This window comes from Hylobates moloch, unplaced genomic scaffold, assembly GCF_009828535.3.
Source record: "Hylobates moloch isolate HMO894 unplaced genomic scaffold, HMol_V3 SCAFFOLD_1, whole genome shotgun sequence".
Classification (NCBI taxonomy): Eukaryota; Metazoa; Chordata; class Mammalia; order Primates; family Hylobatidae; genus Hylobates; species Hylobates moloch.
This window is the reverse complement of record NW_026652276.1, coordinates 235,507,546-235,579,634: the sequence shown is the minus strand read 5'-3', so window position 1 is coordinate 235,579,634 and position 72,089 is coordinate 235,507,546. Positions and strand designations below refer to the sequence as shown.

Here is a 72,089-nt window from a genome sequence, read left to right as displayed (position 1 = left end):
TGGGTTGAGCCCTTGATTGGTTGAGCCCTTCCAGACCCAAAGGCCATGTGGACCTCTCAGTACAGAGAGGTCAGGACAAGGGGCAGTGATGGGGTTGCAGGAATCATAGTGATTATCCCTTCACAGAGGCGTTTCAGACCCCGTTTACCTGGCCTGTTTGCGATCAAAATCCTTCATGGATCCGACCGTGGTCTCAGAGAGCCGCGGTGAAGGCAAAGCCATCTGCATCTCCCAGTAACAAAGCTCAGGTGCTCCCCTTGCTGGAGAAGGGGTCGCAAACACCACTGCTGGGAGCTGGGCAGGTGGAGGTCTCATGAGCAGCCCACTGTCATCCCGTGGCACACAGTGACTTCAGGGCCATGTGGGAAGCACATGACCATTTAAAGGCATTAAAAGGCACAGTGATGTCACGTGAAACACTCTGCAGTGCTTCTGAGACTCCCACACTTGAAAGATCTGTATTTTGATATTTTGCACCCGTTTTCCCCGGTCTGCTCCATTCCCAAAACCTGGACCCTTCCACCTTGTTCAGTGCATGTGTTTGGCAAGCTTTCCCATGACAATGCCTGGGGTGGACGTCCATTCCTCTGCTTCCTATGCCCCTTTCCTTCCCTTCAGGACAGCCCCTGGTTTCCCCTGGGGAATCACCCGCCTCGTCTCAGTCCAGGGCTCTTGCGGTGCCGCCTACTCTCCTCATCACCAGTGAGCAGTGACCTCACCTCACCCAGAGGGTTCCACCCCCAGGCCCTGGGGCTGGTCATGGATGAGCGTGTGACTCCAGCCAGGCCAATGACACCATCCCCAGTGCAGTTTTAAACATGGATCACAAAAACGTTCTTCACTTTTCTCATTGAGTTTTCTACTAGGAGCTCTCTTTGCCACTGAGAGCACGAGAATGAAGCTAGCCCAGAGGAAAGGGTTTGACTATCAGAAACCAGTTGTTTGACTATCAGAAACCGGTTGTTTGACTATAAGAAACCGGTTGTTTGACTACGAGAAACCAGTCATTTCATTTTCACACCTTGAATTAAAAAAAAAAAAAGAGTAACTTTACAGTGGAGAAACCTGGCAACCTCAGCCAAGCAATCAAGGGGCGAGGAAATGGCGCTGTCCCTGTAGCCTTCTTCCGCCAAAGCCACAGCCCTAGTCTAATCATGAGAAAAATATCCAACAGTCTCAATCGAGGGATACGCTACAAAATGCTCGACCAGCACTCCTCAAAACTGCCCAGGTCATCAAAACAAGGCAACAAGGGGAACTGCCACAGCCACCAGGAGCTAAGGAGGCCTGACAAGTAAAGGTGACGTGGAATCCTGCATAGGATCCTGAGACAGAAAAAGGACTTTAGGTAAAGACAGGGAAATCTGAGTAAAGTGTGGGCTTTTGCTAATCACACTGCGTCAATATCAGCTTATTAACTGTGATAAGTTATTCTAACTGCTACGCTAATAAGAGGAACCAGGTGCAGGGTAGATGGGAACTTTCTGTATGATCTTTGCAACTTTTTTACAAATCTGAATCTAGTCTGAAATAAAAAGGTTATTAAAAGCAAGAAGAGAAACCAGTCATGGGTATCTACACTCTTATTTTTCACCTCATGAGCCAATAAGTTCCTGTTGTTTAATCTGATTTTAGCCGAATTCTATCAACAGTAACTGAAACAGTTTTAAATCAAAATCTTATGTTTTTAAAAGAGGAGAAAGGAAATATAAAGATCCAATTTTTATCTGTGTGCACAATGTCAATCAGGGTCAAAACACCAAGAAATGGGACCATGAAGTTTATTCATTGAGAAAATGTATTTATAGTCCTGAAATCAGAGACTCTTTTCACAGAGCCATAGGATGGAAACTCATTTGCTTCGTTTCTAGAACAACATTAACCACTTTCATGGCGCCCTCTTCATGTGATCAACCAGAACTTCTTTAGATGTCTCCAAATATGTGTGAGAAACAGTGACGTTTCCCAGCAGGGAGTCCTTGGCCATGGCATGTGCAACTCAGGCTGATCATTTTGTCATGTAGCTTCTGGTAAGAAGACCTGGCTGTTTATAAGGTCAGGGCACTGTCTTTGATAGCCATCGTGGAGGCTTAAGAGAGCTTCCCATGAGGAATGTGTTCAGCTTAAGAAGTCTCTGTTGCTATCTTTGCTTTGCCCCTTTGAGGTGAGATAACCCCAAGGTTACAGCTTCCTTGCCTTCTGTGGTTTTTAGCAACCTTCCATTAGCATTCCTAGTCTCACCATGCAGACCCAGTTTCTCAAATTTTTTGTCAACCACTTTCTTGACTCTGCTTGTTCAGAGTTAAATAAAAATTGGGCATGTGCTTATTTCACATAATGCAGTCAACCCTCATTACTTGTGGATTCCATATGTGCTTTTTTTTTTTTGAGATGGAGACTTGCTCTCTCACCCAGACTGGAGTACAATGGCACGATCTTGGCTCACTGCAACCTCTTCCTCCTGGGTTCTAGTGATTCTCCTGCCTCAGCTTCCAGGGTCACTGGGATTACAGGCATGCCATGACGCCCAGCTAATTTTTGTATTTTTAGTAGAGATGGGGTTTTGCCATGTTGGCCAGATTGGTCTCGAACTCCTGACCTCAGGTGATCCTCCCGCCTCTGCCTCCCAAAGTGCTGGGATTACAGGCGTGAGCCACCCCACCTGGCCTGTATGTGCAAATTTATTTATAATACCCAAGTCTCTACTCATGGCATTTTCACGGTCACTGGAGAACATATGCAGAGTGATGAAGAGTTCCAGTTGTGGGATAAGCACATTCCTCACTGAGGTTGAAAGGGCAATGCTCTGCCTTCTTGTTCCAGCTCATGCTGTAAGCGAGGGTCTTCCTCCTGGCCTATTTTGTGCCATGCTTTTCACGTTTTGGTGGGTTTTTGTAGCGATATGGTTGTTTATAATAGTCCCAAGCACAATGCTGACATGCTGTCTGTGTTCTGAAGCCCAGTAGGGCCATGGGTGATGTGCCTTACGGTGCTGGCCATGAGTTCAGCATTGATCCATCAACAACATAACACATGCAGAAAGGAGAGCCAGTGTGCCCATCTGCACAGGAGGCCATGCCAGAAGGTGCTACAGTAACATGTGTAGTATGTGATGATATTATGGGATAAATGGAAAGTTGGCTAAGTTTGTGGGTTCATGAGATGGTGACTGATTTTACAAAGTATGGTGGAGAGCAATATGTGAGGCTGAAATTTAGACAAATGTATGACCATGGTATGCAGGGTCAGGAAAACGTTAAACCCTTCTTGGCTAATGCTAGTAGCCTACACATTTCAAAAGGTGATACAGAGCGAGGAATGTTAAACTTGCAGATGAGGCGGGTTCTGCAGATCAGGAGACTGTGGAAGAATTTTTAAAATACCTAAGAGTTATACTCTTAGGAAAAGGATTGTGTGGAAGAGCAGGTTTCAATGCTGATGCTTGTTTCACAAAGACATTGGCAAGTGAACCTGCATCATACAAATGGTACTTCAGTAAAAAAACATGTTATGACCAGGACTCACAGGAAGCTATGCTATATTTGCACAGGAGCAGTAGCTCAGTGTTTGCTAATTCAGTGTTCACAGTGACTTTCTAGAACCTATCACAAATAACAAGAACTGGCTGCAATTTTTTTCAAACGATTTAATAATTGTGCTTTTACAGTCTGGTTGCCTTGAACGGTGGAATCTTACATAGCCAATTAACATCGCTAAGAAGCTTCTCTTCACCTAACCCAAAGATATATCCAGTTCTTGCCATGTTCAAGCACCCTGCAAAATTATTTCTAATTTTATCCCATTATTTCCAACACAGAAAAGAGGTCAATTTTTGGCCAGCCACGGTGACTCTTGCCTGTAATCCAAGCACTTTGGGAGGCCAAGGTGGGCAGATCACTTGAGGTCAGGAGTTCGAGACTAGCCTGACCAACATGGTGAAACCCTGTCTCTACTAAAAATACAAAAATTAGCCGAGCATGGTGGTGGGTGCATTTAATCCCAGCTACTTGGGAGGCTAAGGCAGGGGGATCACTTGAACCCTGGAGGCAGAGGTTGCAGTAAGCCAAGATTACACCACTACACAAGAGAGCAAGATTCCATCTCAAACAAAAACAAAACAAAAAAAAGGCCAATTTTTAACAATTCCATACACAGGAGTTTTTAAAAAATCAGTTAACTGACAAGGGAACAGCCAAATCAAATTGAGATTGAATTTTAACTTTACTGAAGAAGCCCCTTTCCCTAGTAGCTTTTCTGCTGTGTTCAGGAACCACTTTTGCTCACCTGAGGAGTAGCTGAGCCTAGAGGTGGCAAGAGAATTGTTGATTGCTCGTGGATGCAGGCCCTGCCTCCTGCCTACTAACAGGCCTCAGCCAGACCAGGAATCTGGCTCCTGCCTCGGGAGCAGCTGACCTCACCTGGCGGGAGGCTGATTAGTCTCAACCCCCTACAGGCTAACGATTGGTTCAGAAACAGGCATCTGATGGAATTGAGGTCAGTAAGGAGCGATGATGGGTTTGGAGGTGTCTTCAATTTCAGAGAAATTCATTCTTCTCTCTTTTCTAAGAAATGCTCTGGAAATTCTTCTTGCCATAAAAACCACTGTAGCTGAAAAGGCAAAAAAGAAAGTAATTCTACATTGTGTACAAAAGAAAGAGACTCTAAAATCACATTAATATTGAATTTACTCTATGCTTGTATTAGTTGCATCAAACAAAAATGCTAACATGCTGTTCCATAACGTCCAGACATTAGCTTCAACACTCCTATTGACAATTTCCAGGTTTGCTCAAGAGTAACTTCAAGTATTACAGGACTACCAGGTCCATACCCCTGCTGCACAGTAACAGCCAATACACCAAGACAGTAGGGTTTGCAGCAGAGAAAGAGTTTAGTGATTGCGGGGTGGCCAAACGAGGAGATGGGAGAAGACCCTCAAATTGGTCTCCCTGAGGAGTTCTGGCTGGGGTTTTTAAGGGGATCATGGAGGGCGAGGAGTTGGAAAAGTGGGTTCGTTGATTGGTCAGGGTACGGGGGACGAAGTCATCAGGATGTGGAAGTTGCATTCTTTGATGAGTCAGCTCCTTGTGGAGTCCTTCACAGCAGCTGGTCTCAGTAGTTTCACTGGTATGCAGGATCTGAAAGAATATCTCAAAGGCAAACCTTAATGTTTTATAATATTCAATATGTTATGTATAGAGCAATTAAGGGGAATGATAATCTGTAACAGAGTCTATGTGATTCTGGGGCAATAGGCACCAAACAGCTATGAGAAAGGGGCCAGGGAGCCAGCTGACTTCATGGCGAATACTGAGTGTGCTGCAAGTTTGGCTTATTTTCATTTCTTCCGCTTCCTTTTTCTCTGATTAATTTTGCAAAGTTTATAGGGGCAGTTTCACAAGCTGAACAGTGTAAATATTTAAGGGAGGCCAGAGTCCTCAGATAATAGTTACATGGAAAGCCCTAGATTGTCACTGCGCACGTTCACCTGGTGCAATCAGTTCACTGCTTCCTTTTCTCCCAGGAACAACATTCTTTAGGTGAAATTACTGCATCCAAAAAGAAAAACAACACGTATTTACACAAACAGTCTACAGCTTTTGAAGACTAAGATGCATTTATGGCCACTCCCCTGAGTTCCAACCTGTCCACGTTTGTAGCAGATGGTGTTTTAAACCAGCAGTTTTAAACCACAGGCTCACAAATAGAATGGAAAGGTTGCTTTTCACCCTTTTCTTCCTCTGGATGGAGCTCTTCTGGTGCATTACCGTTCTCACTGCACAGCCTCTGAGCGGCTGCAGCTCGGTGCTGCAGCGGCTCCACAGTGATCACCGTTGGTGACAGCCACCTGCCCCTCTGTTAGTTGGGGCATCCCTGTGTCTACTGTGAACTCCAGTTGCTGGAAGCCCCTCCCTTCTGCCACTGCTGGTCTCAAGTCTACATCTTAGCCCCTACCTAGCCAGGTCCCAGAAACAGCCCCAAACCCTTGGCACTTTTGGTTGTCCCAAGTCTCACAGCTGCCACTTCATGATGACAAGTGAGCCCAGTCATGTTGGTGCCCATCTGACTCCTAGGGCCTGCTGGCTCTTGCTAGAGGGTCCAATTCTCCATCCCCAAGGGAAGGGTCTCCACCAGAGGGTACTGCAGCCCAAGAACACAGTTGAGGACTTGCCGATGCCAGCAACTACACTGAACTCTTCGTGGTCTTCAGATTCATTGTGAATTTGAATTACCTGCGGCTGCAGTGAGAAATGACTGCCTGTGGCCAGCAGGTCCATGCCCTGCCCATCTCTCCCAAAGCCTGCCCTCCACATCACCGCATGTACCATCTCCTAAACACATTTGTATAATAACCTCTAGGATAAGCCTCTAGACCAAGGGTTGGCAAACTTTTTAAAAAGGGACAGCTAGTAACTATTTAAGGCTTTGAGTGCCAGGAGGGCAAAACTGAGTCTACTGCGTAATTCCATATAGAACCACTTAAAATGGAAACATTTTCAAATGTAAAAACAATGCTCAGCTGACAGCTCATTCCTGGCCCTGACAACAAGCTGCCCAGCTTGCTAACTCCCAGTCCCCAGGCCAGAAAGTGGAGGTAGCAGGTCTAATAACTGTCTCTAATCCTTCTCCAGCGTTTGCTCTAAGGATTGGAAGAAGCACAAAGGTGATGAGATGCTGAAACTCTTTTTTGACTTTTTAAAATTTAAGTATAAGTGTACATGATTCAAAATTCAAATAGATAGTTGCTTTTGATAAAAATCTGTGCTCCTCCACTTCTCCCCAACTCTGGCTTTATGGCCCAGAAATAACCATTACGAGCTGTGAGCTACCCGCCCCCAACCCCGTGAGTGTTTTGTCTTCATCTCTATGGACCGGCTTTTATTATTTCTCCATTGCTCCATTTCACATTTACAGACTTCCTTCTCATCAAGGATGAGAATTTGGTTCACTGTTAGCTCCTCATTGGATGCCTAACTCTTAGGTTACCAACTACAGATGATGTCTCTCTCGCCCCTTGTACAGATGCATGAGGGGTGTCATACTCTGTCTTACATCTTCCTCACCTTCCTCCTTACCAGAGTTGTTAAGGTTGGCAGGTCACATTCAATTCTGCAGCCATCATGGTCTTCTCTGTGCTGCCTGTTAGTTGACTCTAAAAGCTGAAAATCAGTAAGTCGAGTTTGCATCCTGAGTACAAGAAAGTATTGTTCCACGCCAGATCAAACAGTAAACTGTGATTATTTTAACAGTTTTATTTTTCCTGGAGTCTCATGGATTTTCCCCCTTCCACTGTGTTCTTTTAATCTCATCTTTAAATCCTTCCAACCTCCTCAGGATCCCACCAAATCTGCATAACCCTCCCCCCTCTTTCTAATAGAAACCTGAAGTCACACTGTTCCCACATGGACTTACTGATTTCTTGTCACTCTCCATAACATTATCCTGCAACCCCCCTTTATGGCTTCCTTTTAGATTAGATCCACCCTTTATTCCAATAGAGGAGTTCTTACTTTTCCTTGTTTTGTTCAACAGATAGCCTCCCAAGGTATTTGAATATAAGAGAAATAAACTTTGATTTTGTTTCAAGATTATTTCTTCTGTTTTCACGTTTAACTTTCTTATGTAGCCAAACTGTCATTTCAGATTAACACAGATTCTCCTAAGGGTTTAAGGAATTGCTTCACAGTCTTCCAGGACCCAGTGGTGCAACTGAGAAATTGAATGACAGCCTGGTGTTTGTTTCTTAAATGTTATTTCTGCTCTGGAAAATGTTGGGATCGTTCTTATGTTTGGGGCCCTAGTTTTGTGAGGATTATGTTTGTATAACTCAGTATTGACGTATTTTTGGCCCTCTTTGGCCCTTTCATTCTGAGGGTTGTGCTAGTTAAACTCTGGAATTTCTTTGTCATTTCTGATGGTTTACTGCTGTTTTTAGTTCCCGCTTCCTGGAGTGCAAATTCGTGGATTCACCATCTATAAAGCTTTCTTTTAATCTCATTTTCCTTCTTTCTGTTCTCCTTCCTGGGAGACTTGACATCATTTTCCATTCCTTCCAATCCTTCTGTAAGTTCATCGTTTCAAGAATCTTAACTTCTAAGAGCTGTTTCTCCTGCTGGCTTCCTTCCTCAGCATACCATTCTTAGTGCATAGATGCAATATTTTCACACAAGTGTGAGGATATGAAAGAAAATTGAGTTTTGTTTTTCAAAGACACCATCTATTCTTGGAATTACTTCTCCGCTGGATATTTTTTGCTTGTTTATCTCGGCCTCACTGTCTCACCGCTAGCTCTCTGAGTGCCTGCTGATCGTCAGTTGTCTGTCAGGAGCTGCACAGGCTGTGTGGCACTGGCAGCTGCTCCGTGTAAGCATGCAGGACTTCCTTACTGCCCAGTTCCACTTTAGGGTAAAAGGTGAGGACCTGGCCATTACACGGGGGAATGCTTAAATGTTACAATGCAGAGAGAATGTGATTTCCAAAATGGATTTAGATATAGTGGAGGCTGGAGAATCACCTGAGGCCAGGAGTTTGAGACCAGCCTGGGCAACATAGTGAGACCCTGTCTCTATTTTTTTGAAACTTAAGATTAAGTAAAAACTAAAAGTAAGAGCTAACTTTAATGTTGATATGGTTTGGATGTGTCCCCACCCAAATCTTGTCTTGAATTGTAGCTCCCATAATTCCCACATGTTGTGGGAGGGACCCAGTGGGAGATATTTGAATCAATGGGGCGCCTCCCCCATATTGTTCTCGTGGTAGTGAATAAGTCCCACGAGGTCTGATGGTTTTATAAAGGGAAACGCCTTTTGCTTGGTTCTCATTCTTTCTTGGCTGCCCCCATGTAAGACGTGCCTTTCACCTTCCACCATGATTGTGAGGCCTCCCCAGCCACGTGGAACGGTGAGTCCATTAAACCTCTTTTTCTTTATAAATTACCCAGTCTCGGATATGTCTTTATCAGCAGCATGAAAACAGACTAATACAAATGTGCTAATTTAATAAGTGGAATATTAATTTATAAACTTCTGAGTAGTGTTTTCAGTGCACAAATGCTACCCTTGAGAGTGCCCTGAAAGTCACATTTAAATTATATGTTGTTATTAACCCCATTCTACAAGTGGGAAGACAGACTAGATGGGTAACTTAGATGAAGATCAAGTACCTGGGAAGTGGAGGAGTCAGGATGCAAACCCGATCTGTCCCACCCACACCTGGGCTCTGCAAGGCTGTGCTGTGCCAGGCGGCTGCTGGGAGCCCTGGAGAGCCGTGAAAGCCATAAAATCAACAAAGCCCACCTTCCATGGAAACAACGATAATAGCAATCAAAGCCCGCTGGAAATATTCCCCAAATGCAGACCTCCCTTCCTTACACTTGAGCCGATTTTGCCATCCTGTTTTGATTTTTCTAAAAGCTTCCTAGTAGACACGCTACAACTGAAAGAGAGGAAAACTACAGCCATTATAAAGAAAAGTGGCCAGACATGGTGGCTCACACCTGTAATCCCAGCTACTCTAGATGCTGAGGTGGGAGGATCGCTTGAGCCCAGGAGTTAGAGTCCAGCCTGGGCAACATTGGGAGATCTCATCTCTTTAAATTTAAAAAAAAAACAAAAGCAAGCAAGAAAGAAAAAAATAAAAATATTGATTGAGGATGCTTTTTATAAGTGAGTAGAATAATACACCAAGTATACTGTAAAGTAGAAAATGGACAATAAGGGAGGAAAAAGTACCTATATTTCTATTTGCTCATGAATTCATAAAATATCCCCAGGTAAATACGAGCAACTTATTTGAGGTTAGGAGTTGGAGACCAGCCTGGCCAACACGGTGAAACCCTGTAGCTACTAAAAATACAAAAATTGGCCAGGCGTGATGGTGCATGCCTGTAGCTACTCGGGAGGCTGAGGCAGGAGAATTGCTTGAACCCGGGAGGTGGACTTGCAGTGAGCTGAGATCGCGCCACTGCACTCCAGCCTAGGTGACAGAGGGAGACTTCATCTCAAAAGAAAAAGAAAAGTGAAATTTAAAAGCTGTACTGTAAGTCAGAGATGAGGAAAGTGGGACAAAAAGACAGATCCCTTTAGCCCTGACAGTCTCTGGGCACACAGAAAAACCAAGAGCAGGGGACGCACAGAGCCTGGTGCTGGAGATGAACTCCCAGCTGGAGACCCCAAGTTCTGCACAGAGGAAGGGCAGGGGCGGAGGCAGCTGCGCTTCAGGCCTATCAGCACCACGGCAGAGGGGACCTACTGTTCGAAAGACAGGCTGCTCCAGGGACAGGTGCGCAGAGCAGACAGGAGCGGAGACCAGCAGAAAGCTGAATGTATCCATCAAGCCTTCCTACTCTTCCCTCTAATAATTTTAGGCCTGATTTCAACTTGCCAGAAGAGAAATCGCTATAGACAAGAGACTTCATGGGAAACTAACTGGTCATCGGGGTCACAGCTCAGCTGGAACAGCTGCTAGATCCGCTCACCCATCCCTCCTCCTAAGTTTGGAGTGCTCGTTGCAGTGCGGGGTACTGCCAAGCTGGCCTGCAGAGGGGGCCTCTGTGCCCAGTCCAGACAGACACGATATTCTCTGCACACACCTGAGGCTGGGGTCAGATCAGTGGCCCCCGGGACAGTGGGGTTTCTTTCACTAAATACACACAGCATCATCATAAAATTTTACACAGAACAGGGGCCAACATAGCTGGCTGGCATTTGAGTCCCTAGGTTCTATTCAGTAAAATGTGTAACTGGGTTTTTTTTCTTTGATTTTTGAGACAGGATGTCACTCTGTCACCCAGGCTGGAGTGCAATGGCACAATCTCATCTTACTGCAACCTCTGCCTCCTAGGTTCAAGTGATTCTCCTGCCTCAGCCTCTCAAGTAGCTGAGACTATAGGTGCCCACCACCACGCCCGGCTAATTTTTGTATTTTTAGCAGAGATGGGGTTTTACCATGTTGTCCAGGCTGGTCTCAAACTCCTGACCTCAGGTGATACGCCCACCTCAGCCTCCCAAAAGTGCTGGGATTACAGGCATGAGCCACTGTGCCTGACGTGTGTTTTTAGCATATCTTTAATAACACCTTAGTCATACAACACTTCCAGGTAGTCAGTTATCTTAAAGTGAATATGGGTCTCCATCCAGACTGTCAATAAGCAGAATGAGATCTAATTAATAATATCTAAGAGTTCTGGAGGAAAAAAAAAGTCTTTAACTTCTTACGTGTAATATTAGAAAAGCTATAACATTCCCATACACCCTGTGTGTATGTTAACAAGATGAACTTCAATCTCTGTTTCAGGGGTGAGGCTCTCTGGTTAGGAGGGCCGGGTGCTGCTGTCGAGAATATCACCCACAGCATCGTTTAGAGAAAGGGGAAAAGCTAGACCCACAGTGCACCTGCAGCCAATGCCCTCAGTCCTCATCCCAACCTCCGAATCCTGGGTGAATGTTTCTGAGTTTGTCCCCAATTAAGGGTCAAGAGCCCCTGCCTGACAGCTGGGAGTGCTCTGTCCTTCCACTGTCTGCAGTTTTCTGGGACAGTGCACTTGACTTGGGGGAGATGGCTCCTCAGCCGTTTCCCTGCCTCTCCTGGGGGCTGCGGTGGCCTCCCTGGCCTGACTGCCACAGAGACAGCCAGTTACAGGGGCTTGATGTCTGCCCTCCTTGGGCGCTGAGGGCCTCCACCTCCAATCTTGTGTGTGAGACCCTCGTTGCTACCATTTCTTCCTCACACTTCACTGATGGCCACCCAGAGTTCTATCCAGAACACAGTGAGATTCACTACCATACACACCACAAGAAACGAAGAAGGAACAAAGGAAAGAAAAGTATTAGGCTAATGGGCTTGTACCATATGACTTAGTGAGCTGATAAAAATTTAATAGTTGGTCATTTGGTTTTCTGTCATTAATAAGCCACACGGAGAAATCAACAGGGCAGTTTGGCAGTGGCCTTTAAACATCTAGTTCTAGAAAAGAACTTTCACCTTTTGGTAACTTACAATAATGTTCATTAGCATGTTTTTCCCCTAGACTTTAAAAGTATGTGAAAACATCACCCAGTGAGCAGTACAGAGGTCATTAACTGTACATGAATTCCAGTTTAAACTTGTTTCTCTGCCTTCAAAACCAGTTGACTGAGAACAGATTACAAAGCTTAAAAAGGAAGATAGATCAAAAAGATTTAAAATAAAGGCTTCATTTTCAACTGAATTATTAAGCGTAAACCCACCCTATGGGAATGCCCCCCAGAGACATTTGGAATTCCTGGAGAAAAATGTTGGGGAAAGAGTTGCTTCTTTAGAATCTTAGCGTAGTTTCATATTTCTGTGCTTAATTGGCTTCAAAATAACCTGGGATAGAAATAAAGTATAAAGACACTGTGATCTACTATTTATATTAATTCAGGTCAGCCCACAGAACAGGTTTAGTCTTATACGGCAAAGTCCTATTAACCCGTTTTTTGTTTTCTTAAGTCAAGAATATTTGTGTTTAAAAAAGTATTGGGCGGAAATAATGTTTGCAAGCAACTAGAGCTAAATATTTGTTCTCTGCTGTCTTTTCCCCCAGTCGTATCTGCTGAGACTGCCCTGAGAAGTGCGTCTTTCGCATGCAGGTGCTGATTTGCGGGCTCACCTGTGTCTCAGGTGAACTTCCTCCTCTCCTGATCAGGACGCCTCACCCCTCCCTCACACTGGGGGGAGCATCAATCTCACAGCTTCCATACAGGTCTGCAGTGACCTCAATTATTGCCGCCTCCTCAGAAGGAGTTTGACTGAGGAGGCAGAAGGCAGAAGGAGAAACCAACCAAGGCAAGGTTTAGAGCAAGAATGAAAGTTAATTAAAAAGCTTTACAGGGCCAGGCGCAGTGGCTCACACCTGTAATCCCAGCACTTTGGGAGGCCGAGGCGGGCAGATCACAAGGTCAGGAGTTCAATACCGGCATGGCCAACATGGTGAAAGCCTGTCTCTACTAAATATACAAAAATTAACCAGGCGTGGTGGAGTCCACCTGTAATCCCAGCTAGTCAGGAGGCTGAGGCAGGAGAATTGCTTGGACCAGGGAGGCGGAGGTTGCAGTGAGCTGAGATCGCACCATTGCACTCCAGCCTGGATGACAGCGAGAGACTCCATCACACACACACACAAAAAAAGCTTTAGAGCAGGAAAGAAAGTACACTTGGAAGAGGGCCAGGCAGGCGATCTGAGAGACAAGTGCACGGCTTGACCTTTTGACTTGGGGTTTTAGACACTGGCATACTTCCAGGGTCTTGTGTTACTTCTCCCCCTCGCCCAACTCCTGAGACCTTACCAGGAATCTGCTGATGAGTTTCAGGTGTTTTCTATCTATTAGGAGACTGCCTTTCCCTGGCGCTGGCTGCAACCAGCTATCAGTTTAGAGAAACAGTTAACAACTGCCTGACCCTCACTTGATGGTGGCCCAACATCCCGGGTGTGTGGAGGGGAGCCCTCTCCTGCCCCACTCCCACCCGACTAGCTACCTACTGTGAACATTCTCTTCTTCCAGTCTCTTCCACACACAGAACTCCTCCCCTTCTTCAAGCGCAGTCCCTCACCTCCCAGTTGGTTTTGTTTTGTTTTGAGGATATGGGGAATTGAGTTATGAGATCTTGTGTTCTGCAACCCTTAATACCTGCTTAACCATTTGTTAGGTTTCATCGGAATTCGTTGCTATGCCTTCTCCAAATCCTTCAGGGCTCAGAGCCTCAGTCACATATTTGGAGGTGAAGTCTGCACTGCATGCCGGTGAGACGGAGAGGGCAGGAGCTTTGTCTTTGAGGAAGCTCACGGACCGAGGAAATGGTGCTACCACAGGAGCTTGATGATGTTTTGGAAGCATGGAGGAGGATGCCAGAGAGGAGCCTGCTGGGGAGAAGGTGATTCCCTGGTGGTCTTGAGGGAAGGAGATTTACCCACGCAGACACTTTACATATTTCACACTAGCCTGGCATGTTCTCATCCCCTTCAGAGCTGAGTGCAAAGTCAGCATTTCCCTACCTGTGCACTGCAGGACACCATTGAGATGCCTCAAGGGGGAGGGTCCGGGGTGGAATGGACGTTTTGTCCTCAATACACTTAGGCCAGGTTCTCAGCCTCTGCACTGCTGACCTACAGCGCCGATGGTTCTTTGCTGTGGGGGCTGTACTGTGCACTGTATGATGGTCTTTGGTTTCCTGGCTTCCACCCGCTAGACGTCAGTGAAGCACACCCACCTTCCCTTCCAGTCACTGCCCTCCACTTGCCCTCAATTTTGACAATAAAAAATGTCTCCAGGCCTTCCAAGGTCCCCTGGGGGCATTCCATTAGGGTCTTATTAGCAGTCCTTCAAGACTCACAAGGTAAGCTTTTGTAGGTCTTCTCAGAGATGTACGAAGGTCTTTTTACTCTGCACCTCTTTCTGTTCACATAATATGTATTAGCGTTCTTGGAAGTTGGGGTTTTATGGAACATGCCTTGGAAAGGCTGCCACTCCTTCTGTGGGGGGTCCTGCTGGAGGGGTCCTGTGCTGAGAAACAGAATTGTGCGCATTCCGTTAGCAGCACCAGTCAGAGACTTCCTGAAGCAGGTGCAGCCAGGAGTGCTTCTCTTCTGCTCTAAGCTCACTTTCCTACTCACTCTGTTTCTTTGATTATCTGCTTCCAAAGGTGAGTGTTGGAAGCAGAAATACGCCCTGGAGATGGAGACATTGACATCTGCACAGGTTTTAATCTTCCCGGGGCAGAAAACATGGGAGGAACTGGGCTTGGCAAAGTCCTGGTGGGTCCCGAGCCCCCCACTCTACACCTGCTGCTCTTCTCCACCTGCAAACTCCCTTAGGGGCGCTTCTACCTCCTTTGTCCTCTTCTAAGTCTTCAAATGGTGTTCTGAAATGCCGTATTTCTCTTGGAAAAACTGTGGGGCCATTCCCCTCCCCTAAGTCCCAGCAGACAGCCTCACATCCATTAAGGAAACATGGCGTCATCGTCAGCTCACATGGTCTCTTCCAGGCTGAACCCTGCACATTCCTCACACACAGTGGGTCCCAGCTGGACTTCTATGTGCAGTGTCAGAAGATTCTTTTCTTCTCCTTGTAGTGCTTGGGTCCAGGCAAGCAAGAGATTTGGGGCTGACAAGTTGTTCTACTTGGTAAAAATGTACTTTTTCTGCCTTACATGAAGCATCAGGGAAACCAGATGCATCCCCTTGAATATTTATGGTCTCACAGCTTCTTCTATTAATAATTCATCACACACGGTAGTGTCTACCCATCAACAAGGGCTACATAGGCAAAGAGAAGGAACAGAGAAAGTCCCCCTCCTCCCCTCACCCTGGAAGTCCCTGAACCCTAACCGGACAGATGGGGAGCCACATGTCTTGCTGGGCTCACCCTGTGAAAGATAATAAAACACACTTTGTTGGAATTTTCCATAACAAGCCTTTATTACTTTAATAAATCACGGGGGGAAATCAACAGGAAAAAGCGTTGCTTTTCCAGCCGAACGCCTAAGAGGAACATTAGGCTTCTTTTGTCATTATGGGGCCAAATATTGTTGCTAAATTAGTCTGTTTGAAATACATAAAGAAGCTTTTAGCCTCATACAAGTCAGCTTTGTCTTCAGCTCATAGAACTTTCAGGATTATAAACGCCTTTGTTTCGGATTATGTTATATTCACCGTAAGAGTGGCAGACAATATTGAAGTGAACAGATAAAGTCACCTGGAATCTTAACACATAGAGACAAGCTTTGTCACCTTCATGTCTTGCTTTGTAACCCAGGACTGGCAAGCCTGCCTGTATAAATATGTACTGAAAAGCAAAAGCAGTCTCATGCTCTAAGTTCTTGTTTTATGAATTGTTTTTAGTACAAATAAATTATAGTCCTCATTTCTTATAATGTATACACACACGCACACACACGCACGCACACACTCACGCACGCACACACGCTCACGCACGCACATGCATGCACACACATGCATGCACACACGCACTTGCACTCACACAAGCACACACACACTTACACACGCACACACACACACAACGATGACTTCATGGCATTTCATTGTACGTATTATGGGCCGGGCGCGGTGGCTCACGCTTGTAATCCCAGCACTTTGGGAGGCCGAGGCGGGCGGATCACGAGGTCAGGAGATCATTGTACGTATTATTCTGTGACAGCTCACCTAATTCTCTACTGGTTAATACTAAAGTCACTTCTACCTTTTTCCTATTATTTAAAACAAATGCTGTGATGAGCATTCTTGTATTACCATGGCTTGTGGATAATTTCCTTTTTGTCTCCTCCCTCCCTCCCCTGTCCTGCCAGGAGAAGGTCTGTGCACACAGATCTTTCCTTGTGCACAACCTCACTCCAGTCACTGTGGAGCAGCAGGTGACAGAGTCTCAGGCATTCTGCCGACACTTCAAGTTTTTCCTTCTCTGCTCAGACACAGCATCGGGAGCCGTCAGTATGGACCCCAGGAGAGCCGCCCCCAGACTGATCCCTGCGGGGCAGTCTCCTGCTCAAAGAAACAATTGGGAAATTAGTCACAGAATCAACCTGCAGGGGACTCAAAGCCTCTGTGATGGGATTTATTGCACTGGAGATTTGAGAGCTCAAAAGCTAGGGCATAAACATTGGATTTTGACGTTATAATAAAATAAGCACGGGGTTTTCCCGAGGTTAGAGGCTGTCCAGGTTGTTCTCTCGGGGACCTGTCACAAGGGGAGTGTTGGAGCATTCAACAGCAGAGGCAAGCCGCACAGCAGGGTCACACAAGCCCAAGGAAGGGCTTGGCACACAGCTGGCTGCCCCTGCCCTCCTGCACCACACTCCCCACTGTGGCATCTGTTGCCCCCAGGGACACTGGGCCATCCTTGGTTCCTCAAGTCACAGTCAACTGGCTCTAGCAAGCTCTCCGGTATCTCTTCTTATAAGGACACTAATCAAAACTCAATCATATTATGACTTCTTCTAACCCTAATCACTCCCAAAGACCCCTCTCCAACTACCATCACATGGGGGTTAGGGTGTCAGTGTATGAATTCTGAGGGGAGCACTGTTCCTAACGGTGGGGTTTGCACCTTAGGAGAAATCAATGTTCACACAGACTAGGGGATATAGTTACAGATGAGATGAAGGAAAAGCTGTATTTGGGTAAATTTTGGTTCTGTCTGTCCTTGGAGCCAGCTCTAATGACCTCTAACACAAAACAGTTTTCAGTTTGTTGTTGAATATCAGTAGGTCAGATTCTTTCCTTTTACTTCTTTAAATTATTGGCTTCTATTGTCTTAAAGACACCTGTGCAGATGTGATTAGTTCAAAAACAACAAGCTCATCATTTTAAAAACAAAGATTCAATGTGTTAAATTCTGATTCATTAAGAGCTCCTTTGGCTCTGCAAACTCTGTGAGCTAGGCCATTGGCAAGCTATTTGTTAGAACAATGGGTCTGTAAGGCATGTCTTAATCTCTAATTAGGGCCTCAGCCAGCAAGAATGTTCTCAGTTTTTGGAGAACATTATCTCAGCTTTGGTGCCTGGGGCATAAACAGGACCTACCGCCATATTGATTGTTGTCCTCCTACCTGCAGGAGGGAACTCAGAAAATAGAAGGCCTTTAGCTCCCAAGCAGAAACCAACCTACTAACTAAGGAGTAGGAGTCAGCTGCTTTTTCCATACCAGGAGTGAACACTGGCTTCCCATGGTCATGAGGAATATACAATTATGGTTCTTTTAGACCAAAATGGGTTTCCTGGAGTTAGGCACCCCGACCTGGGTGTGGCCCGAACACAACACCTCTAGGTGACCAGCAATGGCAGTAACAGCCCCCTCAGCACGGTATGGGCTGCTGCTATTCACAGGGTCTGCTTGGACGCCCCTGACCTTATTTCCTTTATACTTCTTAGCATGGGGAGGAGTTACCAGATTTCTTGGAACTTGGGAAGAGAAGTAACCATGGCGGTGAGCTGAAAAAATAATTATATTTTCAGAAAAGCAATTATTCCTCTCAGACATTCTGATAAGTCTCCTGAAGCACGTACAGGTTTTATTACAACAATTATTTTATTGTCTTGTTTTCTGAGAAGCTGCCTCAAAATCTTCCAAGGACCAAGGAGGGAACTGGTTAGCACCCTGAGGTAAAAGGTTAGGGTTGGCAAGGTGCACAGTCTTTGGCACGAGTTTGGCATTGGCCAGGCTGGATGCTGGCCCCACGACAGTTAGCTGTTAGATGGCATTGGTGGCTTTAATGGTGGCGCTGCTGGTGCTATGGACAGAGGCAGCAGATATGACCATTGCTTTCATCGTGCTGTTGTTAGCGAGCTGCAAATTAATGACTTGGGATCCTACCGTCTTCACAGCAGACACTGGGAGGAAAGCACCTCCACGAACACATCCCTCAGCACAAATTGGATGGTTCTTCCTACCAGTGCTGAGAGTGTGGCCTCTGCTACATGTCTTAAGTCTCTCTGTCCAGGCACCTCTTCATCGTACACAAGTTAAAGGAACCTCAGCCAGTGTCCAAGCAAAACGGGGCCGGGGAAGATTACCAACAGGAGAACAAACCCAGCCATGAGGATGAATCCCCAGATGGCGCCGTGTCAGACAGAAAGTGCAAAGTGTGCACAAAAATTTGAAACTGAAGCTGCCTTAAATACTCACATGCGGACACAGGGCATAGCCTTCATCCAATCCAAAAGGATGAGCTCAGCTGAGAAGTAGCCACAGATGCTCCATGAGGAAAATCCCTGTCCACACTGGAATAAACAAGACATTTTTGTTACAAAAAGTTTGCAGTATAATAGAGTTAACAGTGCTGCCTAGGCTGTTGGCAATATATTCGCTTTCAACTTACCTTCCTTCTTCACCTTGTCGTGTATATATCCTCAATAAGTATTAAAACAATATTTGAGTTTAAAAGAGTTTGTACATATTTAAATGAATAAGTTTTTATACTCTTTGTTACATGTTTGTATCAGTATTTAGTGGAAAATGATTTGAGTTGTTTTGGGTTAGAATTTTTCTTTTTGTAGTGTTTCTTTAAAACAGAATTCTTAGTAACAGGGGCAGTTCCTAAATTTAAATAAACCATTTTGTATGTTTGGATTTTGAATGGGTTAACTAAATACAGGCTAAAATAATGCCTCTTTTAGTGTTTTTAATTTTTAGAATTCACTACATAAATTGTAAGTAATTGTGGGTCTCAAAAACACTAGGAACTTTTTTTATTTTTTATTTTTTATTTTTTGAGATGGAGTCTCACTCTGTCACACAGGCTGGAGTGCGGTGGCACGATCTTGGCTCACTGCAAGCTCTCCCTCCCGGGTTCACACCATTCTCCTGCCTCAGCCTCCTGAGTAGCTGGGACTACAGGCTCCCGCCACCACGCCCGGCTAATTTTTTTTTTTTTTTGTATTTTTAGTAGAGACAGGGTTTCACTGTATTAGCCAGGATGGTCTCGATCTCCTGACCTCGTGATCCTCCCACCTCAGCCTCCCAAAGTGCTGGGATTACAGGCGTAAGCCACCGCACCTGGCCAACACTAGGAACTTCTAAGTGTCTTAGCACTTCCTCGATGTGCCCGTCCTGAGGGAGTGAGTTCACATTTGAGACAACTGCACTCCAGTGTGGGTGCACCTTTGATTTCAGGCCACGCCAAAGGGTGTTTAAAGCAGCCTTGCAGGTCGCTCCTTCCCCAGCCATGGATAAAAACTGAAGCCAGGAATCTATTAAGGAATGCTGATTTCCTCAGTTCCATTTTGAGGAATGGGGAAGGCTGTTCTAAAGGAAAAAAAATGGGGCTGGTTTTCTGGGCAGATCCCCAAGACTGGCTTTAAGAGCACAAGGGCTGGACTACTACACAAGTTACAAATACATAGTTAGAGCAATAGATTTATATAGTCAGGTTTTTGTCATGTAATTTAGTAACTATTACAGAAACACAACTAAGAATATCAAGTATGTCTCTGGCTCTTGACAGAAAAAACATAATCAGTTGACTTAACCCTTTGCTGTCAAAAGAGCTGGCATTTCCTGTTTTGTGTGCTACTGCCAAACGTTGTGTGTCATGCGTGTCCAGACCCCTTAGAAAGGAATTGGGCCATGATAAAAAAATCAGAGCTTAGTCCTCATGTCTCATGGCTCAATGAGTTTGAAAGCAGCCCACCTGGGATATTGGTCTTTGGTCTAGTAAGGCCACACTGAAATCACCCCAGAAAGAGAAGCTGCCTTCCCTGAGAACGGACAGCCCCTCATCGATTGTCCCTTCACATTCCACTCGGCCTGGACTTCAGGAAAACTCTGGGCTGGGGGCTGTGAGTGGAATAAAACCTTTTCCTATACACATGCTTCACCTCCTGCCCTCTTCAACTCCACTAATAGTTGATTTTGGGTGAAATTGCAGGGGATGTTTTTAAAATGGCTTTTATTTCTGTTTGTATAAACAAGCAGAAGTCAGGCTCCTATTCCCTATCCAAGCCTTTTTGGGAAGTTTTCCTCAAGCCCCGAGTCTTCATGTGTTCTCCACGGTCAGAGTCACCATTCTTTGGAGCAGCCTCAGAAGAGTGAAGTCTCCACCTACCTGGTCTTCTTCCCCCCAAGGGATAAACCTGGGCCTAGCACCCAGCTGCTGGCAGGGCAGAGTGATCATGAGCCCAGGGGAGGCGGGTCCCTGTAACACTGCATGACCATGCCTTCGTGGGTTGGGGGGCCTCTGGCCCTGCCCATCACACACAGCTGCTGGGACCGCTCTGGCCAGCATCTCCTCACTGCAGTGAATTACCTTGTTGATTTCCAAATTCAATCAGTCAGCCTTCGGGCTGACTGGCCTATGTGCCCACTAAGCCGCATGTTAAGTCCCGTGTTCTCGCTGCATGGACACTCACCACCACAACTTTGGAACTCTGAAGTGCTTTCCAAAAGCAGTCCCGGGAGGAGACACCAATGCTGGGCACGTTTGTTTGGCCTGATGCTAAGCTGTCCTCTCTACCCATGCTGTAGTGGGGGAGGTCCTGGCATCGGTGAGGCTAGTGCCCTGCCCCACATCCCCTCAGCCACCTTGAGTCCACCCCATGCTGTAGCAGACAGTCCACGTGCACACCAGCAGCTTCCCTAAGTCCTGCCTCTGTCTGTGGCTCTGCCGATTTTTATCACACTAGGGTGCGGTGGGGTGGGGGGCAGTTTGCTTAGCCTGCTCTGGAAGTGACAAGGATTAAATGCCCTTAAGGGTACAGAGTTATGGATAAATAGCCCATATTCCATGTGCCTTGGCAGGTCAGTTCTGAGCCATATTCTACACAGTTCCCCAGAGGGTCCCCAGGGAGACACCCAGCTGCCCACATGGGCAACGTGCTTCTGAGTGCACCCTGTAACAGGTCTGCCTCCCTCCCTCAATCTTTCTTCCCAGGATCACTTCCCAAAAGCATATAGAGGCCAGGCGCTGTAGCTCATGCCTGTAATCCCAGCACTTTGAGAGGCTGAGGCGGGCAGATCACCTGAGGTCAGGAGTTCAAGACCAGTCTGTCTAACATGGCAAAACCTTGGCTCTACTAAAAATACAAAAAATTAGCTGGACATGGTGGCATGTGCCTGTAGTCCCAACTACTTGGGAGTCTGAAGCAGGAGAATCACTTGAACCCAGGAGGCAGAAGTTGCAGTGAGTTGAGATTGCACCACTCCACTCCAGCCTAGGCAGCAGAGCAACACTCCATCTCAAAAAAAAAAAAAAAAAAAAAAAAAGGCGCATATGGCAGCCAGGCCCTTGTCTCGTGGTCTAAGACAAAGACAATTATCAAGCCAAGCATAGCAATCACTTTTCTTTGATGGTGATTGGCTTAGTAATGGGCATGTGACCCCCATCCAGCCAGTCAGAGGAAGTCTGCTGAGTGGTGGGAAGAGACTTGGGGAGAGTTTTCTCTCTTCTGAAAGAGATTGTCCCACTTTTCTTGTTCAAGTCGCTGTTGGGGGGACTCCAGCAATGCTGCAGCCACCTTGGCACCTCAAAGGGAAGCAGTGTCCGGATTCAGCAGAGGCGGAGAATGTGTGAAGGAACAAAGCTCTCTCGGCATTCAGGCTTAGGGAAGAACAGAGGCTTTCTAACTCCAGTGTGGGGAAGGCAGCAGAACTCCCACTACTTCAAAACACCAGAGGCTGCAGTGACTCTTTCAGTCTCAGAGAATGGAAAGGTTTAGCTTGAAGAAGGGACGGAGGTGGAGGGAATGCAGAAGCGCTGGTAAATTTGCGTCCAGTTCAGTTACATCTGGACTGAGCAAGCACTCCCGGAGAATCCGAGCTTGGGCTGTGACTTTTCACAACGACTGAAAGCATGTCTTACAAACCTCGATGTCCTCATGAGTGAAGATCACAGTTGAATGGGTAAATGAGGCAGGCAGAATCATGGCCTCCCAAAAGTGTCCAGTCCTAATCTCCAGAATTTGGGATTATGTTACAGGTGAAGGGGAATGGAGGTTGCCAATATGCACATAGGGAGATGATCATGGGTTATCTGGATGGGCCCAATGTAATACACGGATCCTTACAAGTGGGGCAGGATGCAGTGGCTCATGCCTGTCATCCCAGCACTTTGGGAGGCGGAGGCAGGTAGATTGCTTGAGCTCAGCAGTTCGAGACCAGCCTGGGCAATATGGTGAAACCCCATCTCTACAAAAAAATATAAAAATTAGCTGAGCATGGTGGGGCATGGGCCTTTAGTCCCAGCTACTGGGGAGGCTGAGGTGGGAGGGTTGCCTGAGCCTGGGAAGTCAAGGCTCCAGTGAGCCTTGATTGTGCCACTGCACTCCAGCTGGGGCAACAGAGTGAGATTCTGTCTCAGAAACAAACAAACAAACAAACAAACAAACAAACAAACAAACAAACAATCAAACAGTGGATGAGGGAGGAGATGAGAGCCCAACAGGGTGTGACTGTGGACAAAGGCAGAGGGAGGCAGTGCTACTGGCTTGGAAGATGGAGGAAGGGCACCAGCCAAGGAATGTGGGCAGCCTCTGGACCCTAAAAGTGTCACGGGGACAGATTCTCCCCCAGAGCCTCCAGAAAGGCATGCAGCCCTGCAGAAAACTCCATTTTAATCTAGTGAGGCCTGTGTTGGACTCCAGAACTGTCAGGTAATCCATGTGTGTTTTGAAGCCACCAAGTTTATTGCAATTTGTTATGGCAGCCTTAGGAAACTGACACAGTGCACATGTCCTGCAGTGAAATGATTGGAAAATCCTCATGTCTTTTCGTCATATGGAGGACACCATGGGACGGACTAGATCCAAGACACATCACATATGTCTTGAGCCCTCTGCTGCAGACTGAATGATGGGCCTGCCAAAGTTTTGTTTGGTTCACTAGGTTGTGGAGTTAGCCTCTTGTGTTAGCATAAACACAAGCTTTAGATAATTGTAAAGCTGCGCGGCTTCCTTCCTTGCTTCACCTTGACTAGAAGGTGGTTCCCATGTTTGTTAAGCCGTGTTTCTTATCCATGGTTTTCTTTCTCAAAGAGGGGACTGATTTTACTCTGTTTTCATGGATGGAACGAACTGAACCATGATTCTCATGTCTGAGGCCCACTTTACCTCTCAAATTTGCATTCAGAGATCCTATATTTTCCCCACTTTTTAAGTGAAAGTTTGCATGTTGATATTTGCAGTCCGAAGCATTGTTTAGTGAAGTGGCAGCTTTCATAATTCCTGATTCACAGTAGAACTCCAGATTTCTCGTGTAATGATTTGTTTTCCTTTTAAAAAACACGTAAAAGGATTTTTTTTGCATGAATTCTACTTCCTTTGCCATCAATGTTTATGAAGCTACAGTAGGGTAGGCCCTATGGGAAATGTGATTTGTCACGTAGAGAAAACCAAGGACACGTCCTGCATGAGCAGCAGACATGACAAAATAAATAATTTGCATGTGTCCTATCCATAAAATTATATCTAATATATACTATGTTATTTTTAATTTGCATTATCTAGAAAAGTTTAAAAGTCATATTAATTTACAGATTAATGTGGATTCAAATGTATAATTTATATGCATTCAGCCAAAAAGTTCAATAAAATGGGTAAGAGATTGTTTTAAAGTTCCACGGGAGCAACAGGCGAGCTTGGGTGAATGCCGTCCATGCAAGAGATTGGGTTAGAGGAGAGGATTATTGAGCCTGGAGAATCAACTGCCTTTGTGTCAAGTGGAAGCGAGCCTGCTCCTCGTCCAGGGGCCAGTGTTATCTGTTCTCTCAGGGTTGTTCACTGCACACGCTACCTTGAGAAACGGCCCAAGTAAAGAGCAGAAGAGTTAAAGAAAGAGGAAAGAAAAACGACAAGTGGCTCAACAGTCAAAGACAGGTTTATTTCAGAGAATAAACCTGAGGGGAACTTCTGGCCAGTCTAGGTCAGGACTGTTCTCTCTTACAGACTAAGGATAGTTAAGGGTTTTGGAAGGTGGTAGCTTATCGTAGGTTCGGAATGTTTCTACATGAGGGAAAGTCTGTCGCAGGGTTGGAATGTCTCTGGTCCGAGGGAGGCATCTTGGGGTTGGCGTGTTTCTGGCCGGAGAGAAGTTTATCTTAGGGTTGGGATGTTTCTGGTTATGTTGACATTAGCCATTAGGCTGATGTTTGGGGGCTGGATTTAGGCAGTTTTTAAATCAAGGGGAACTTAGAATGGTGGTGTTTGTCCAAGATGGTGGTGCTCCTGCCCTGTCAAAGAGAAAGAAGGGTCTTGCATTCCTGGCATGGTCAGCAAGCATGTGCAGGTGTGCTCAGGGACCACAGCACATTGCCTTGCCCAACAGGCAGTAAAGTATAAGATAAAACTGGCACAGGAGTGGCAAAGAGGACAGTGGAGGAACAGGGACCTGCAGGTTGGGGGAGAGGTTGTACCACCACCAAGAGGCAAGATGGCAGCCTCTGACTCTCAGGATGGAGAAGGAAGATACCCAACCCGTGGCTCCCCGGTGAGCACACTGAAAAGGTGGCAAGCAGGAGCAACCCCACGCCAGGATGCTGTGCTCCAGGGGAAGCACTCTGATGGCTCCAAATACCAGTCATGGAACTAGATACCGTGTTTTGGGTTAAGTTTCATTCTGTGCCTGTAGTCCATATGCAAGCTTGCTATGCAGGAAGTCTACCTGGTTTAATGTAGTAAATCTTACCAACATCAGCACTGATCTCAACCCGGCCCCCACATCTGTAGAAGTTTCAAGATCACCAGGTGGCATAATAACAACCTATGAATGTGCTCCCAGAATCTTAGCCTCATCTTTCAGAATGTGGTCACCATGGTCATGTAAGTGAACTGAAGTTATTTGAAGTCACAATACTTCAGATAGCTCTCGCATTCCCACAGAACTATAACTACTCACATCATTAAAAGCAGTGGGGGATGGGAGAAGGAAGTCCCTAGTGTTGGGGTAGGAGCGTGGGGACTGCATGCTTGCGCATAGTAGCAGCCAGACGGCACTGAGGCCTTGGGAGCTTGAGTCCTCTCCAAACCGCTAGGTGCAAGGAACACTGCTCAGAACACCACAGTTCCCTAATGCAAAGAGAAGCGAACCTCAGGATTACAGAGCTAACACCTTGCCCAGTTCACAAAAACAATGACTGTTTGCCTTTTGATGATATGAAGGGATGCAGGATTTAGCAGAAGGGCACCCGCTACCTCTATTAATTTCCTGTGGCTGCTGTGATAAACTACCACAAACTGGGCACAGAAATTCATTCTCTTCCAGCTACATAGAATTTGTGTCTCTGACTTTCTAGGGCAAAAACAACAATTTCTACAGTGGATTTTTGGAGCAAGAAGCCTTGCAGAGAGCCTGGAGTCCCTCTTATACTGTTGTCATCCTAGGAAAGCCTGAACCAGTGTACAATTATATAATGCTCCCTAAAGCTGTAAGGGAAAATCTCAGTGACACTAACCCAGTCAGGAGAGTTCTGGGTACAGCAAAACAAACTCTGAGGGAAAAGAGACAGGGTCTCACTCTGTCACCCAGGCTGGAGTGCAGTAGTGACATCACAGCTCTCTGCAGTCTCCATCTCCTGGGCTCAAGCAAACCTCCTGCCTCAGCCTCCCGAGTAGCTGGGACTGCAGGCAAAAGGAGAAAACTTCCTCTAGAAATAGTTCCTACATTGACAGCTGCCCGTGATAGGGGACTTCATTGGCTCTCGGGCTCTTCTAAGCAAGGCTGGCCAGGGTAGCACCCAGCTGGGGATTCATTCAGTCTTAGATTCCATTTATTCTTCTGCTTCTACTAGAAAAGATTTAAGGTAAGAGAACCCAGTATGAGGTGGAAACCTGTGTTCATTAAGAAGGCTGTGTTCTGCCGGGCGCGGTGGCTCACGCCTGTAATCCCAGCACTTTGGGAGGCCGAGGCGGGCGGATCACGAGGTCAGGAGATCGAGACCATCCTGGCTAACACAGTGAAACCCCATCTCTACTAAGAATACAAAAAATTAGCCAGGCGTGGTGGCGGGTGCCTGTAGTCCCAGCTACTCTGGAGGCTGAGGCAGGAGAATGGCGTGAACCCCGGGGGGCCGGAGCCTGCAGTGAGCCGAGATCGCGCCACTGTACTCCAGCCTGGGCGACAGCGAGACTCTGTCTCAAAAAAAAAAAAAAAAAAAAAAAAAAAAAAAAAAAAAAAAAAAAAAAAGAAGGCTGTGTTCTAGGAAATAAATGCTTGCTGGAGGATTTGACCTGAATACTGCGGTTAGAACGCTCTGTTCTCCTAAACCACAAGACGTGTGATTAGCCTGACTGCACATTTGAGACCCTTGACTCATTTTTCACAGGCAGCTGAGACAAGATAAGCTGGGTTAGGGAGTGATAAAGAATGAGAGTATTAAAATCTAATAAAAGACAGCCCTGATTCTTGGATAAGATGATCCAAAAGATTACAGTTTGATTTAGGCATTGAGGCATTTAATACAATCCCAATAAAAATGCCAACGGTGTCGTACCTGGAGCTAGACAAGTTGATGATGTTTAATTGGAAAATATTATTTAACAATATTAGAAAAGCCATGCCATGAAGAACAGTGAGGATGATAATATGATACTGAGATGTTTAATTTTATGTGTCAACCTGACTGGGCCACAGGATGCCCACATATCAGGTTAGGTGTTATTCTGGACGTGTCTGTGAAGGTGTTTTCAGATGAAATTAACATTTAAATTTGTAGATACATGAAGCAGGTCACCTTCCCCAATGTGACTGGGCCTCATCCAGTCTGTTGAGGGCCTCAATAGAACAAAAAGGTGGAATAAAGGAGAGTTCCCACCTCTGCCTGACTATCTTCAAGCTGGGACATTGGTCTTCTTGTGACTTCAGTCTCAGACTAAGATGGAACTTACACTATCAGCTCTCTAAGTTCTCCAGTTTGCCAACTGAACCTCTCAATCTCTCTGCTTGTTTAAGCCAATCTCTTATAATAAATCTCATAGGTAGATACATACATAGGTAGATAATATAGCCACAGCTATAGATATATTAAGACATAAATATGTAATATGATATATACAATTTTGGTTCTGTTTCTTTGGCGAACACTGAAGTCTTATCCATTCCTGCTGCTGTAACAAAATCTCAGACTGAGTAATTTACAAGGAATAGAAGCTTATTTCTCACAGTTATAGAGGCTGAGAAGTCCAAGATCAAGGTGCCAGCAAATTCAGTGTCTGGTGAGAGCTGCTCTTGGCTTCCAAGATGTTGCCTTGAACACTCTGTTCTCACATGGCAGAAGGCAAAGGGGCAAAAGAGACAAACATGGTGGTAGAAGAGATGGAAAGGCAAAGGGGCCTGGCAACTCACTGAAGCCTGTATTATCAGGACACAAATTTCACTCATGAGGGCTGCACTCTTGTGACCTCATTGCCCAAAGACCCCACTTCCTGGCAATATCGCCTGGGTTATTAGTTTTCAACATATGAATTTTGGAGGGACCCAAATATTCAAACCATAGCACCTGACTAACACAAAGATCAACTAAGTATCATAACAAACTCTAAAGCCTCTGTTGGTATTTTTTTTAAAGTGTCATAGTGGTGTGTGAATGGGCAAATAGCTGAGTGGAGGGGAATACAGAAATCCAGAAAAGGAGAGAACATTATGATGTTAGTGACCATAAGCTGATGATGTAGACAGGGGCTGAAGCTCCTCTGCTGTAATGAGAGCTCCTGTGTATTCTACCTTTTGGTTCATTTTATTTATTTATTTATATACATATTTTTTGAGATGGAGTCTCACTGTGTCTCCCAGGCTGAAGTGCAGTGGCACGATCTCAGCTCACTGCAACTTCTGCCTCCTAGTTTCAAGCAATTCTCCCACCTCAGCCTTCTGAGTAGCTGGGATTACAGGTGCCCACCACCACGCCTGGCTAATTTTTGTATTTTTAGTAAAGACAGAGTTTCGCTATGTTGGCCAGGCTGGTCTTGAACGCCTGACCTCAAGTGATCCGCCTATCTTGGCCTCCCATAGTGCTGGGATTACAGGCGTGAGCCACAGTGCTGGCCCTACTTTTTGGTTCATTTTAAACTCACAGAATCCAGGGTACACACACACACACACACACACACACACACACACACACACATACACACACACACACACACACACACACACACACACTGATCTCCAAGCTGGTTTTTGTTTTATTAGCATATTTTCTGTGACATTAAGAACCCATTGACCCAGTTCTCTCATATGCACCTGTTGGTCCTATTTAAACGGATCAAAGAACTGGGCTGTTATTCTTGTTCTATCAAATGTGGTTTTGGTTGCACTGACAGGCACTTTCCTCCAGCTGCACTTGCGAAGCATCACAGGGCACAGCCAGAGTTCTTCCTCTAGCCCTTCCCCCCTCTCAGCCTCATTTAAATATTAACTTGGACCTAGAATACATAAAAAAATTAAGCTCAACAAGATAAACTGAACCCTGTCAAAAAGATTCTAAAATGCCGTATTTGGTTACATCAAAAGGCAATCCCTTTTGTTGTAAAATAATAAGGGAATATATGGTGTCAATGGTGTGGGTTATCATTGCTGCCAGGCCAGGAGAGTCCCTTTACACTTTGTTTCTTTTGCCTGTCTTCCTTTTCCTGTAGGCCAATTGTAGGAATAACTTTATCAAGAGGAAAAAAATCCAACTAACTTAAGGAGCAGGAAGGATGAAAAAAGCGAAGTAAGAGTCGGCCCCTTTTATTTCACTCCATCCCTCCATCTTCATCCCATCGTCTTCACTCCTAGACCAAGGACCCATTGCACCTTAACGGTGCTGGGACAGGACAGAGGCACCCTCGGTGAGGTGAGAGTGAGCCTGTCGGTGGCCAAACAGGAAGCTGTGGGCTCGTCCGTCTTTGTAAATCAGACCACCTCCTCTTTCAGCTATTTGGAAACTCTGACTTGTTGCATGTTGGGAAGGTAACAAACCAATGGGGCACCGACTTTCTTCCCTTCTATCCCCCCAAGTCCAGTTTCCAAATGAGCTGAAGGTGGAGATGGGATCACTGGAGCAGCTGTTGCTGTAAACGCCACAGTCTCAAAGTTTGTCCACCTGCACACAGAGGGCTCGATATCTTTCCTTCCAGTTAACAGAAAACTTCGGGATACAGCCTGAGATGATAGCTCTGGGCACAAAATATGACTTGCTAAGTGAGTTGTGGGGGAAGAGGCCTCAAATTAGGTGGCTTTCCGGGGTCTCAGCAGCTGTGGGCAGGGCCCTTCACATTAGGTGATGTGTAAGGGCCTTGTAATGAGTTGTACCTTCCACTCCTGAGTCAGGAAACCTCCCGCTATGCCGTAGGCTGAGACACGCGGGGCTGAGCCATTTAGGCCTCATTTTGATGATGACACCTGGGTGATTTGTTTGTAGCTTTGTTATTACTGCTGAATATTTGATTGATGGAAATCTTCTGTATGCATACATACATATGTGTATATGTGTATGTGTGTGTGTGTGTGTGTGCATGTATACACACACACACTCTCTTCCTGTTAACCAGGGAGAGATACCCAGGTTAGTGGCACCAAATAGGGGAGCAAGAGTAGTACCAAAGAGTGGAGCAGGAAGGAATGAGAGAAGCAATCTGTTTCCATGTGGCCACTAATGCTTTGTGTGTCTGTGCTCCAGGCAGCAGCCTGATCCAGGCTGGGCAGCCAAGGACTGAGTCTTCCTCCTGCCTTGCCCTCCCACCCATCAAACATGTTGGTGAAAACTCTCAGCAAATAGAGTTCCAAGTGCTCTCCAGATACACGAATTGAGTTTTTATAAACAGAAGTGTATTTTAAATCTGCTACCTTAATGCTAAAGTGATGTCTTATAATTTGATGAATTATATTTGTGTATTAAATTAAATTAATCCAGTTTATATAAATCCATATCTAGTTTGCATGAAACAGAATGTAGCAAAATGGAATTCTATATCCTTTCTTTTGTATTGAATTTATCCTTTCTTTTCAGTATTAGATTCGAGTTTCATATTTAGTTTGTTTTATGTTAAAACAACAATAATCGTTTGTTATCTCATAGTTTCTGTGGTTTAGAAATTTGGGAGTGGCTTAGTTGGGTTCTGCCTCGGGACCTCTCATGTAGTCAAGTGTAGTCAAGACACCAGCTGGGGCTACAGTCATCTGAAGGTTTGACTGAGGCTGGAAGACCCGCTTCCAAGATGGTGCACTCAATGGCTGGCAAGTTACAGACTCACTTCAATTTGCTTCCGTGTTTCTCCTCAGCTCAAAATCCCCTCCTCATCCTTTTTTTCTCATGCAAAGCCCCACTCCCGCTCAGCCTATTCTTACCACATGTAGATGTCATTCTAAATACCCAAGATGACCCCCAGGAAGACATCTGTTTGTTGGCAAAATTCTTACTATTTTAATTTGAAGTATTTCCATTTAAGGTTCTAAGCACAAGAAGCAAGAGAGGTTTTTTTGATTTAAATCTTCACAACTATGGGGCTTGCCAAATGTCAAATTTTGTCCCCAAATTCCAGCTCCCACCCATTCCTAGTTAATTACTAGGAATGTTAATTCTAGTTAATTCCAGCTCCCACCCATTCCTAGTTAATTACTAAGAATGTTAATTCTAGTTAATTCCAGCTCCCACCCATTCCTAGTTAATTACTAAGGTAATTAACATTGGTCACTTAAAAATTGCTTCCCTTCGGCAGGCACAGTGGCTCACGCCTGTAACCCCAGCACTTTGGGAGGCTGAGGCGGGCTGATCACAAGGTCAGGAGATTGAGACCATCTTGGCTAATGCGGTGAAACCCTGTCTCTACTAAAAATACAAAAAATTAGCTGGGCGTGGTGGCGGGCGCCTGTAGTCCCAGCTACTTGGGAGGCTGAGGCAGGAGAATGGCGTGAACCCAGGAGGCAGAGCTTGCAGTGAGTCGAGATTGTGCCACTGCACTCCAGCCTGGGTGACAGAGCAAGACTCTGTCTCAAAAAAAAAAAAAAAAAATTGCTTCCCTTCATCTTCAGAGAGTATTTCTATACTGAGAAGCAGCACAAGCACCAGTGCCCAGGCACAAACCCCCGAAGCCCAGATCCCACCCTGCATACAGGGTTCTTTCCGGCTTATACAGAGCAGGAGTGTTGCCCACGCTGGGAAAATGATAGGAAGAGAAATCATCAACTCGAAGACCCTGAGCACTCCTTAAATGCCGGTCCGGTACCACAGCCTTCCCCGCCCTTGGAGTGAATCTGGGAACTTGTTATCTAAACGCCCATATCATTCTTCCTCTTGGAGCATTAGGTCAGTCATTTATGTCCTTCTGCATTTTCTTTTGTGTTTGCCGCTGGAATCCCCCATAGAGAAGCTCCAGTGGCTGCCAAAAAGCAAAACAATATGAACCTTGAAATGGGAGAGGGAAAACACTGCCACAGTAGTAGTCCCTGAGGAAATCTTGGGTAGTGGCCGGCCATCCTTAGCACCACCTGTACCGCAGCCAGAAGGAAAAACTTCCACCTACATCTGGCTGCAGAGCCTGACGCCATTAATCTCAGCTGAATCTACTCTACCAAGAAACCTCAAAGACAGTTAATTTGTTGTTTTACATGCGTTTGTTATTTCTGCTGGCAAACTGTTTACTGACAGGTAAGGTAGTCAGTTGATAAACTGAATAAAGAAAAACAGGTGAAATCTAAATATATAAGAGACGAGAGAAGGGACAGAAAAAACCTGCAGGCCGTGTAGAAACAGCACCACCATGGACCCCATGCCCCTCCATTGGGGCAATTCTTGAGTAGGATCAACCTCCAAACCCTCTTCCAGCTCTGGGACGGGATGGCTCCTCTCTTGGCCAAAGGTTGGTAGATGAAGGGGTGCCACCCTACATAGGAAATGGTGTGGCAAACAAAGAACACGGTGGTTGCTGGGGCAGACCCAACGGCAGCCAGACGTGGCCACCATGAAGGGCCTGATCCCCGTCAGGGCTGCGGCACCCTCGGACAGGAGGGGCTTCTGGGACCTGTGCAGGTGTAATCCGAGCATGGGGCATGTCAGCTGTGTCCCCTGCAGGTGCAATCTGAGCATGGGGCATGGCGGCTTTGTCCCCTTTGTATCACTCTCGTGTCCAAAGTCTAGCCAGGAAGTAGAAATACACCAGCCATATTAACAGAGGGATTTAATACACAGATCTGTGAGTCAGCGATTACAGAACTGAAGAGGGGAAAGTGAGGCATAGTGGCATTATCTCAGAGATGGTCCTGAGAGAAGCAGCTGCCACCACCAGGCCAGAGGGAAAAGAGGAGGCTTTGAGAGTTCTGAAATCTAGACGTTCAGGGGAGAGACCCAGCCAAGGTGCTGCTGAACGCTCCAAGAAGGGGCGTGCAGGGCTGGTGCCTGTCTCCAGGAGCTGGGAGTGAGACTCTTGGAGGGGAGAGGCTCATCTGCCCCAAGAGCTTGGGGGTGGGTGCTCTGCTGAGCTGGGTCTAAGGTCCCCAAGGTTGGTGCTGGCATCTTTGAAGGAGTACAGACAAGGATAAAAGCAAACTAGAGGCCGGATACAGTTGCTCACGCCTGTAATCCCAGCAGTTTGGGAGGCCAAGGTGGGCAGATTGCCTGAGGTCAGGAGTTCAAGACCAGCTTGGCCAACACAGTGAAACCCCATCTCTACTAAAAATGCAAAAATTAGCCAGGCATGGTGGCCCACACCTGTAGTCCCAGCTACTCGGGAGGCTGGGGCATGAGAATCACTTGAACCCAGGAGGCGGAAGTTGCAGTGAGCTGAGATTGTGCCACTGCACTCAAGCCTGGGTGACAGAGTGAGACTCCATCTCAAAAAAAAAAAAAAAAAAAAAGCAAGCTAGAACCACCTGCTACTGCTGAGTGCACACTTGCTGCGGTGACACCCGGTCTTACAGCCTCTCTCCAGGCCCCCATGGCACAGCCTGACAGGGAGGAGCTGGGAAGGCAGACATGTGTCTGCAGGGGCTCAGCTCCAGCCTTGCAAAGCAGGGCATGATCCTTCTCCCCAACAGCATGTTTGCATAGTGAACGATAATTTAAAGATGGCACCAGGGAGAATCTCAAGCCCATTGTTTCATAGATCACGGGAAGGGCAGAGCAGCACACTTACCATGTACGCGTTCACGGTATGTATCATGTGCTGCAAGTAAAGACTCTTCTGGTCAAGGATGGACCGCATATACCACAGTGGTACCGTAAGATTATAACGGAGCTGAAATCTCCCACCCCCTAGTGACGTTGTAGCCATGGTAATGTCATAGCGCAATGCATTTTACTCACATAAATCTAGGATGAGAAAAAGAAACAAACCAAGCAAACCACCATGGATATCTTTCTGAAAAGAGTGACACATCTTCAAGGAGAGCCTCAGGCAGGTTCTGCAGGTGTCCAAAAGAAGGCACTGTTCTCACAGGAGATAACAGCTCCGTGTGGGTTATGGCCCTGAAGACCTTCCCATGGGACAAGGTGTGGAGGTAGAAGACAGCGACATTGATGATTCTGACCCTGTATGGGCCTGGGCTAACGTGTGTATTTGTGTCTTCACTTTTAACAAAAAGTTTAAAATGTAAAAAAAAAAAAAAAAAAAGAAAAAATCTTATAAAATAAGGATACAAAGAAAGAAAATATTTTTGTACAGCTGTATAATGTTTGTGTTTTAAGCTAAGTGCTACACAAAGAAGTCAAAAAGTTTTTTAAATTAAAAAGGGTATAAAGTTAGAAAAGTTACAGTAAGCTAAGGTTAATTTACTGTTAAAGAAAGAAAAATATTTTTTAGAAGTTTAGTGTAGGCCAGGCATGGTGGCTCACGCCTGTAATCCCAGCACTTTAGGAGGCTGAGATGGGTGGATCACCTGAGGTCAGGAGTTCAAGACCAACCTGGCCAACATGGTGAAACCCCGTCTCTACTAAAAATACAAAAATTAGCTGGGCATGATGGTGAGTGCCTGTAATCCTAGCTATTTGGGAGGCTGAGGCAGGAGAATCACTTGAACCCAGGAGGCAGAAGTTGCAGTGAGCTGAGATTGCACCACTGTACTCCAGTTTGGGTGACAAGAGCAAAACTCTGTGTCAAAACAAACGAACTAAAAAAAAAAGGCTGGATGCAGTGGCTCACGCCTGTAGTCCCAGCACTTTGGGAGGCTGAGGCAGGCAGATCACGAGGTCAGGAGATCAAGACCATCCTGGCTAACACAGCGAAACCCCATCTCTATTAAAAATACAAAAAATTAGCCAGGTGTGGTGGCAGGCACCTGTAGTCCCAGCTACTTGGGAGGCTGAGGCAGGAGAATTGCTTGAACCTGGGAGGTGGAGGTAGCAGTGAGCCGAGATCACACCACACCACTGCACTCTAGCCTGGGCAACAGAGCGAGACTCTGTCTCAAAAAAAAAAAAAGAAAAGAAAAAAAAAAAGAAAGAAGAGGTTGAGTGTAGCCTAAGTGAACAGCGTTTACAAAGTCTACGGTAGTGTTCAGGAATGTCCTAGGTCCTCACATTCACTCTCCACTCACTCCCTCGCTGATTCACCTGGAGCTACTTCACTGCAGCAAGCTCCATTCATGGCAAGTACCCGGTACAGGTGCACCATTTTCAATCATTTTTCGCTGTACCTTTTCTACATTTAGATATGTTTAGATACACAAACCCAGTACCATCGTGTTACAGTTACCTACAGCATTCAGCACAGTAACAGCCTTCACAGGTGTGCAGCCTAGGAGCACGAGGCTACACTGAACAGCCTGCGTATATAGCGGGCTGTCCCCTCTAGGTTACATAATGTCGAAATTGCCCAATGATGCATTTCTCGGCACATCCTCACGGTTATGCCTCCTGTGACTGTACATTAATCTCAGCCCCTCCCCTTATTAGCACCAGGGGGCAGAGTCGTCATCTCCCCTACTTCCCATCTGCCATCGCTCATCTGCCGGGAACTGCTTGTTAGGTCACCTGGGATTGGTGCAGTGTAGATCACGGTTAGGTTATTCCTGATCTCTGGGGCAGATTTGGTTTGGGAACTGGCACCACCCGAGATTGACCTCCAGTCACCAAATATCATGAAGGAAAAGGACACTGTTCCAAAGGTGTCCTGCGAAAGCTGGTGCTTTTACAGCTGTATGTGGGCTGTACTTGGTGGAGATGCCAGAGGGGAGAAAGGGGTTAAGTCCCCGCCATCATCAGGCTCCTGCAAATCCTTTAAGGGCTGTTTCTGTGTTAAAGTACAAAGACCAAGAGCTGGAGTTTGGAGCCAGGTCCTAGGGTTCTGATCCTGGCTCTAATTTTCTAGCTGTTTCATCTTGGATGAGTAATTTAATTTTTACAAGATCCAAATGACTTTTGTGTTAAATCTCCATAGCGTCTCCAAGGGTTATTGTTAGGACCAAATAGGGGTGGCTTTGAAGGGCATAGCACAGTGCCCTGTATGGAGTAAGGGCTTAATAAATGTTGACGATCATTTGCTTGGTTGTGGGGAAGCTGATTAAATTTGCTGCACGTTGTGGTGCATCTTCCTTGATTCCTTCCCCCTGCTTGCGGAGCCTTGAGCCAGACCTCAGTGAACACAGCTAGCAGCCGACCCAAGCTATCGCAAAGGCAGCCATGACAGAAGGGATAATGAGTTTGAAAGCTACACCTGATGGAAAGGCAAATCCCTTTCAGGAGGAGAAAGAGGAAGATGGAAGGCCGGGTGCAGCTGGACCACAGCACCTGAGACTGCTAGAAAAGAACTACCTGGGGCTGGCAGACCTGACAGAGCCATTTAATCAGCCGACAGTGGCCAGGCTGGACCTTCATCCTCCTGAAGCTGGCCCCTCCCTGGCACAGTGAGAACGGTGGGTGCCAACGTCCTGACGGGGGTGCCTCACGAAGGCGGGGAAGACAGCTGCAGACCACAGACAGCCCCAGTGAACCAACAGGGTCCAGCCCATGAGCAGTCCAGAGCAGGAGAATCTCTTCCCTGATACAGGACAGAGGCTTTGAGAAGCCCACCCGTTCCCCTTTTCCCGGATGCTAACCAAATCCCTGCTTGGCAATCACTTTCACTGAGCACTCGAGCTGTGGACTCAATCTTTATTTTCTCTTTAATAGAAACATGGCAAAGTGTTGTCTCTACAGCCTCTTTGGCTATGAGCAGGGAACTGCAAATCCAACAGACAAATATGGAAGCAAAAATGCGCCTCATGGGAAGAAGAGACAAATAACAAGCTTTTTATCAAGAATTAATCCCTACAATATGTTCTGATGTTAATACAGACTCAGGGACATCTTCCACTTGTCTTTCACTACTGCACGATGAAAATATAAAACTGATAGTGACTTCAAGAGGGCTAAGATCACTCAGAAGGAGAGGATTATATCTCCTTTGTGCATTGTCTTCAGGCAGGAGAGCAGAGCTGTGCGTTTTGTTCGACATATTCTACAAGAGCTGAAAGGAGGGCTTTGGACTGGATCACCTCCGTCACCCTACAGAGAGGGCTTGCAGGAAACCCTCCAGCCTTCTCTAGGTGCACCATCTAATAAAGGTGGTTGTTGCAATCTGGCACGGGAACAGCACTAGTTATTTTGAGCAATTACTTCTGTTTATGATTCATATAAATTTCTAACTTGATAAAATATTAGCAGTCAAGCATAAATGAGAGTGTTTCACAAATATTTGATTTGCATAGTAGAGACTCAAAGTCAATGTCTACATTTCTTACCGGGGTATAAACAACTTTTACTATTGAAATGCAAGCAAAATAATTCATCAATTACCACTTCTTCCTTCTCTTATATGGAATGTTTCTTGCTCTAGATAGCATATGTGGAGTGTGTTGTATATAATGTATAATTTAAGTGACACCTGAGAGGTGTTAAATACATATTGAGTGATAAGAATAATGAGGCTTATCCATTTTATGAAAACATTAATAAAACCCTCAGCTGGAAATTGAATTAATATTATAATAACATCATTCTCCAACTGGGGTATACAGAATCCTTGCAGAGTCGGGGAGTATTTGAAGTCACCAGAAAAATGTGGCACATCTTCCCCAAGCTTCACTTTACTGAAGAGTATGAACTTCTTTAAATAGTAAGACACTCACGATTTATGGAGTAAACATTTTCACATGGATTTTCAGGTAGAATAAACTTAAACTTTTACCTTTGATTCTAGTGTCACCTCTCCAGACCCCTCATGTCTGAATTTTTCTTCTCTGCCATGGGGTACTTAATAAAGTTTTTCAAGCACTTCCCTTATTAAAACACTAGAATACAATAGCATTTGTTGTTCTCTCTGATTTCGAGTAATAATGGGGAAAAGTAACTTGAGTAAGTGAACAGTCTGTATTTTAAATACTTGTGGGTTTAGCACTTCAAGTGATATATACAGAAGAAAAATCTAAGGATGTTTCTAAATAAATTCTTCAATTCTTATCACTAAATTTCTCAATGAATCTGCTTGAATGCATGAAGATCTGCATTTAGCATATTAATTGTGACTTCATAGGTGTCTAACATTTCTTTATCTGCTCACATTCTTTTGATAAAGCTAGTCTTTGCAATAAAGACAAGACTAAACTTCAAGCCAAGACCACATACGAATTATCACAAATTTCCTATGTTTGAACTCTTAATTGATATAATTTATTATATATAATATACTACATGAATTACAATAATTCAGAGATTATTATATCATTCTTTAATTCATGCATTTGAAGAGTCAGAGACATAGCAGACCACAGGCAGTTTTATTGCCTAGGATTTTTTTTAAAGTTTTGTGTAATGGCACTGGTTTTCATGATCATCCAAATGCTGCATCGTCACTTAACTGCCTCACCTCACAAATTATACTGTCAATTTGTAGAGGACTGGGGCTGCATTTTACCATTGTTCTATCTTTTTCATTGTCTACTAGCCTTGGCCTCCTAGCAGGGATTCACATACCAACAAAAAATAGCAATTAGCAAATTAATCAAGGATGCCCTTAAAGTGCCTGAGTTTGGTGAATGTGCCTTCACAGTCATTGGTCATGAAATGCTCAACCTTATAGCAGTTGTTTTACTCTAATCTCATGATTTGAGGATAAAGGTCTTTGCCTAGAAACACTTGAATATAGTCCATGCACATGAAACCAGTAGCAAATAAGCAAATCTGAAAGATTCTGTGAAACCAGTAGACTTTTCTATTATTTATAAACTGTTGCTTCAAAATGAAAGGAAGTAGTTGACCCTCAGTGCCTGTTTCATGTCAATGGATTGCATTTTGGAGTAAACTAGCCAGCTAGAACACCTGCCTCTTTCATAGTTGTGTGTGTATGTGTGTGTGTGTGTGTGTGTGGTTGCCACAGACAAAACCTTAAAGCTAAGATTCCCTGCTCTCATGGATAGGACTATGTACTTTAACATATTTGGAGACACTGTTTTGTGGTGAACTCTTGGGGCATACCCCATCGGTATTAGGGTATATGTACTAGGACCATAGAGGAGAATATTTGAAATGGGGACTGTGCCAGAAAGCCTGGAACTATGGTCTCCTACCCCCAGATGTCTACATCATGACTTGTTCATTCTTTTCTATTCAATCTCAAACTGCCCATATTGTTTTACCTCCTCCTTCTTATTTGCCTTGTTTGATTTCTTTAAGACAATGTCGATCACCATGCCAGAGTGAATTTGGGGAGGAAAGGACACTTCTCGAGCAAAGACTGTGGCTGTCAGCACAGAGAAAGGGATAGTAGATAAGTTAGATACATCATGTCACCAAAACTCTGTGAGGAGTCATATTCCTACTGAGGAGGTGGAAAAGAGGCCAGTGCAGTTCTGAAGATGACCCTGGAGAATGGTGAGGATTCATCCCATCCACCTGGCTGTTGGGTGGGGACGGGAAATGGATGAACTGGGAATTCCACTGAATTATGGGAAGAAACTTCTTTCAATCCTGGTCCTCTCCCTCAGTGTTGCCTAGAAAAGAAGTTCTTGAAGGCGCTGTTGTAGTTCTTGTTGAAAGCCGTATAGATCAGGGGGTTAAAGAAGGAGTTGGAGTAGCCAAGCCACAGGAAGATGCTTTTCCAGATGGCAGGGATGTCACAGGAGCAGAGGGGACTGATGAGCTCGGTGAGAAAGAAGGGGATCCAGCAGAGCGCGAACACACCAATGAGGATGCCCACCATGAGGGCGGCCCGCTGCTCCTTCTGCTCCCGCCACGTGTCCCCTTCTGTCTGGAAGGTGACGGTGGCGTGGCGGACCGTGAACACCATCTGGGGCTGTTTGGCCGAGTCCTTCACCTGTAAAAGACAAGCAGGAGCTTTATGAGGAGCCACCTCTGTCTACCTGCTAGGCCGAGCCTAGACACTGACAGGCCTGGATTCCGCACATCCACTCGAGGGAAAGTCTTCGATGGATAGATATGGAAACCTCAAGGCCTGTGGCACTCGCTCTCAGATATAGAAACCAGGCAACGGAGCTGGGGTGTTTGCTTACATCTTAGAAATGAAAGGACCAGATGTGATGAAATTGACATCATGAAGATGGACTCCCTATTGCTGTCTGTTCAACAGAGGCAGTGACAGAAACGAGCAGGCAAGGTGGCATGCACAACTTAGTGGCAGAGGTACACACATCATCAAAAGTGTCCTAGGTTCCTATCAAAATCCTGTACACTTAGGACCACATTTTCTACCATCTTTATAACCTTCGGGGCTCACATAAGTCCCCTCTATAATGTTAGAACTTTCCAGAACTTTTTCCTCTGGCATAAAGCTCCTACTGCTGTGCCCCATAGCGTATTCTACTGTTTGAGGCAGTCCAGTAACCAGGTCACCTCTCTCTGGGTCTATTCTGTGTCTTCTTCTACCCCTATATTTATGTAAAACTGAGACCCTAGTCTTTTAGTCTCCTGTGGGTGCCCCCAAGGCCTCCACAGGGCAGGTTCCCACAGAATCGGACTCTCCAGTTCACTTCCTTCTCTCAAGGAGTGGAATTCCTGGGAAGGGAAGCTCTTCCTCCCTTCTGGTCCTATTTTTAGCTCTTGGGAGAACGGACATAATGAGTGTCACTGATGAGGCAGCCTAAATATGAAGCAATCATAAATTTACTGAATTAGCAAATTAATTGATCCAATCAAAATGTGGGACAGTTTCTGAGTCAGTCATTCTCTGGTGGGTGAGACTGCATTGACATTAAGTAGTATTCTTCCCCTTTCCAGCATACTGTGACTCTAGCACATTTAAAAATATTTACACAGCTTGTTCTCAAAAAGCATATGATATTTTAGGCAAAGAATTGTCAGGTTAATCTAACCCACTTAACTAATTCTTGGCAGCATTTATAAAGTGGACTCGAAAGGAATTGACTTACTATCATATGGAATAACAGGTGAAAATAGGAACACTATGGTTAAGGCAATGTTAGTTGATGAATAAATTACCAAATTTGTAGAATAGCCTTGCTGACATTTATTTGCAAAACAGTATAACATCAATTCTGTACACTAAATTAAATTTAAAAGAAGATAATAAATAATGAAACCAATGGTCCATAATAGTGCAAACTTTAAAAACACATATAAAATAAGCACTGAAAATCCCTCTTTCTGTACCTCTAGATGAAACCAGAGTTACCTTTGGTTACTGATTTATCAATGCATATCTGGAAATGCATTTGAGGGGATTCATTTATAGAAATCCAAACCATATTTAGCTTAATTTTTCAGCATAAAGGAAAGAGGGAAAGCTACCAATTTCCTTAACAGAATTCAAACCCATAATAATATCAGGGAAGTTGTTTTCCATATTGTCCCAAGACGGCAATAAAACAAGAATTCTAGCTGGACTCTTCAACCCTCTGGAAATTCTCCTTCCCCTTGGCACATTTTTGTGAGTGACAATGGGGACACTGGTAACACTGGTCATACTTGAGACATGGTCACACTGTGGAGGCTGATCACACTGGTCACATAAAGGATGCTGGTAACACTGGAGATGCTGGCTATACTGGAGACACCATGGATTCTGATCATACTAGAGATGCTGTTCACACTGGGGATGCTGGTCACACTGGAGATGCTGGTCACACTGAAGATTCTGTTCACACTGTGAGTGCTGGTCACCCTGATGACACCATAGATGCCATTCACACTGTGGATGCTGGTAACACTGGTGACACCATGGATGCCATTCGCACTGTGGATGCTGGTAACACTGGTGACACCATGGATGCCATTCACACTGTGGATGCTGGTCACACTGGTGACACCGTGGATGCCATTCACACTGTGGATGCTGGTCACACTGGTGACACCATGGATGCTGTTCACAGTGTGGATGCTGGTCACACTGGAGATGCTGTTCATACTGGGGATGCTGGTCACACTGGAGACACCATGGATGCTGATTATACTGGAGACGCTGGTCACACTGAAGATACTGTTCACACTGGTGATGATCACACTGGTGATATCAGTGACACTTAGGGCTTGATTTAGAATTTTTTTAGAGTTTAGTCATAGAACTCCAAGTTGTTCAGAAAAGCATATTTTCCTATTACCTTGTGAAATGTTGATTATTTTACTGGGCCATCTTTGGTGCTGCATTCAACGCCAACTCACTTGACAGAAGAAAGAGTGACACTGATTTAAAATCGCACCCCTGGGACAATAGAGCCTCCAGCTGCTAGGAGGATCTTGGTTGTTTGTGGAGTTTCAGGTTTCTAATGCCCTCAAATGGTGGATTTGTTTGCTTACTCTATGGCTCTCAGACTTATGGACTCCTTAGCTCTTTGCTGTCTTCTAATCAATGATTGCAATAAAGCACTTAATTGAATCTGGACAATAATGCTCTATTAATTACTACACTCAACCTGGTCATTAGTAAACTCATAGAAAGAGAGGAAATAGGGTTAAAAAGTGAACAGCTAAGCCAAATTAATTTTTCCTAATAATCTTTGAAATGCACATAAAGTACATACCTCACAATTTAAGATTCATATATAAATTTTTTTCTAAACGAACACTTAGCCTCATCTCCCCCAACAAACAAGTTCTTTGGGGACAGGTACATATGTGTTAGAGCTTTCATCCTTCCAAAATGATTGCATGCTAAATAATTATTTACTGGTTAATCACAAATCTGGTATGTTCTTTTATTTCATCCAACCACTCTGCTTTGCCTCTCTAATAATGTCCTAGATAATCAATGGATTGCCATCAATAATGGGTATTGAAGTTAAGGTATAAAGACTCCTACATTGGAAGTGTGGTTTCAGGTGATTTGCAAGTTAGACCACACCACTGTCAGAATGAGAGATGGGTCACAGGAGCCTGATGGAACAATAAAAATGTTTAAGCTAAAAATGGCCTTACATATTAAGGAAGGCTCCACGAGGGTGTGAATAAAAACCCTCCACAAACTTAGGACAAGTCTGATTGTTCTATAACTGATAACAAGCAGACGTTTTTCTTGTTTAAACCTCTTCAATCAATCAAGGACAATGCCGTTTTGGAATATACACTTGTAAACCAATTAATCTCTGTCAGCCCTCACTTCTGAAAGTCAGCCAATTAAGGTCGGATTCACCCCAAAAAACACACCTCTGAGCACCAATCATCCAACAGAAAACTGCATTCCAGCAGAAAACCCCATCCAACAGAAAACCCCATTCCATCAGCAAACCCCATCCAACAGAAAGCCTCATTCTGAGTAAACTCCATTCTGCAGCTGATGTCAGCCTGCTGCTACTCTGAGTGTCCTCCATTCTCTGAACCCCACATTGCCCCGAGTCATGGATGATGGGCATTCCACTCTGCTCTGGGAGATTGCTGACAAGCATAGCTTCCTCTCGCTATTCTGAGTCAAAGATTCAGCTTTGTCTTTCTATCTCAGACGCTGAGCAGTAGTGGCCTCACCCCTGGACAGTTCTGGAGGTTCCACTGAAGTCATTTTGAAGACCCTCCGTGGGATCCTTGGGCCACAAGTGCATTCACTGGGCCCCAAACTCAATTGCCCTTTGTGTCTGCAGCCAAGCGCATCAGTCTCAACAAGGATTTGAGTTCCGTCTAGTTTCACCGGGCTCTTATTTCTCAATGTATTTTGTTATCCTAGGATTTGTGACCAACTATGTCCTTGGATAAGTTCACAAGGCTGAGGTGTTTGTATCATGTAACTAGATCTTTGATTGAGAGATCTACCTATCTACCATTGGGTATTTGTCTTAGATCTATGTGTAAAGCTTTAAACCTCTTGCCATGAAGGTGTATAATTTGGCAAATATTGTCATGCCATTAATCTACTTATCCTACGGCCTCTTGCTTTGCTTGTGTGTTGTCTACATGTGCAAAGTCTTGTTGCATGGGTTTTTGTTTTGTCCTGGAACTCCTTCTTCTATTGAATACAGAAAAGAACTATTCTATAAGGCATTGGCTTGATAAGTTTCCAATCTAATTCAAGCTGGACCTGAGGGTTAATGATTTGAAGACAATTATTAGGCCAGTGACCAATTTATGAAAAAGCAATTGATCAAACTTTGCTTGGGGTCCCCTATAAAACTTTTATGAGCGCATTCCTGACTTGTCGACTTGTGAAAATATATCACTTTGCCCTATCGTTTTCCAGCTTAATGATAGTTGGGTGGACAATCATGTTTCCCCTTCTCCATCTGTTGTGTCCAGGATCCTGAGACACTATTCACAAGCACAACGGTTGACCAGCCACAGTTGCCTTTTCCTCATGTGCCATGGCTTATTTATGTCCAAATCTCAATCCTCTTTTTTAAGAATTTCTACTTCCTATTTAAAATTGCATTATGATCCTAACTCTTGCAATTTTCTTCACAAATGCCAAACTTTTTTTACTTAATGTAAAACATCTGATGAATGAAAAAGTAACAAGATATTTAAGAGAAGCTCTAGAAAAATTAGGAGACAAACATCAAATGGCTAAAAGTCAGCCTCTTTAATTGGTGTTTTTAGGCCTTAAAACAAAATCCTTACTCTAAAATCGTTTCAAAGACTTTGTAACCTTCCTAAACCTATCCTCTTTGCAGGTCTCTTTCTTGTATTTTTCTCTTCAGCTTTATCTGACTTCCTAAATGAATCAGGGTTTTCTCAGGAAAAACACAATCACATTATAAAATTACCAGAAGAAAAATCAGATTTATAGAATTTAAATTAAAACCTTTGTCTAAAGCTAAGTTAAGAGCTATAATTAAGAAATTTTCTAGGCCAGGCATGGGGGCTCATGCCTGTAATCCCAGCACTTTGAGAGGCCAAGGTGGGAAAATCATTTGAGGTCAAGAGTTTGAGACCAGCCTGTGCAATAGAGAGATCCCATCTCCACAAAAAGTTTAAAAATTATACAGGTGTGGTGGCATATCCCTGTGGTCCCAGCTACTCAGGAGGCTGAGGTGTGAGGACTGCATGAGCCCAGGGTTTCAAGGCTGCAGTGAGCTAATGGTTATGCCACTGCACTCTAGCCTGGGCAACAGAGCAAGACCCTGTCAAAAAAAGAAAGAAAAGAAGGAAGGAAAAGAAAGGAAAGGAAGAAAAAGAAAGAAAAATTTTCTAAACTTTATAAAATTTATAATTTTGTTAGAATATCAAACAAAATTTTTATTTTCTTGAACTATAGATATGTACTAATTAGTTAAATTAACTAAAACCCTCTTAGATAAGAAAAAATGGTAAAAAAAAAAAACATAGAAAATAGAAGAGTTATATAACCCAGTTGTGAAAAATTTAAATGTAAAAATAGAAGATATATTATGTAAAGTAATTTTAGAAGGCTTTCTTTTAAGGAGAGGTTGAATAAAGATTCAAAGTAAACTAAGTGAATCTGGGCATGGTGGCTCACGCCTATAATCCCAGCACTTTGGGAGGCCAAGGCAGGAGGATGACTTGAGCTTGGGAGTTTGAGACCATCATGGGCAACATGGTGAGACCCTATTTCTATAAAAAATACAAAAATTAGCCAGGCATGATGGCGCACACTTGTAGTCCCCACTACTCGAGAGGTTGAATAAAGATAGAAAATAGACTTCAGAAAACCTTCAAGCAGCATATTTGTGTATACCCAACAGCTGAAGTACAGTCTTGTCATGTCTTTCTATAAATGGGCTTAAACCTGAATTTGGGAATTTAATAAGAAAAAATAAACTGAAATGTGAAATTGCCAGTTTGCAAAATATCAAATATGGGGCTAGACATTTCCAGATAGCCTTAGAAAGTAAACGCTATAAATCAATACAAGATATGGCTTTCCAGATAAGGCATCCAAAAGAGCCTCTGTTCTTAAAGATTTGAGAACTGAGATAAGGACCCATATATATATTAATATATTGCTAGCAGAAGGAGCCTTGAAAGAATGAACATCTCGTGTTGGCTGAAAAGCAAAATGACAACTATATACAATCTATCTAACAAAGCCACTCCAAGGAAGGTATTGTCACTCGACAATTTCTTTGTCTTTTTAAACTTCCAAGGAGAATTTTCTATAGCTGGATGTACAACTATATAATGTTTTTGTTTATGTGGGTGTCAGTATAACTACCAGTAACCCTACTATTACAGAACAACAGATCATTCCACGTACTTTAAAGTTGTCTGCAAAGCAAAAAAGCAAATTGACTTGTAGCAAGTTTTTAAAAATTAAAAACAAACAAAAAATTCAGTACAGCTATTGGTGGCTGGGCGCGGTAGCTCACGCCTGTAATCCCAGCACTTTGGGAGGCTGAGGTGGGCAGATCACCCGAGGTCAGGAGTTTGAGACCAGCCTGGCCAACATGGTGAAACCCCTGCCTCTACTAAAAATACAAAAATTAGCCAGGCATGGTGGCACACACCTGTAATCCCAGCTACTTGGGAGGCAGAGGCAGGAAAATTATTTGAACCTTGGAGGTGGAGATTGCAGTGAGCTGAGATCATGCCACTGCACTCCAGCCTAGGCAACAGAGTGAAAAAAAAAAAAAAAAAAAAAAGGCTATTGGTTATAGGTTATACCAGATAGTGAAACAAGATAATGAATGACAAATTGACAAATTTCTGGCTATATAGTAAATTTTTCAAAGGCTTGAGAGAAAATCAACTTTACTTAATGAAACAATTCAAGTAGTAACAATCTTTAACAATCCTGTATGCCAACATATAACTGATATTTTCAGATCATTATCAAAAGAATACTTCTTTAATCTATGACATACCTGCAAAAGGTAGGATCTGCTTCCAAATAAAATATGCTGCAACCCTTGTTCATGATGAGATTATAGCTGATCTAGACGTGAGAATGCCTACACTGCATGTAATTTTAAAAATTAGTATAGAAATACTGATAGTTCTAGAATCTCTATGGACAAGAGACTCCACAACTAGAAAATTTAATTGAAGTAGAATGCATAAGAGTTAAGACTGATTCTTCCTAGGTTATCATGAACATTCCTTTCCATGCAAATATGAAAATACAGGGCCATGCTCTGGGTTGATTAAGGTGACAGCATAACACCTGTCAAAGAACATTGCTTATTTTAAGCTCACTGCTTAATTCAGTAACCTGGAGGCTTTGCCTCCTTGTCTCAGAGAAATTACAGGCATCAATTCAACTAGTCAACACATCTTCAGAACATTTTGTATTAGGCCTTTAAATCTTATATACCACATGTAATAAGCCCCAATGGCTAATAGACACTATCCAGTATTTTTCCACTCACTGATTGATAATGGTTCATGGTTACTTTCTCCTTCTCCTGGTGTAACATGCATCACCCAGGAGCTCTGAAACCCTTAGACAATGAAGGGGAATCTCGTGACTGCATTTCTATAATTAAAGTGTCTTGGCTCCAGACAGAACTTTGATCCTCTAGTACTAAATTCCAATGAAGTAGTGTTTGTTGATGGTATGCTAAAAAATGAAAATAACAATACCAGGTTTGATATATAATAAGTAGTCCAGTCTCTCTCATAAAATTTCTTACCCAAAGCCAAGTTGTTCAATGTTTAAATTATGGACCTTTCCAGTAGGTCCATATTAAATTGAAAAAATGAAACAAAAGGTATATAGACTAATAATTAGTATATTTCCAGAATAATTCACTTATTTAACATACCATAGAAACATCTCCTTCAGGTACTCTAAAAACGGACAACAAACATGAATTATTTGATGACTTGATGCTACCCCAAATCATTCTAAACTGAGGTCCTCCAGTGGACCTCCAGAAAGAGAAGCATGGACATTGCCATTAAACCAAGAACCTTGGGACAAACGGATGACCATGCAATACTTACAGACAACATACCTACAGCTTCACTAAGATTGATCACCTCTCTTCTATAGTTCCTAGGTCCTTTATCCTATGCTGAATTTAAGTGTCTCAACGTCAACTGAGAAGAAAAGTTCATTGCTCTATAGGGCCATAGGTTAGGCCATTCCAAAATCCGGCTCGCCAATGCCCTCAATGGACCATACCTCCTTATGAAGAGTCCAAAGGGACAAAACTCTCTCAGAGAAGGCTCCTGAAGATAATGACCCCATTTAAACAGATAACTAGAGGTTTTTTTTTTTTTAAGTTGTCATAGTAAATAATACCTACATTAGCTGACATAACATATTGTATAGCCTAAGCTCCCAGGTCACAACAATTAGCCCAAATAGTCATGATGAATAGAATAGACTTCAGCTTCCTTGTGGCCAGTCATGGAAGAGTTTACCCTATAGCTACCATTTCTTGTTGTACCTGGATTAAGACAGAGGCAAAACAATCTGTATTTAAGCTAGAAGGAAAAGGAACATAGCTACCTAACAGAGACACAAGAAACTTTTGGGACTTGCTTTCCCGATCAAAGCTGGGAAGTCTTGGGTCGAGGACAGCTCCTCAACAAAGAATTGACTAAGAAGGCACTGGAACTAAGAAGAAGAACTTGGGAGATTTTCCAGTCTCTTCTTACAATATTTGTAATTATGCTTGTTTATCTGGTAGTCCTTCAGCATCTGTTGTTCAGAACTTTACAGGCTTCTGCACAACTCTGTCCTGACAGATGATTGAACAGATGATCTAAAAAATAGTATAAACTCATGTTGATCAACGTGCAATGTGAACATCACATCTCCACAGACGAAACTTCATCATTAAGGAGGACCAACAACAGTGGTGAAAATCTGGATAATCATGGAGATCTCTCCTGCAGCTTTGGCTGAATGAGGACCAACACAGACAGACTGAGAAGAAAATGTTCCCATGCACTTAGGAAAAGACTGAGTGCTCTTTAGCCCAAAACCAGTTTTAGACTCAGTCTACTGATCAATGGCAACTCATCTCAATCAATATATTTTAAAATTTTCTTATCTTAGGATTTGTAACCAAGTATGTTCTTGTATAAGGTCATAAGGCTGAGGTGTTTGTGTCAAGTAACTAGATCTTTGATTGAGAGATCTACCATTGGGTAATTGTCTTAGATCTGTGTAAAAGGCTTCAGACCTCTTGTCATGAAGGTGTACTGTTTGGCAAATGGTGTCATGCTATTCATCGACGTATCCTACTGATGCTTGCTTTGCTTTTGCTGTTGTTTGTCTACATGTATAGAGTCTTTTTGCATAGGTTGCTCTTCTAGGTGTAGGTCTGCTGCAGGGATCATACAGGAATCAAATATATGCATAGCTTCAGTATCATTGGTAGCCTAAAATTTTGAGAGTCAGAGGATTATTAATTTTGTTAATTATATATAGAATGAATAAGGATGGGAGGGTAATTAGGGTTAGAATAATAGAAGGTAAAATAGTTCACACTGTCTCTACCTCCTGGATGTCTATAGTACCTGTGTAGATTATTGGTGTTAGCCCCTCAGTTCTGAAAGTCAGGCCACCAGAGATGGACTCATTTCAGTAAATACCCATTGGAGGAACAACCAATCAGCAACAGCTTCTCATACAGAGGATGTCATCTACCCACATCTCAACAATCCACCAATCCCTGAGGCTCCATACTTCCCAAAAGCACAGTTTCAGGACAGCATTCTGCTTTTCTCAGGGAAACTGCACCTGGACAGCACAGCCCCCACTCACTCTAGTAAGGAAGGCATTTTTCTTTGTCATTTTATTTTAGATCTCTAGCGGTGGCTTCCTCGTCCTTTGACAAGGGCAAGTCTTATCTGTCTTGTGTTGCCAGATCCCAGCTCAATGTCTGACCTAGGTTAGGATTTCATGGCATGTATTTGAATAAAACTCAGCAGATAAAGAAACAAGAGAGAAGTGTTGTGGTTTCCCTAGGGAACAGCTAGCTGGTGGTAGAACTCATTTAGAAACTTTGATGCCCACTCCCATTATCACAGAACAAGCAGGAGGCCTGGTTTGTAATTAACCCTTCAACATAACATAAGGACAGAGGCAGCCCCATATTATATTTAGAGTACTGGATTATTTAGAGTCCTTTTGCTAAGCCAAGGGGCCCATTTTCAAAACTGATCTGGGAGGTAGAGAGAGAAGAGAGTAAATATATATACATATATATATACACACACACATATGTATATATATGTGTGTGTGTGTGTGTGTATCTATATAAAAAGCACAAAGATGTTATAATGCTTTGCTTCTGCTATCACCAAAGCAGAGAAATAAGAGTGCCCTTCATCCTTTTACACAAGCCTTGGGATAGAATTGTAATTAAATTTCTCCTTCTAAAGCTGTGTTTGGGGTTGACTGTAAATCATATTTGCCTGAATAAACATCAGGGGAGAGGAGGATTCATAAAAGGAGGGCCCTTGGAGGTGACCAGTCTTCTTGTTGCTGGCCTGGAATTTGAGTGGACGCTCATACACATGGAACATCACTTCAGGTAGTTTGATGGAAGCTTCAGTGTTCTTACCCATCAGCATTCTTTGTTCAGCTTAGAAATCGAATAGATCAGAGTTTCCCAAATTCAGTACGATTGACATTTTGGTCTAAACAATTCTCTGTTGAGGGGCTGTCCTGTGCATTGTACAATATTTAGCAGCATTCCTGACCTCTCTATATTACATGCCATTAACACCACATCCTCAATTCTTTTTTTTTTTTTTTTTTTTTTTTTGAGACACAGTCTCACTCTGTCGCCCAGGCTGGAGTGCAGTGGCACAATCTCGGCTCACTGTCAGCTCCACCTCCCGGGTTCACGCCGTTCTCCTGCCTCAGCCTCCCGAGTAGCTGGGACTACAGGCTCCTGCCACCACGCCCGGTTAATTTTTTATATTTTTAGTAGAGACGGGGTTTCACCGTGTTAGCCAGGATGGTCTCGATCTCCTGACCTCGTGATCCACCCGCCTCGGCCTCCCAAATTGCTGGGATTACAGGCATGAGCCACCGCTCCCAGCCCTCAATTCTTAATCATCCAAAATGTCTCCAGACAGCACAAATGTTTCCTGGAGGGCAATATTACCCTTCGCTGAGAAGTGCTGATATAGGTAAAAGAACAGGTAGCCTCTGACCCGTTGTTTTCTTCTTTCCTCTAGAATGATGCCCTCTCCCCTTTTTCCCTAACTTCACCTCTGGTCCCTCTAAGTTTGACTGACTGGGGATGGTTAGAATTAGCTACTGACTCTAGAAAGCACATACAGAGCTCAGAGTGGATGTCTATTTCCCTCCCTAGACCAGACTCTTCATGGGCAAAGACACCATCTCTGTCATTCGCTTACCTCTTGCACCAAGCCCATAGTATGCACTTCATATGCTTACTTAAATTACTTTCTTGTTTCAGAGCCAACAACAGAAAATGGGGACTGTGTAGACTTCTGGTCTAACCTAAATGTGTGAATTAGATTCAAGGAATCTTCCTTGGTAATGAAGGGGGAGCAGTCTGCAGAATCATGAGTCATAGGGTCAGATTATTAAGAGTTAACAAAAAAACAGGAGTGGGAGACGATGCGAAAAGCTCCCTCGCTGTTGCTATAGTGGTTGTCATGCAGTAAATACCTCTCATAGAGAGCTGGGGAATTCTCTATCCTGGATTTTTAATTTCCTTCTGCAGCTTTACTCATGTTCAGGAAGGCAGACAAGTGGTCCTCAGTCACACCTACAACCTAATAGGGCTGTGGGGGATAGACCCATAAAGTAACACCCCAAGGCAGTGGAAGCAGATAACAAACGCAGGCTCTGGGACTAGTGCAGGCAACATCTTCAGTCGTACGTCAGGAGGGGAGGATGCCACAGAATGACAGTAACCTAGGTGATACCATATTTTTAATAAACCGGCTGCTGTAATTTGCAAAGAAAAAGAATAGACTAGGATTAAATGCTAACCTGCATCGCCTGACTCATGGCAGTCTTCTTATCAAATCATGCCCCCATCCCTCCCTCCCCTCCTCCTGGAACACCCCCATTCTAAGTGAGGGAAGCTGCTAGTTTTTTCCAGTGTACTGAATCAGTGTACCAAGATGCCAGCTTATTCAGATGTTCTAAAGGGTGTTATAGATCCATAGAATTTGGGGGCCAAAGGGAACCCTGTAGAATGATGCAGTCCGAACTCCTCGTGTTCTGTATATTTAACAAATAACCCATTAGAGAAGGAAAATGACATGATTAGCTCTGTGAGAGGGAACATGTCAGAGCAAAGTACATCTCTGATGCTTTCTTCCACTCTCCCTGTTTACTCCCCCGACTCCCAAACACAAAAATTCCATTTTCTACAAATGGGGGGGTGGGGCAGTGGCCTGGGGATATAGCCTGTACAGATGCAAGTCAAGTATTTTTAAGGATTGCTGAGATACCCACCTCCACAGCTTCGGATATGGGTGAGACGCTATTGGTCTTCCTGGAGCCCACGCGGAACTTGGCAGCCCTGTAGATCTTCCAGTACACGAAGAGCACCACACAGAGCGGCAGGTAGAAGGCGCCTACGGTGGAGAACACGGCGTAGGAAGGCTCGCGGCTTACCTGGCACTCCTCGCTGCCCTCAGAGTACGTCTCTCCCCAGCCAAAAAGCAGCGGGGCCAGAGAGATGACAGCGGAGAGCGCCCAGGTGAGCGCGATCATGACGTTGGAGACGCACTTGCGGGTGCGGAGCGTGTATTCCATGTGGCGTGTGATGGACCAGTAGCGGTCCAGGGCTATGGCCGTAACGTTCCAGATGCTGGCCGTGCAGCAGAGCACGTCACACGCGATCCACAGCTGGCACAGCCTCCGACCCAGCTGCCAGCGGCGCCCGGACAGCTCATGCACCAGGCTCAGCGGCATGACCAGCGCGGCCACCAGGACGTCCGAGATGGCCATGGATGCCACCAGGTTGTGGGGCACGCGGTGGAAGGTGCGTACACGGAGGATGGTCGCCAGCACCAGCAGGTTCCAGGCGAACGTCGCCGCCACCAGAAAGCCCAGCAAGGTGAGAATAAGCACTCCAAAGACCGAGAGCAGGGGCGAGCTGGGGCGCAGATCGTCTTTGCCAAGGCTGTGGTTGGTCTCCAAAGGGGAGGGGGTGGAGAGGGAAAAGGAGGTTAGGTTCACAGGTAAATCCATCTCCGGGTCAGGAGACCGGCCTGGGGTACTTGCAGAAGGGGTGTTCAGGAGGACTTAAGGTGGCCACTGTGCCCAGAGCCAATCCGGATGTTTGCAACCTCTGGCCAGTGGTGGAGTTTCTGGAAAGTGCCTGTGAATTTGGCCCCAATCTCCTGCTAGTGAGCATCCGTTGGAGATGGTGTGGCTGCAAGCGCGGCAGGTCTGAAGCCCTCAGAGACTAAGGAAGCAGAGGCGAGGGGCTGCGTGTCGCAGCCAGGGCCCACCTAAGCTGTCAGGAGCCCAGGGCTCCTCGCCTTGGTGGAAAAGCCTGTTTGGCCGCCCAGAGCCAAGCATCTCCCAGATTGGGGAGAAGCTGGGTGGCCAGCAGCGTGTGGGTGCAGGAGAGGGGCTGGTGCGTCAGAGCAGTCGCTCTCACCGCGTTGCCTCCCTGCCCACCCTTCTCTCTAGGCAGCCGGCTGCAGCCTTAACTCCGTGCTAGGGAAGCCAGTTTTGGGGGGACCTGCTTTCTGGGACCTGCCTTCTGTCCCTGTTGCCCCCGCCACCCCTTCTGAGGCTGCGGCTTCGGAGAGCGAATGCTGGCGCGCCCACCGAGACCTGCCTTATCCAAGTGGAGATCTAGCCCTACGTAAGCCATCAGCTGATAAGGCCGTCTCTCCCCGCCTCCTAGCTCGGAGCGCGCGGCTTTGGGGCTGTCCGCGGTGCTGCTGCGCTCCCCTCGCTTGGCGGCTCGCAGTGCGCCCCACCACGTGTGGTGCTGTCCGCTGTGCCACCTCGCCCCGCCCCGCCCGGGAGCAGGACGGTTGGCGCTGTCCACGGTGCTGCCTCTCTTGCCTGAAATGGGTTCGCCACGTAGAACAAGTTGACCAATGAACTTTCCTCAAAACGTTCCCCTAGCCACCCACACAGGTCCCTCTAGGGGTGGTCTGGAGGCCCTAGACACTGCTTTCTCAGCTTTCCACAAGTATTTGCTCTTCCTACAGGAGTAGGAAGATGCATGATACAATTTCAGATTCCACATCACAACAAACCTTTAAGGTGCTACCACTCATTGGGTTTTAATATAGCATCACAGAAAAAATATCCATAATTATCTGAAAAGAGTATTAAAATTAGGGGTCTAAGATAGTTTTACTAACTTTTGTTCCCTGGAAGATTTCAGCACATGATTGCTTTCTTCTTACCCAGCTCTCAGTTGCTTCCCTTAAGGGTTGTTTTCCTTAAAGGAGGAGAGGCGAGATAGCAGTTGCTGCTGTTCCTAGAGATGGTTGAGGTGTTGGAGCTAGAATGCTTCACCTGGCTCCAACAGGAATGACTGAAGAGTGCTTTATCTCCTCAGAGTCATAAGGCAGATGGGTAGTCTCCAGTGGTCCCTACTAAATTTGCTTCCTGAGAAGGAAAAATTGGGATACAAGTTATTATAAGAGCTCTGTCTCACTCAAAAGAAAGAGGTAATTTAACTCTCCCCTCCCACATGCACACAAAACAACGACAAACACATCCACAGAAACAGAAAATATCAGAAGCTTCTAACCAGAAATTACGATTTAAAGCACCTCATAAAGAGGCACATGATAAGGCAATATAAAAAGTTGACATTTTAAAAATGATGTGACAGAAATGGCAGAAAAAAGTAAGGTGTTAATAAACTTTGTTTTTAAGTATATAAAATGAGTGTCGTGAAATCCTGTGCATTTACAAGTAAATGTAGTCAGAAACTTTTTAGCTATTTAAAGATTAGCAACATGTTTTGATATAAGATTTTGTTTCTTGCAGAGTAAAACAAGTATCAGGAGAGTGCACTGAGAAAAGAGAAAGTCCTCCACTGGAACCTAGAGGGTGGGACAACATCATTAAATTCAGGATTATTCACAGGGCTGTTTCAAACACCACTTAAAAACAGCTGATGGTGACTGCGTGCATGCACAGCAACTGTGCATGGCCCCAATCAAGAAGCAAGCTTGTGCTTGTTTAAGGCACATCACCTTCTTGACGTCATGGAACTAATGGGAATGAGATGTAAACTGTGAATCCTCTTCTTTGGGAAAAGTTCTGCATCTAGTCTCAGGGCCTGTTACCTGGAGGAATGGATGAGCTGTGTTGCCCACAGGCAGGCATCAATGGATCTCTCCGTACAAATCTCGAAAGGCACTGTGGGCTTGTGATTATATTCCCTACTGATTCCCCAGGCCACAGCTGTCTGTATTGATAGCTAAGTGAGCAGCAGAATAGTTAATAGGGACAAAGCCAAGGATGACTGCGGACAATTTGTGAAAAATAGAGTGTCATAAATTTAGGGACTGAGTAGAATATTCCCACAAAGAAGAGATCCAATGGAGCATTTCCAGAAGGGACAAACCCTGTTCAGAAGGTCTGGCTTACCTCTTAAAAATACACAAATAAAAAATCATAATATTTCAGCTTCATCTTAAAGCACAGCCCCAATTTTATCTTGAAAAACACTGAAAAGGAAAAGAATCTGAAAAGGTATGAAACTCCCATCTGCCATATGGTACCTCTGAAATGGCAGTATTGGGCAATATACCTTCCTGGGTTGTCACCTGTTATGGGTTAAATTGTGTCTCTCCTTCCCCCTCCCTTACCCCCTGCCAGATTTATATATGGAAGTCCTGACCCCTAGAACCTTATAGTGTGACTATATTTAGAAATAAGATCTTTAAAGGGATGATTAAGTTAAAATGAGGCCATAGGATAGGGCCTCATTCAATCTGACTGACATCCTTATGAAAAGAGGAAATTTAGACATGCAAAGAGACACCAAGGATGTGTGTGCATAGGATAGACCACATGAGAATAAAGCGAGAAGGTGGCCATCTGCAAGCCAAGGAGAGAGACATTAGAAGATACCAGGATTGGAAGATTAGAAGATATCAAGATTGGATTTCCAGCTGCCAGAACTAGGAACAAATAAATTTCTAGTATGAGCCACTCAATCTGTGGTATTTTGTTATGGTAGCCCTAGCAAGCTAATATACCATCTGATAAAAGATACTAGCAAAAGATACAACCACATAACTGAACGAGGTGCTATACTGGAGAAGAGGGAATTATAGACATATAAACAAATCATGGGACATCTACTGAAACCTTTCCAAAATGTAGTTTGCAGCCATCTAGCAATCATTCGAGTGCAGACTCAGTTGTCTATTGAGGTTACTTATGGTTTGTAATCAAGTCGTGTCATTGGCGTATAGAAAAACACTTTAGATTTTTCTATAATGGGAAGGTATGAATCTATTTCATTCAAGTAGGAGATGATTTTTTTGTTGTTGTTTTTGCTTCTGTTTTTTGAGACAGAGTCTCGCTCTGTCATCCAGGCTGGAGTGCAGTGGCACAATCTTGGCTCACTGCAACTTCCATCTTCCGGGTTCAAGCGATTCCCAGCTAATTTTTTTGTATTTGTAGTAGAGATGGGGATTTTACCATGTTGGCTAATTTTTTTGTATTTGTAGTAGAGATGGGGATTTTACCATGTTGGCCAGGCTAGTCTCGAACTCCTGACCTCAATTGATCCACCCTCAGCCTCACAAATTGTTGGAATTACAAGCCTAAGCCACCACACCCGGCCAAGACCAATGAATTTTAATGTAACAGCATAATAAACATGCATGATACAATTTCAGATTCCACATCACAACAAACCTTTAAGGTTCTACCACTCATTGAGTTTTAATATAGCATCACAGAAAAAATATCCATAATTATCTGAAAAGAGTATTAAAATACTCTATTTTCTGCTGTATATCTGTATGAAAGTGGATGTTCTTCACAATCTTAAACTAAAATAACATATCCCAACAGATGGAATGTAGAAATATATGATGTTCTAGCTGTCTTGAAGAGATTTGCAAAAATGTTAATGCTATTCAGAAATATTTTATGAAAAATATTTTTCATAATGAGGTATCATTTATACAAACATGTAATGGTTTATTATTTTATTTTTAATAAACAAATACACAAATATGTTGAAAATGCCTCTAGTTTATTTTCCAGTAAATATTAATATATATAACCCATGTAAGCAAAAGCTCTTTGGGGTACTCAATTTTAAAGAATATGAAGGGGTCCTGAGACTACAGTGTTTGAAAATTGCTGTCATCAGAACATCACACTGATCCACCGTGTTGATGTAGGATGTCAATAAGACAAGACAAGCCAGAAAAGAAGTCTCAAGTTTGTTAGAGTCCTCGGTAAAATACGTGTGCTCCAAAATGTGAGAAATAATTTTGTCTTTGAAGAATCAGACGCCCACAACGTCACTGATGATGTTAGGGCTTCAGTGGCCCGGAGTGTGTCAGGGTATTCCTTTCATTATAAAAATATACATATTGCATCTGGTACCTCCCCCTACTGGAAAGGAAACCTAATACTTGGTTAGCACTTTGAATGCCAGAGGCAGCTGCTCTGATTCACATCCTGGTGACGTGGAAAGGCTGCCAGTTTCGGTTGGGAATAAGAGCAGGAAATGGCTCTAGCAGAAGTCCTGGCTGCAGTGAAAGCAGCCCTACTGCTTGGACTTTATGATTTGCAAAGCTTATGTTACTAGGAGTACGTGTAATGGGAAAAAACTCCATGAGGATTTTATGATAAATACCAGCAAAAGAGTCACAGTATAGACCCTGAGGGTTCTGGAGGAAAGTCACTCCATCTACAACAGGAAACATTACACTGTTGGAAAAACAGTTTGTGTGAGCCAGGGCTCTGGCAGAAATAGAGCATCTGAGCATGAGACATTAAGTGACACTGGAACAAAATATAACCATCAAGATGTGGAATTTTACAGACCCACCTACAAGATTAGGTGGGCTCAGCAGCAAAACAGCATAAAACAGAAGTGGTGCAGAGCAGAGCTGGAGGGTGCAAGCCAGCTCCACAAGAGGTGGCCCAGGCCACCCTGCTGTCTGTCATCACTGTACAAGTACCTACCCCTCAGCTCAAAGCCCTGGCCGCATGTCCAGCTGATGGGGCACCAGCAGGGCCGAGGGGGATTCACAGGTGGGTCAGCCTGCTGTGTTGGTGCAAGTCAGAAAGAAGCCTGCTGCTGTCTCATGTCTACTCTGGGTGGCCTTGGGAGACAGCAGTCAGGGGAGACCCTTCCAAGGGGCAGAGCTCTAGGTGCTACACGTGATCTTCCATTTTGTGTGGAAAGGGGAGCAGCCTGAAGGAAGATGATACAGACTCATGAGTGTGTCATCTCAGTGGCTAAAGGTCTGGAAGGTGAATGACTGGAAGGAAGGAGGTCTGTGAAAGAGGCTTGTAGATGAACCACAGGGAATAAGGACAAAGTGTGGATATATTTTTATCACTTTTAACATCCTCCAGAGAGCATGCACTGCAGCATGGAACACTGGAAGGAGATCACCAGCCACGTTGAAGGGCGGCTATTCATCGGCAGGGATGGATCTGCCTCTCCTGCCTGCGGGGCCTCAGCCAGATCACTCTCCGAGGACCTTTGTAAGTTTCCATCCTCTGATACAGGATTGCGTTTAGCATCCTCGTGAACCAATGGCCCCACTTTACAGCAATGAGCACATGGCCTCGGGTCCCATCACAGACCACTTGTTGCAAGTTGAGCTGCACTTCTCCCCGACTGAGAAAAAAGAAGTGTTGAAGTCCTCACCCCTGGTATCCGTGAATGTGACCTTCTTTGGAAATAGGGTCTTGGCTAATGTAATCAAGTTATAATTGCACTGGATTAATGTGGGCCCTAAATTCAATGACAGTGACCTCATAAGAGAGGGAGGTGTGAAGACACAGACACAGAGAGAAAAGGCCATGTGAAGACAGAGCCGACTGATGCCGCCACACGCCAAGGAACACTGAGGATTGCCAGCAACACCAGGAACCAGAGAGGCAAGGAAAGACTCTTCCTTGGAGCCCTCAGGGAGCATAGCCCTATCTGCTGACACCTTGATTTCGGATTTGTAGCCTCCACACTGTGGGAAAATTGATTTCTGTTGTTTTAAGCCCCACAGTTTGTGGCACATTGTTAACAGCCACCCTAGAAAATTAATACACTATTTTACCCAGAAACTGCCAGCCTGATGGAGAGGGGGGATGGCCTCTCAAATGTGCTAGGGAGATACTACTAGGAGACTCTACTCTGCAACACCATCCCTCTACAGATAGTGATACCATAAATCGATGTCATTTTATGGGGCTGTCCTTAAGGTAGACCATACAGACAGGCCTGGAAATCATGAAATAGAAGCACATCGTCATGCTTCCTGTCACAATCAGTGACCACCTTGCAACGTTCTCCTTCTTGTCCATGCAACTTTAGGCTCTGTGGGTCTAGAGGTTCTGGTTCCTAGAGAGACAGAGCTCCCATCAGCTGCCATAGCAATAGTTCAATGTAACTTCTTCACTTTGGGCTGCTCATGCCAAGAGACTAGCAGGCGAGGACAAGAGTCACCAACGTGACAGGGGTGACTGGTCATGAGGAGGTGGCAGGGTGCAGCTACGGAGGGAGCAGAGAAGGATGCTGCATTAGTCCATTCTCACGCTGCTATGAAGAAATACCCAAGACTGGGTAATTTATAAAGAAAATAGGTTTAATTGATTCACAGTTCCACATGCCTGGAGAGGCCTCAGGAAATGCATAATCATGGCAGAAGGGATAGCAAACACAAGGCGGCAGGAGAGAGAAGTGCCAGCAGGGAAAATGCCAGATGCTTATAAAACCATCAAATCTTGCGAGACTCACTCACTATCACAAGAACAGCATGGGAGAAACCTCCCCCATGATCCAATCACTTCCCGCTGGGTCCCTCCCACAACATGTGGGGATTATGGGAGCTACAATTCAAGATGAGATTTGGGTAGAGACACAGCCAAACCGTGTCAGATGTGTTTGGCAGCAAGGTGATTAGTGTGGACCTGTCATTCCTCAGAATATAAATACATAGATGTGGCAGTCATGGGGTGAAGAGATCTTGGTAACCAGTGGGTCAGATCCCTCAGGGATGAGGGCCTTACCTCATGGATGATTCTGACATCAAGGTCAACAGAGATGCTAGCACAGGTGCAGGAAAACACAGGCAGGTAGTGGAGAAGGGAGGTGATGAGTATCTGTCATAGACTTGAGACCAGCTGCAACAGTGAGGGTCATGCCTTATCCCACCAACCAGAACCCTGGATGGAAAGAACTCACTGTGAGAAGCAAGTGGGCTTTGGGGTATAAGGAGTGGACTGCAGTGGACACTATGGTATTTTGTCCAGGTCCCTCTCTCTGCATTGATTCTTCCTTCCCTAGATTCTGAGTATCAGCTATTGAAGGCTCATAGCCACGTCTCTCATTGGGAATTGAGCTCTGCTGCATAAAACAGCCTTGCCGATGTTGTCCCAATGTTGTCTCATCCCAGCAGGTGACCTGAAACCAGTGACTGACTGATGCAGGGATACAGAGTCCCAGCACCCTTGCCTCAATCTGGGACAGTTCCAGTAGGCAACTCCTGCTCAAAGCCCCTGAAGGATTGGTTGAGGTCTCAATTGTAAACACAATGAACACCTATTGCAGTATTCAGCAAGTGCAAATGCTTAGATGAACATAAAGTATGTAGCCTAGGAGAGCTCATCTTCTGAAGAAAAAAATCAAAATGCATGTGCCACAAAATAACGTTTCAGTCAACAACAGACCACATACACAATGATAGTCCCATAAGATTATGATGGAGCTAAAAAACATTCCTATCACCTAATGAGTCGTAATAGCACAACATATTACTCACCTGTAATGCTGATGTAAATAGTAACATTGTATACCTTCATGGTATAGGAGCAATAGGCTAGCCCATGCAGCCTAAGGTGCAGCAGGTTATCCCATATAGATTTGTATAAATACACTCTATGATGTTTGCACAACAACAAAATCAGTTAACAGTGCATTTCTCAGAACGTATCTCTATTGTTAAGTGACACATGACTGTACCTATTTATTGGATAAAGTTACTCACTAGCCTGAAGTGAGTAAATTATTGAGATGAGATTCCTTGAAGTATCTTATTCTGGAATAGAAAGTATTTGTCTCTACTTTCTTACTTGTCTCAACTTACAAATGTCCCATGATGTAAGAGGCTAAACATGAATCTTCAGAGTCATTATATTCATAACATTAAATTATTATCTTGGGAAGTGTCTAACAGTGGGATGTGTAACATTTCTTGTTAATAGCCAAGTATCTTTTACACATAGACCAGGTGCACAAACCCCAGTTATTCTTGGTTTGCTTTTGCCCCTAGCATTCCTCAGGTATCTGAATTAAAGTGAAAGAAAACAGCAACTCGTGGGGAGAGGGCTGGGGAATAACCAAGGCCCTTATTCTCCTGCCTCTTTTTAACCAGGCCAGTAAGCTGCATCCACAATTTACCAGGCATATTTCAGAAAGCTACTTTTATAATAGGCATTTCCTCCTCTTTGGCAGTGGGGCAAAAGCAAGAATGAGTTTGGCATTTTATGAGGTCAAATCTGTCTTCAGTTACTAGAACCATCTGGCTTTTTGGAGGATGACCCCAATACTCAAATGGCTGAGTATACTGTTGAAGGAAAGCCATACAGAGAAATACATTTTTACATACAGCTCTTTCTTGCAAAGAAAAGAATGACGGTCCTTGTGGACACCCTGAAGCCCAGAGTTTGCAGAAGTCGCCCCAACCCCTTCCCTGGCTCTTCCGCCAGTCTGGAAGCTGTGGCAGGTGCCTCTACAGCACTCCACCCCTAGGCGACAGCCACTCCTCCAGGCCCTGCTCCCTCCCGTTCTCCTGGCTTCAGGACTAAACCCAGGGTTAAGTTGTAGCATTACCTGGCTAGGCCTGATAAGGGGGAAAATGTCTATAACTGAAGGGTTTGCAAGGAGTGTCTACAAGATTCCAGCAAGAATGAGTGGAAGACCCCAGGGACTAGATTTTGAGAGAGATTGACAAATGTCATCTGCTGGAGCAGATATAAAACTGAATAAGGAAGAACTCGTAAATTTGGTAGCATTCTCTCAGGACATGTTTATGGCAGCACAATTCACAACTGCAAAATTATGGAACCAACCCAAATGCTTATCAATCAACAAGTGGATAAAGAAACTGTGGTGTATATATACCTGATAAAATACTACTCACCCATAAAAAGGAATGAATTAATGGCATTCTCAGCGACCTGGATGAGATTGGAGACTATTCTTTTTTCGTTTGTTTGTTTGTTTGAGGCAGAGTTTTGCTCCTGTTGCTCAGGCTGGAGTGCAATGGCACGATCTCGGCTCACTGCACCCTCTGCCTCCCAGGTTCAAGCGATTCTCCTGCCTCAGCCCCCCAAATAGCTGGGATTACAGGCACCTGCCACCACGCCCGGCTAATTTTTGTATTTTTAGTAGAGACAGGCTTTCACTATGTTGGCCAGGCTGGTTTCGAATTCCTGATCTCAGGTGATCCACAGCCTTCCAAAGTGCTGGGATTGCAGACATGAGCCACCGTGCCCGGCCTGGAGACCATTACTTTAAGTGAGGTAACTCAGGAATGGAAAACCAAATATTGTATGTTCTCACTAATATGTGGGGGCTAAGCTACCAGGATGCAAAGGCATAAGAATGATACAATGGACTTTGGGGACTTGGGGGGAAGAGTGGGATGGGGTAAGGGATAAAAGACTACAAACAGGATGCAGCATATATTGCTTGGGCAATGGGTGCACCAAAATCGCACAAATCACCACTAAAGAAGTTAGTCATGTAACCAAACACCACCTGTACCCCAATAACCTGTGGAAAAATAAATAAACCTAAATAAGGAAGAACTTGTAGATTTGGGGGCACTCTCTCAGGACACAGAACCAGCAAGGACACCATGAGGTGGGGCACTCACCACCAGTGTGGCTATCAGCAGCCTGGGAAAAGTGATGGGTAACTAGTTGTGGAAATCCTGAGCTGCCTTGACAGATGGGAGAGGAAGGAATAAAAGGCTGAGGGAAGTGGGCTTCTGGGACAGATAGATTATGTAAGGCTGGAAGATTCAGAGGATTATGTTCCTGGGAGGCCCAGAGGAAGCCCCCTTCACTGAGGCCATCGAGAATGAACTAGTGAAAAGCTCAGTGGTAGGTCTCCTTGGAGGCCAGGAATGATGGTAAGAGGTGGATCACACACAGATATCCGTGCAGATGATGTTGTGACAAGTGACAGGGGCCAGGCAGAAGCATTTGGTCACCAGAAGCTAGAAACTCACAGTGACCATAATGCCAAAAAGGTGTGGCCAAGGGTGCCTGACCCCTGGGATATGGGGAGAGGATTAAGAGAGCATGGTACTCCAAGGCCAAAATAAGCAGGCCAGCAGCCAGGTGCTGCTTTGACTTCTACAACCCAAATCAAAAAAACCTAAAAGCCACAATCCCTGGCAGACTGAGACCAATTTCCAGATCTAGAACCCACTGACTAAAGAGGAGGCTGGGTCCTAGTGGGAAGGACCCTGCAATATCATGTCTGGTATATGCCATCTCAATTCCCCTAGTCCTTTCCCAGAGAGACCCACAGCCATCTCCTTAAGTGGATGAATACAATCAAAAGCAGAATGCCCACACATGTTGAGGATTAGTGGGCCCAGGATCACCCACTGTCATTAAAGCTTTCTAAATTCCCCTCACCCTCAGCTCTCACCTTAGCAGGTTACCTGGTGGTGTCCACTGAACCTCAGTTCCTGAGGGGTCTGGACCCTTGGGAATCATATCTGTCCCAGCCAGCAGCACCTGCCTGTTCCCAGGTACAATGAGGACCCGGAAGTGGAGTCGTTTTCTTTCCAGCCCCGTGACCAGAGACCACCAATCCACACCCTCACATCAGGCCACACTTGGCAGATTACTAGGTGCTTTGGATGCCTCTTCCTCACCCCATTGTTGAGGAAGGGATACCCTGCCCTAAATAGTATAAGATGGCAGAACACGTGACACCTGGCCCTGGACAGGCATGATCAATGGCAGTTTCTCAGTCACACAGACTCACAGCCCAGGGAGGAGGACCTGTGCCACATGAGGCCGCACTTGGGAGCAGAGTGCACTGGTTGGGGGAGGGGGAAGCAGGCTTTGTAGTGACAGGGGGTGGGCGAGTTGATAAGTAGGGTATTGTGGTGGCTCACTCCAGGAGGAGAATGTGAACAGCCTGTTTGAGTAATTCCAAGAGTTTGCTGGAAGGTGGAACCCATTAGGTTGAGGGCCAGGTGGGATGCAGCCCACCCACCTGATGGGAGAACTACCTGGGTAGGAGTCTATCCCACTGGGGGGTGGAGATGGTGAGTATCTGGGGAGAGAAGAGGACCTAGAAGGTTAGACCTTGGAGCCATGGAGGCCCAAAGGTGTCGAGGCAGCATTTGAACTTTTAGGTCTTACAGTATGCCAGGTGCCCTGCTTAAATAGCTTCAACCATTGGGAAAAGTTCCTCTATCTGCAGTCTTTCAAGGGCATCCCTGAATGTGGCTGTAACACAGCTGTCATGCATTTGCACCCATCTAATGAGCCAAGTGAATCATCAGCCAAGCTCAGGTTTCTCCTCCTCCTTCACTGATCATATGGAGGCTCCAACAAGGCTGTAGTAGGAACTGGGGCAGTGGCTCTGGTGGAACGGTGGTGGGCAATGAGGGGTTTGGGCTACCTGCTCATGCAATCAGGCCCCTGAAGCTATTGTGGGTCCATACCTCAGCCTACCTTTTCTTTCAGGCAAAGCCAGCAAAGAGATTTACTTCTGGAAATTTTGTCCCATGGGAAGATGGTCATTGATTCCTGTGTTTCAGAATCACACTTAATTGGGGCCTTAAGGCAGCAATGGTCCTCTGCCAGCAGGTGCCAACACATGCCTCAGACCCCACAGTGAAGAGGCTGCACCTTTTTTCTATTAACTGATCAATAGTGAAAACGCCATGAGGCAACGGGTGTGAGTGGAGGCAGAGGCTGTGAGTGATAGGAGTAGGCAGCAGGGGGGCCTGAGCCATCTGCCCATGGCATTTGCTGAGCATTCTGATGTGCTCAGTGCCCAGTCTCCCACGCTATTTCTGTTTAATAATTGAATGCTTCTGTGCATGCCACCTGATCGATCCACCCTGTTTGCAATGATTAGTTAGTTTGCTTTCACTGCAATTCGGACTTACTGAAGAGCTCTCACTCTCTCCTTCCTTAAAACTGGCAGCCTTATTAGTCACTTAGGGTAGATGCACCTGACAGCAATAATGTAACTTAAGCAGACCCTAAGAATGACCCCGTGTGGCAGACGCACCTGAATGTGTGTTCAGAGTGGTGAGCGAGGACAATCTGGAGATTCATTCCTTGGCTATGGGGAATATCTGAGCACCTGACTTGTCCCACAGAACATAGGCAACACAGGGGTTCAAGCCCCTTTGTTTTGGGTTAAATGAAGGTTTCCAGGTGGAGGTTCCTAGAAGGAGGTGTGAAAGGAAAATCTTGGGGCCCAAAAATCACTAAGCTAAAGGGAAAGTCAAGCTGGGAACTGCTCAGGGCAAACCTGCCTCCTATTCTATCCAAAGTCATTCCTTTGCTCACTGAGATAGATGCATACCTGGTTGCCTCCTTTGGAATGGCTCATCAGAAACTCAAAAGAATGCAACCATTTGTCTCCCACCTACCTGTGACCTGGAAGCCCCCTCCCTGCTTCGAGTTGTCCCCGCCTTTCTGGACAGAACCATTGTATTTCTTACATATATTGATTGATGTCTCACATCTTCCTAAAATGTATAAAACCAAGCTGTGCCCTGGCCACGTTGGGCACATGTCATCAGGACCTCTTGAGGCTGTGTCACGGGCAGGCATACTCAACCTTGGCAAAATAAACTTTCTAAAGTAACTGCGACCGTCTCAGCTACTGGGGGGTTCACAGAGGGTGTTGTGAAAATGTCCTGTAAACTGCATGCTTTCTGTGGGCAGTAGCAGTTCTCCTCCCTGCCTGCAACCATGGGCCACCCTGTATGTAAGTTCCCCTCAGTAACCCCAACTCTCATTTGCTGGCTCTGGGTTTCATCTTTGGCCTCTTAAACTTGGTGCCATGCCTATTGAAGTTAATAGGAGCCTGGTGCAACAGTTACCTGGAAAATGGGCTAGAGAAATGTAGCCCCAATTCCAGGACAAGCATTGTATCACTTTCTTCAAGGTGATATCCTTTCACTTTAGAGGGGATATTCTAATATACTCCATGCTACTAGATGTCCTTCCAGAAACATCTCTTGGGGCTTATGTCCCGTCTTCTAGCAGGCATATATTTTACTGGGATTTGTGTTGTGTTTGCTAATTCCTCCTCAGCAGGTGCAGTTAGAATCATGTTATCAATGTAACGACCATCTGGTATTATTTGGGATGTCAAGTTCCTTCAAGACGGTATAATATGGAGGGCAGAAGAATTGACAAAACCGTGACATAACAAAATGAAGGTCAAAGTGGGTTGTTTATGTTTGTTTGTTTGTTTGTTTGTTTTTGTCAACTCGATTACTGCATACCAAGTTCCAGGGTGTATGTTTATTTACTCCACCAAAAATGTGGCATCTGGGACCACAGCTGCAATCACCATAATCCACATTGATTACCCAAGACACTCATCTTGGTTGCCAGCCAAGCAGATGATTTAAACAGTCATACCTTAGGAACTGACCCCTTGCATTCTAATCTCCGTAATTCCCTCGGGATTACAGGGGTGCTACAGGGAGCTGTTTCAAGGATTTTACTTAGCCCTTCTTTTCCACACCAACTTTTACTTTGCAGATGAGGGAGCTGATGTGGATATTCTGCAGCTGATTAAGCATATCTATTCTAAGCATTCAGGAATGGGACGGGAGCAGCCACGGTTTGAGTCCGTGTGCTCACTGGGCCCATAGCAGGATGGACTTGGGCCATGATTCCGACCTCCATAATCCCCACTCTGCCTGGTAGACATGGTGGTAGGAGGAGGCCCCAGAGATCCACGTTAGTGCAGATACAGTTTCTTATTTGAGTCACCCTGCCCCAAGCAAATTATGAGACAGAACATTGGGTATAAGTAGTTGGTTTGGGAGGTGATCTCTGAAAGCAGGAGCAGGGAAGCAGAGAGAGTGGGTGTGAGGAAGGAGGAGCCAATAAAAAGACACTGGAGAAGGCCAAGTGCAGTGGCTCATGCTTGTAATCCCAGCACTTTGGGAGGCCAAGGCGGGTGGATCATAAGGTCAGGAGTTCGAGACCAGCCTGGTCAACATAGTGAAACCCTGTCTCTACTAAAAATACAAAAATTAGCTAGGTGTGGTGGCAGGTGCCTATAGTCTCAGCTACTCGGGAGGCTGATGCAGGAGAATCACTTGACCCTGGGAGGTGGAGGTTGCAGTGAGCCAAGATCATGTCACTGCACTCCAGCCTGGGTGACAGAACGAGACTCCATCTCAAAAAAAAAAAAAAAAAGCTGGTGTCCACTGTGGACAAGCGGGGTATGCTCCCCCTAAAGTCAATCCCTGAAGGGCAAGAGGCGAGGCCACAACACTCACCCGCTGACTCCTGCACCCCATTGGTTGATGTTTGCTCCCAAGGCGTCAGCCTCACCACCCTGCTTCTGGGAGGCTTCTGCGTGCAGGCTAAGTCCTCAGTCCTCATGGTTGTGAAGCAAGCCCTGAGGCAGGAGGGTGGAGAGAGTTTGGAGTGCCATGCTGTGGGGTGCATGAAACTGTCCTGCTGAGCCGCAGCTGAGGTCAGAACTGGTCCCCAGAGAACGGGAACTTCCCCACAGCCAGTGCCTAAAACGTCCTGCAGGGGTGTGCATTTCCCTTGCACGCTGGTAGGGGGCCGGGGTCTCCCTGCAGACTTCTGAAGGGAGATGTGTAGTTTGCAGATATGGCCACATTGTGGGGAATTTCCCCAAAGGGGCCCAGCCTTCTCTTCAATCAAGAGGCCCCAGGACTGGGAGCAGGTCTGGTGAGGGGCTTTGAAACTCAGCTGTAGGCTGGGCGCAGTGGCTCACGCCTGTAATCCCAGCACTTTGGGAGGCTGAGGTGGGTGGATCACCTGAGATCAGGAGTTTGAGACCAGCCTGGCCAACATGGTGAAACCCAGTCTCTATCAAAAATACAAAAATTAGCCAGGCTTGGTGGCGTGCTCCTGTAGTCCCAGCTACTTGGGAGGCTGAGGCAGGAGAATCTCTTGAACTGGGGAGGTAGAGGTTGCAGTGAGTCGAGATCACGCCATTGCACTCCAGCCTGGGCGAGAAGGGCAAAACTCCATCAAAAACAAAAACAAAAACTCAGCTGTGGCAACTTGAGTCTAATTTCTGCCCACCAGACCCAGAAATGTTTTTGTTATTATTATTAAAGTTAACACCTTATTCAGTTGCCCATATATTCTATTCCTAAGGTTCCATAATTGACAAGCTACCTCCTGGGACCTTGGGATCAAAATCCTTTGATTTTCTGTTTCCCTAGATCCTATTACTTAAATTTTGTCAACCATGTCTCTGACAGTTGTTTCCTCTCTGGGACCCAATTATTTCCATTCAAAGCAGGAGCCCAATTCAATGTATCATTTTTCTTTCATCCTCTCTATCATACATACAACAGCTTCCAACTTTTCAAGGATGGGCTGGGTGCAGTTGCTCACAGTTGTAATCTCACACTTTGGGAGGCGGAGGCCAGTGGAATGCTTGAGCCCAGGAGTTCAAAACTAGCCTGGGCAATGTGGTGAAACCCTGTCTCTACAAAAAATATACACACACAAAAATTAACCGGGCATGGTGGTGCGTGTCTGTAGACCCAGCTACTCAGCAGGCAGAGGTGGGAGGATCATTTGAGCCTGGGAGGCAGAGGTTGTGGTGAGCCAAGATCACGCCACTGCACTCCAGCCTGGGTAACAGAGCAGGACCCTATCTCAAACAACAACAACAACAACAACAACAGCAACAACAAAAACTTTTCAAGGATATTTCTGTTAACAATGCATTTCTTTTTTTTTTTTTTTACTTATCTATTTTGGAAAATTTCAAACGTACATAAAACTAAATCGACTGGCATAACACAATTTCACATACTCAACACCATGACATATGGTTCCCTTCAGATGACACATACTCAGGGGCAAGACTCATAACTTATTTTCATATTCGTTCTCTTATTTTTTGGAAAATTTGCTGGTTTGTGAAAGACTACAGACATTAGGAAGTGACATTTGGCCCTGGGCCCCAGGGGACAGAAAGCCTCTGGTTCTTCTAAGCGCAGATATTGTGATTAGATCTAGGAGCCATTCTGTTCCTTACTTAGTAATTCTCTTTTCTGTATCTCTTCCTTCAAAAACATTTTTTAATTAAAATATACTTTAATATATTTGGTATCAACACATGAAAACTCTTTAGATAAAAGATTCAAAGGAACAGAGGCATGTAGTCCATGCAGACTTGTTCTCATTAATTCTTGTCATCTTCTCCCTTGAACAAAGTTCGGGCATATATAACACATACGCTGTGCCCCTGGGAAAGTGAACAGAAACAGTCCTGATGGGGACAAAGCTCCATGTGACATGACCACGAATCTGGGCAAAATTTCTTTCCTTCCACAGCCCAGAAGACAGCTTTGTCCTAAGACTAGACTCGGTACTACCAAGACACATCACCAATTCTAAGTAATGAGAACACACAGACCCGTGGGGGGAACAACTCACACTGGAGCCTATTGGAGGGTGGGGCGTGGGAGGAGGGAGAGTATCAGGAAGAAGAGCTAATGGATGCTGGGCTTAATACCTAGGTGATGGCATGATCTGTGTAGCAAACCACCGTGGCACACATTTACCTATGTAACAAACCTGCACATCCTGCACATGTACCCCAGAACTTAAAATAAAAGTTGGAAATCAGAGTGAATCAAATACTTTTATACCCTTGAAGTTTCAAAGCAAAATCTACAATTACAAAAGTAAGCCACAGAGTGCTTTGGAGTGACCTGTATTTTCTGAGACGGGTGTGTCCAGCAAATCGTAGCTCAGCACATGACTTATTCGGAAGGGGTGACACCAGAAACACGGCCAGGATCAGGAAGAAAGCTGACTCTTTGGACTCTTACTCCAAGTCTCTTTGGGCCAGATTTCCAACAGTTGCTCAACTCACTTCTCAGGTCAGAAGTAGCGCCTGGCATGGTGGCTCACACCTGTAATCCCAGCATTTTGGGAGGCTGAGATGGGCAGATCACTTCAGTGCAGGAGTTTGAGACCAGCCTGGGCGACATGGCGAAACCCCATCTCTACAAAAAATACAGAAATTAGCTGGGTATGGTGGTGTGCACCTGTAGTCTCAGCCACTCAAGAGGCTGAGGTGGGAGGATCCCTCGAGCCCCGGGGAGGCCGAGGCTGCAGTGAGCCATGATAGCACCATTGCACTGCACTGTAGCCTGGGCGACAGAGGGAGACCCTGCCTAAAAACAAAAAACAAAAAACAAAAGCAAACAAAAAACAAAAACAAAACAAAACAAAAAAACAAAAGAAGAAGAAGAAGTAGCATGTCGGAGGGGAATGGGGACTGGCAGCTAGGGGGAGGCAAATGATGGATGGTGTGACATGATAGTGACAGGTGCGAGGAAAGGCAGCAGGCTGGTGCAGTGAAAATATGCATGGAGTCCATGCAGGGTGAATGGTTTTAAAAATGGATCAAGTTCAGATCCCATAGGTTGTGAATGTGGAAAGAGTGATTAACCATGTTTCAATAAGAGCTCTAGATGAGCACAGCTTAACTCTTTAAGAGGCCAAGCTCTGTAGGGAATGGTTAGAGGATTGCCGTATTAATGTCATGAGTCATCTCCACTCAATTGAGAGGACGCAGCTGTGAGCTGAGTTTTCAAACCCCTCCCTGGATGACTTCTCTCTCCGCATTGCAGCCATGGTGCCGATTCCTCAGGAAGGCAGCACTGACGCATGGATAGAGCATCAACCCTGCAGCCTGGATTCCAGTCCTGACCCCGACAGATTAGCTCTGTGACCACTGCTAAATGCTCTCCTCTCACTTATAAAACTGGACAATCGTGTCCGCCCTGCCTCAGAGTTGCAGCATGGGGGTAAGGATCAAAGGCTTCTGTGGACAGGAATAAGCATCACAGCCTGAATGCAGCAAAATCTCATCATAGTGTCCTAAGAAACTGACAAAAGCACAATGAGCTCTGCTACCCTGTTACTTCTAATGAGGTTGATATTGCTCTGTTCTCAAGGTGCTGTGATTTTCCTCAGTGCAAAACTCTTTTTTTTTTTTTTGAGGTGGGAGTCTCGCTTTGTTCCCCAGCCTGGAGTGCAGTGGCGTGATCTCAGCTCACTGCAAGCTCCACCTCCCAGGTTCACGCCATTCTCCTGCCTTAGCCTCCCAAGTAGCTGGGACTACAGGTGCCCACCACCACACCCAGCTAATTTTTTGTATTTTTAGTAGAGACGGGGTTTTGCCATGTTAGCCAGGATGGTCTTGATCTCCTGACCTTGTGATCCGCCTGCCTGGCCCTCCCAAAGTGCTGGGATTATAGGCATGAGCCACTTCGCTCAGCCAAAACTCTTCTTTAAAGGAATACATAATATGACTCGCCAATGATTAGTGGTGTCTACACTTTAGCCACATTTTCCAATAGTGGGGGTGGGTTTCATGGAGTCCATTCATGCTAAGACCCCAATCATATCCTAAGGAGCTGGCCATCTGCATGCTCATATCACACATGCAAGGGGGTGATATCTGCCTAGTTCTTTAAGGCACCCCGATCCTTGACAGCCCAACTTGTAGGCTCGTCTACAAGCAGATACTAAAAGCAGTCATCCAGACTCACAAGACTCCCCTGATGCTGACTGCCTGGACTGTTTCTCAACTGCTTCATTTTAAATCTTCCCCAGACTCAAGACTTCACTTTTGTCCTAACCGCAGTCTCTGTCTAGTAAACGTTCCTTTCCATGCTCACACCTTGGCTTTCCTATGAGAATGTCCGTTTAATTCTCCCCTGCCATTCCTGGCATCCTTTGCTGCCTTGGTGTCCCAGTTCAACTCTCAACCTAGGCTTCGCTGGTGCACTTCCATACCAGACATTAGGCAGCCAGGTGTGGAAAATGTTGGAGCCAGGAGCGCTGCTTTGGGCGAGCTGGCTCTCTTATCCAAGAGGACCCAAGTTTAACCACCTCTGCAAAGCTAAGCTGGACTCCAAAATTATGTTTCAGATTGTTTTCTGAGGGT

The 72,089-nt window shown here is 45.1% G+C and overlaps 1 protein-coding gene across 1 annotated transcript; it reads right to left on the bottom strand.

Moving 5' to 3' along the window:
- Positions 1-36,507: 36,507 nt before the first annotated feature.
- Positions 36,508-53,483, bottom strand: HTR5A (5-hydroxytryptamine receptor 5A). Its single transcript, XM_032753192.2, has 2 exons — positions 52,166-53,483; positions 36,508-39,724 (listed from the first exon to the last, which is right to left on the bottom strand). Exons 1-2 carry the CDS (start codon positions 52,904-52,906, stop codon positions 39,392-39,394), a joined length of 1,074 nt encoding a protein of 357 aa, XP_032609083.1. The 5' UTR covers positions 52,907-53,483; the 3' UTR covers positions 36,508-39,391.
- Positions 53,484-72,089: the final 18,606 nt, after the last annotated feature.

Bases quoted from the DNA above. Each gene is read 5' to 3' on its own strand.
- HTR5A (XM_032753192.2), bottom strand. From the start codon at position 52,906: ATGGATTTACCTGTGAACCTAACCTCCTTTTCCCTCTCCACCCCCTCC. The intron at 39,725-52,165 runs GTGGGTATCTCA...TGTCTTTTACAG, and splicing joins CCATATCCGAAGCTGTGGAG to GTGAAGGACTCGGCCAAACA.